Source organism: Ceratotherium simum, chromosome 9 (genome assembly GCF_057802395.1).
Source record: "Ceratotherium simum simum isolate JZ-2026a chromosome 9, ASM5780239v1, whole genome shotgun sequence".
Lineage (NCBI taxonomy): Eukaryota > Metazoa > Chordata > Mammalia > Perissodactyla > Rhinocerotidae > Ceratotherium > Ceratotherium simum.
This window is the reverse complement of record NC_141908.1, coordinates 29,169,677-29,241,765: the sequence shown is the minus strand read 5'-3', so window position 1 is coordinate 29,241,765 and position 72,089 is coordinate 29,169,677.

Genomic DNA, 72,089 nt, shown 5'->3' with positions numbered 1-72,089 from the left:
CTGTGATGCAAATCATTTTTCCAAGGGATGGTAAATATTTCTGAAGTTAACAATTGAAACGAAAATACACTGTCAATAAAAGGCTGATAAAATAAACTCAGAAATTCTATGCAGTCCTAGGAGAATTGTTTTTGAACAAAATGCTTTTCAAGGTCTTCACAAAGTTGTCAGCAGCTCTTTTAAAAATCAAGTCAATGCATTTGGAGCAATTGTTCATAAGACACAACTGGTTGGTAAACGATTCTGAAACTCCATCCAGCTGTTAATTTTACATAGCTATACAGAAAGTGTGCAAGTTTTACAATAAATAATACTCCAAAACACTGTAACATGATAAGTTTCTTATAAAACATTCTGATTCTCTGCATATTGACATAGTTGCCCCCTTTTATGTTTCACTTATGGTGCATTTGTTTTCAATACATTGATCGACATTATAACACAATGTTTGCTGCCTATTGCTAATGAATAATAGAATGTTTATTAATAAAAAGAGCTGTTATTAAAATTTTGGCAGGACAGTGAATTGATTGAGAGTTCGTCTTTTAAAAAAAGGAGAAAAAAGTTGCTTTTAAATAGAGCATTGAAATAGGAATAGGCAAATCTACCAGATTACTTCAAAAGAGACCCATTTCAGGTTCTATAGAATACAAAAGTTAGAGTAAAACAGGAAATAACACAGGCGTGTCCCTGTCTTTTTTTGGAGCTTAATTTCTGGTAGAGGAGACAGACCAAAATTAAATAAATATATATCAAAAAATGAGGTAGATTAAAAATTATAGAGATGGAGAATAGATTAGTGATTGCCAAGAGTTAGGGATGATGTGGGTGTGACTATGCAGGGGTATCATGAGGGAGGTCTTTGTGGTGCTGGAAGAGTTCTGTATCTTGGTAGCAGTGATGGTTACATGATCTATTCACGCAGTACGATGGCACAGAACTGTGCGCACATTGTACCTATGTCATGGTTTTGATATTATACTATAGTTATATAAGATGTTCCATTGAGAGAAAGTGGGTAAAGGACACAAAAGATGTCTCTACACTATTTTTGCAACTTCCTGTGAATCTATAATTATTTCAAAATAAAAAGTTAAAAAGTAAGTTGGAATGATTGATGGACAGATGGATAGATATTTAAAAAAGAAAGTATATCAAAATTTTAACAATTGTAAGGTGGTTGCAAGTTGTAATATACACTATAAAGGAAACAAAGACTGACAGAATAACAGAGGGATTCTAATTAAGGTAGGATATTCAATGAAGACTCCTTTAAAGAAATGACTTCAAAGTAAAGATGGAGCTAGTCAATGCAAGAGTCCAGCCCATTCTAGATTTTGGGACAGGCACGTTCAAGGGAGGAAAGAATTGACGGTTTCCAACAATGATAAGACTACTTACATGGCTGGAACTTGGTAAATGGGGGATAGAATGGAAAAATACACAGGTGCCTGATAATATAGGGCAAGTATCAGCAAACTTTTTCTGTAAAGGACCAAATAATGAATATTTTAGGCTTAGTGAAGACACTGTCTCTGTCGCAACTACTCAATTCTGCCTAGAAAGTGTGAAGGCAGTCCTAGATAATACATAAATAAATGAGCACAGCTGTGTTCCAATGTGACTTCGTTTATGAAATGAGGTAACAAGCTGGATTTGTCTATGGGACTATAGTTTGATGACTTCTGATGGATAGTCTTATAACGTAAGGCATTTAAATTTTATTTTGAGGCCGAGGAGAAGTAATTGAGTGGTTTTAAACAGAAGAATTAAGGTTACCTTTGATACTTCGTGGAAAATGGGAAGAAGATAAAGATGAAAAATACGGAGTAATAATTTAGGTGATGAAGAAATGTGACTTAGGGAAATTCACTTGAAAATGTTTTAGAAAATTACTGTCTTTTTCTCAGATGCTCACAAATTTCCTTTGAACACTATGTGTACCCCAATCCACGTATAACATAATACTACTGCAGGTGTGATAGTATAGTGGTAATGTGGGTGGGCTCTGAAGTAAGATGACTGTGCTCAAAGCCTGACCAGGTCATGTACCATCTGTGCCACTACACAGTTCAATGACCTCCCTGTACCAATTTGTACTATTAGAAAAAAATCAGGAAAATATTATTGTCCTTTAGTACTTATAATGTATTTTCTAAGATAACCCTAGAAGCAGGACTTCTGTCAGATATTTCTGGGGTTCACGTATTTTTCCTGCTATATAACAAAATCTGGCTTTTGACCTTCCATGACTATGCTTCTTAATGACTTCACTATCTGTGTGTACCCTGATCTCTGATATTTTCCTCTTTCATATTTTCTTTAATTTTTCTAGGTCAATGATCGTTTTTACACGCCTTGAAAAAGCTCTGTGGGAATACGTTGAATCTGTGAATGATTGTAAGAATAATTTCAACATAGAACTTACAATTTAAAAGATGATAAGCTGACGGGATTTCCTTTAGGATCACAGAGAAATATACACATATTACTATAACATAATATAGGAAAACTTTTACTGTATTTATTGCTGGAATCCCAGATGCATGCTGAACCATTCTTCAGTTATGTTAGGTGTAGTAGATTGGCTCTAGAACTTCCTTATTTCTTTCTGATTTGCCTTCTTTATTACAGATTCTTGAAGGGTAAAATCGACATCTCCCAGTCTCTCTTTCAGCTAGGATCTGAATATGATTAGGTCCTTCCAATCAATGCACTCTCATGAGATTTTATTTGTAATGGAGTGAAGTGGGAATATTCATTTGTTTGGCTCGTACGATGTGACTCTGGAGCCAATAGCATCATTAGCAACTTTGTGAACCTCAGGTGACAGCTTAGGTAGTGTATTCCTAGAGCAAAGAGTTAAAGATGAAATCTCTGATTCTCTGGCTTCTTCATCGTGGCAGAAGTATCCACTCTTCTTGGGGACCGGTTCAGCCATGACGTTGTGGGGGTTATTTCCATAGGCTCAGGTTATGGCCGGCTGTTCTATTCCTTCCAGTGATTTCGTATATACCTAATTGCCTGGATCTTATGCTTTTCTGATTAAAATAGCTACAGTATCTATGCAATCTGAAACTGAACTTTGGTTGATACAGTATTTGATACAGAAGTGGTTGCAGACAAAATCTCCTCAAGGATGGGGATTTAGGATTGGTTACCTCGCCTAGTTGGGTTTGAAGGCATTAGAAGATGGCATACTAATAGTTGATGATACCCAGAGACGAAAGATAGTTAAATTAGCATGTGTGGTCTCGTATTGAAATTATGCCTTCAGAGGACCAAATGACAGAAGCAAAAGCAATATGATGGACAAAAGGATTACAAGGACCTTGTAGTAGGCAGCCTACTTCTAACTGCACTGCCAGGCATAAAGAAAGTGACATTTCTTATCTTTAAATTGTTGGTTTCAGAGAATATTAGAAAACTCAGATTTTTTAAGATTCCTCTAAAATAACTTCTCATAGTTTGTATTCCCAGCACTGATGTACTCAAAAATCAAACACAAAGTCTGATTCTACTGGTTACTCAAAAAATGTAGATTGACGTCACTCATCAAGTTTCTTACGGGAAAAGTAAGGACAGTACTTGGAAAGAGAGCCACCCCAAGAATTAGAGTGTTTACAATTAGGAGAATCCAGATAACTAAATATATACTGAACCCAAAACTTGCCTGAGGTTTCTTTGCCAGCAAACCTATCAAATCCTCCTCTGCCTAATGAAGCTGGTCCCACCGTACACGAATACCCGATTCTGATTTCTCTTGAGTGGTACCTTCTAACAAGATACCAGTTCTCCACATGCCACACCTCTTCCACCTTTATTTGCCTCTATATCTATAACTATAGTCAGTACTCTGCACGATAGGGTCCAATTACTAAGTCAGACTTTGGAAGAGAAGGCTTATTCACCAACAGAAGTGTAAACTGTGTTCATTTATATCAGAACAAAGCAAGTGAATATGTGCGGAAGGAAATTGCTAGAGAGAGAAGAAAGTACTTTTAGACTGGGCTGAATTTACTGCTATGGATTTGGCTATTTCTGATTCTCAAAGGTGACCTATAATGAATGAAGTTAACATGCCTGAAATTCCATGGTATAATGTAGACAGAATTATGGGAATAACTATGAGCAGATTTATCATGTGTGTTCATCTCACTGCCCCCTAACCATGGGCCCTTAGAAGACATTCCTTTCACCAAAGCATTGAGTGAGTAGAGCACCAACATTCTTGAACAGTACTTGATGCTTTTAGGCTAATGATGAAAATAGAAAATGTGGATGTTGATAAAAGATCCCTGATTTCAATGGAAATGATGGGATCTGAGGATGACAGAAGCTAAATAACAAGACTTAAGTGTCAGAGGCCAGATGGGCAATGTTGTCCAACAAATAGCAGGGGGGAAGTGGTAACAGAATTGCTTGACTCAAATGTATCTTTAGTAATGGCTAACTGAACATGAAGTCCGTAGTGAAGAAACAGAGGTAGCCACCTAAGGCACAACTTGGTTGGTATAACAAAAGAACTCTAAATCTGGTGCTCAGACGCCTGACTTAAATCACAATAGCAAACCACACCCCAGTCCTAATTCTCAGATATAAGAGATTTTATGCAGACAGAGCCTTGTATATTAAGGAGAGATCAGTTTCCCAAGAGAAAGGACCCTAAAATCATAAATCTGGAGCGATTTACTAGTATGATTATGCAATAGGGACATTTACTGTCCCTGCACCACTCCATTTCAATGATTGTTGGGCACTGTCTTTGAACTGATGTTAATTCTTGAGGATCCATAACATTACCACAGTCTAGCAGTCAGAACCGGGATCTATAGGAAAAAATGGATGTCTGGTCCGAGTTTGTCTCATAGTGAGTCCATTGAGTCCCCAACCCACCCATGGTTATTACTCTAGTTCCTGTGTTATACGATTAAAATACCCTCAGCAAGTGTCAGAATCCCTACATTGGTTCCCACCCATGGAATAAGGACTACCATGTTTGGAATGGTGAACTTGAAGTCCTGGAGTTCAATTTCCTTAGCAAAGTATCTTGTTCCCGGGGGAATCCCAAAATCAATGCCACCAACTGATCCTTGAAAGATGCAGCTATGCAATCTCTATCATATCTCCCTTTAATTGTACTGCTTATCTCAAACAGAAGACAAATGGATCTTAGACAAGTAGATTATCATACGTTTAACAAGGTATAACCACAAATAAACCAATTGTTTCCGATGTAATTTCATTGTTAGAGCAAATGAACACAGCTTCTGGCACGAAGCATCTAGCAATTGATCAGACAAACATATTTTCTTTTTCTAGTCCAATAAGCATAGAGTAACAGAGGCAGCAGTACACCGTCGTTATCCCTCTTACTATCCATCTGGACCACGATTTAGTTCTGAGAGACCTTGATCATTTTACTATCAAGGGCATCATGTCAATCTATTATGTTATCATACTGATAGGACATGGTGAGCAGTAAATCGCACACGCCCTTGATGCCTCAGCGAGACATTTTTATGCCATAGGGTGGGAGATAAACTGAAAATTAAGGGGCTCGCAACTTTTGTGAAGTTTCTGGCATCTAGTGGGCTACGTCACATTGGAACACCTGCTGCAAAGAGAAAAATAAGTTTTCAAATCTCACATATCCTATCTGTGAGAAAGAAGTACAGCGCTTGGTGGATTTGGGGGAGACATTTTGTCGGCGTTAAAGCTGCCCTCTCTGAGTAGAGCACAGACTGAGGAAGGTTATCTAGCTGACCCAGGCAGCAGTTCAAGTAGCTCTGCCATTTACCTTAGGATCTATCAGAACCAGTGTTACATGAAGTGTTTATAGCATCTTGGAATGCTACACTGAGCCTGTAGCAAGCCTAGATAGGAGAACACAGTTTGAAATCCCTAAAATTTACAGTAAATCATGTAATCTCAGTAAAAAAAAAAAAATTATTCTTATTTTAAGAAACAGTTCCTGCTTGCTACTCAGTCTTGGTAGGGATTTAACACTTGGCCATAAGATACTAAATAACCATGAGCTATCCATCATAAATGGATGGTATTTTTCTCCAAACCACAGTTAGGCATGTGTACCAGAAATCCATCATCAAGTGACAATGGTTCATAAGTAGAGTGACTCCATATCTCAATTTGCCCAAGATAGTCTCAGTTGATGCTCGTTGTCCAAGCATTTCATCCGCTTTACCATTTTAACATTCAAAGGGTCCCAATTTCGATGATATGTTATGTAGGTATCTATCCTAAAGCTACAAGTAAGTTACATGAGTAAGTGAATCATTTCCTAGTGTATCTGTTCTTATTCCTCGCTTCCTCGACTCAATCTACATCCTTGAGTTTAAAGGACTAGTTAACTGAGAAAGATAAACATTGAGACTCATTTACAGATAGTTCTGAACACTGTATTGGCAGATGTAAGAAGTAGACTACTGTAACATTTCAGACCAACTGAAACATTTTTCTCTCATGTACTAATATCTAAACCCACAGAACTCAGTGGTGTGGCTTTGGAAAGCCAAAAAAAACAGTTAGGCATTATAATGGTTAGAGCCATTCTTGCTTCCACCTCTTCATCTATCACTGGAGGCTGCTCTGTATGGACAAAATCAGTGGGCTCCCTTGATCTGTGCCTTTGGGTTATGTTTGGCCAATGGGGATCACAAGCAGGAAACTGGGAGGAAAGGAGAATGCGATATTTTCTAGTTCCCTTCCTACAGGCTTGGCACAGGCTGCCTGCATCTCTCTGTGGAATTTTCCTCCTTCCTTCAGTTTTCTAGTTCCAGTTTCCTCTCCTTGCTCCTTCTGGGCTAAAAGTGGGAGCCTGACTCTTGGCACTATCCCTGCACCGTTCCTTGTGGTTCCCCTATACTCTGACCATACATTTGTCAGTAGACTGTTTATGAAACACTCTTCAAATGATCCAGTTTGAGTGTCTTTTTCCTGCTGGTGCCCTGACTGATACACCAGGTGAAAGAAAGACAGAAAGCCTGGTTCCAGAAGTACTAGGGAATTGACCACTGAAGGAGGCATGCTTGTTGACGAAGGCAGGACACAGTGAACCAAACTTGGGCATGGCGGGCAAAAGAGGGAGGAGATCAGCATGTGAAAATAATCCACCCCAACAGCAAATTTAAAGCAAACCACTTAAACATGTCTTGCCTTCAGCCAGGCTGAAGTTCAGAAGATGGTCCTATAGGTCAGATTCATACATCATCAGGTATGAAGTGAGATACACTAAGCAAACTCTCTATGTATAGAACTTTCTGTTTTATATGTGCTTTGAAATGAAATCAGAAAAAACAGTTATATGACCCAAAAATTCCTTTTGTCTTTCTCAAAGCAATAAATCAGTTGGCAGTTTTCCAATTCTACTTGCAATTTTCCCTAAGAGGTGCAGATATTTTTTTTCTGATTGTGGCATTCTTTAGAGGCTACTTTTCACCCCTCCCATTCTTCTTATGCATATGTTTTTAGATCTCTTAGAAATATGAAAAGGGGACAATTTTATAATCTTAAGGTAGTCTCTTATTTAGTGATTTAGCTTAGGTATTCCTCAGCAATAACTTTCATTTATTTCCTTCTCCTTTTATCACCTCTGCTGACCTATTCTTGATAAAAGGTTTATCCGTTACTCTGATGTTAGAACATACATATGTATACTTCATATATTCACGTATGTATCTTTTCCTAATTATTTTTCTGCCATATAATTTTCTGTAGTCTTGAGTCCAGAAATCCCCAAGGCTATGCTGATATTGTTAGTATTGTATCTAGTAATCACATAAAATTTAATTTAATTTTACTACTAATATATAAATTAGAAGACTGTTAGAGCCATATTTTCCCTATGGATATAGTTGTCACATAAATGAGTAATTGGATCTCAAATAATTGATCTAAGATTAAGAAAGTAATAGAGAATATTCATTTAGAGAAAACATCTTTGCTGTTTTGTTCTTGGAAAAGGCAGCATAGATTTATAAGTGAGTTTGTAGTTTCAATTCTTTCTTTCCTCTCTGCTTAACTTTAAGAAGAGAGTTGACAGAGAAGAGGGAGGGAGGGTGGGAAGGAGAGAGAGAGAGATTGATTGAGAGAAAATTTTTCTTTAAAGAGTCTCCCTTTTAGGAAACTTTCAAAGCACACGGTTAACAATCTCCGCACACACAAAAAAATCCAAGAACATTCGATCTCCAAGACTTAGCTAAATAAAGCAATACAATATTTTTAAGTTCTTGGCCACACAATTATTTAATTTCCAAAAGAAAAGAAAAGCTAACGAGAATCTTTAAGAATTTACCTCAAGGGTTTTTTTTTTTTTTTTTTAAAGATTTTATTTATTTTTTTATTTTTTTCCCCCCAAAGCCCCAATGGATAGTTGTATGTCTTAGCTGCACATCCTTCTAGTTGCTGTATGCGGGACTCGGCCTCAGGATGAACGGAGAAGTGGTGCCTCGATGCGCACCCGGGATCCGAACCCGGGCCACCAGCATCGCAGCGCGCGCACTTAACCACCAAGCCACAGGGCCGGCCCTCAAGGGTTTTTTATAATCTAAATAAGATATTCATTTACCTATATTGAACGAAAAAGCATTTTTTAACTCCTGGTTGCTTTAATCTCGTATTTGCCATTTTGGTCCTCCTGGAAAATATAGTCAGTGCAGTCTCCAAAGTTTTATCTCCCTTGATTTTTACTTTGATTGCCACCATCAACCATGTTATCCTCCTATAAGTCCCATTAAAATTTTAGTTATGAATGATTTTCTCCATCTTAGGCTTATTTCTCAAGTATTAGTTTTCCTTCTCATGTTCCATAATGAAGGGTTTGGGATTAGACTGGCAAAAAAAACTTAAATGAACATATTTCTAAAGTAAGTTGAATTCTGATTAAGGGAATCTAGCCAACTCTTTTAGGCAAAATAAAGAACGGAAAGTAGCAGACAATTTTAAATGAGCCCTTCAATGTACTGAAAAATATCAAGTACAGAAAACAAGGGTGACAGAATGAGCCTTTGGCATTACCTTAAAATTCAGTATAAAAATTTTTTTACAAAATAGGAAAATATTTCATAGGAGTGAGAATGCAGTAAATATTAAACAAGGGAGATAATCTTTTAATATATACCATACCCTCTGAAACCTTTTTGCTGTCCTAAATTTTGTCTTTATTTCTTTTCAACCTTCTATTATTCATCTTCTTTGTCCAACCTCCTAACCATATGTTGCCTATTGTTTTTTCATTGAGTCAGCAAAATCTAAAACCTCTTTAAGCTACTGTTAATTAGTACAATGACTAGGATGGGCTCAGAGTAACACTGGAAAGTTGAAATTATCTGAACAGGAAGATTAGTAAGAAAAGAGAAGCGATGATGGAGTAAAGGGCTGTTATGGTTTACTGAATATACTCAATGCTCTCTCTCTCTCTCATGTGTATACGTACATATATATATACACACATACATAATCAGTATGAATTACAGATGCCCCCTTAGATAATGTTATGTACCTCTGGGTCTCTGTCCGCAATTCAGGATATCATCTATTAGGTGACTTTCTTAATTTTTCATAAATGATTGACCTAGTTAACCCAATGTTTGAGACACTCTTCATAGGTTGCTATGAAAATTCCTCTTTTGGAATTTAAATAAAAGAGCTAACTATCCAAAAAATCCTTAAACTGATTTTATGAAAAAGGTAATAGGAAACAATGTGCCATTTAAGATCAGGAATAAAAGGAAAATGTCTTTAAACAAAATTTCTCTAATTCTTTCAGAATTCAAATACAAACTTACACTGAGCTGGATAAGTCACGTAGTTTTCCATTTTGTAGTTAGTAAGTTGAGAGTATTGAATTGGATGGTCTCTAGTGTCCCTTCCAGGTTTGGTGTATATCTATCATATGGTAAATGTAAATGTAAATATAAATATAAATATAAATATAAATATAAATATAAATATAAATATAAATATAAATATAAAATAAGTATATAATGGAGGGATAGCACCAGGGGACAGGCTCCCACCCTCATGAAGTAATTGAGAATAATTGAGTGTAGTGTTAATCAAAGTTATTTACAAAATGTTCTAATTATCTTCTTTCTGGGCACATCAGGGAATTATTTTTCCCTGATTCCTCTGAATCTAGGTGAGACTATATAACTTGCTTCGGTTAAAAGTGATATGTGTCATTACGGAGCAGAAAGTTTTATACCTAATGTGTGATTCATTAAGTTCCCTACCCTTCAGAGTGAGAAGCATGTAAGCATGTACTGAGTGAGATATGCCTTCCTCTGTCTGAGTCCTTGAGTAAATATGATGAGCTGACCTAGACTGCACGTGAGCAGAGTGAGAAATAAAGTTAAGCTCCTGAGATTCATTGGCAAAACCTCATTGGACCAGACCATGATAACAGAGGATCTAATAGAGGTAGACCAACATTATCAACTATCCATTTGATTCAACAATCTGAAGAGGAAAACGTCCCCAAAGCACTGGTTCTCTTCAATACAACAAAGGCTCTGGTTCAATAATCCTCTCATTTTGCATTTATCTTCAGTTCTTCACTTTCTATCAATGCCAATATCCAATCTCTTAGAATCTTTTTAGATCCACTTAAGCAGTAGCTCTCATATTAGACTTAAAGAAATGTAAAATCTAAGAAGGAAGAAGATTTGTCTTTCTTCACAGCTGTATCTTCAGGCTCTAGAGTAGTGCTGGCACATAGCAGGCATGCAATATTTATTATACAGAGTCACAAGACAGAAATATTTTTAAAACAGATATAGCAATACTAGTCTCTTGTATCCCAAGTGAACTGCTATACCTTTTGCTATGCCAGGTAGTAGTAAGTACTCAATAAATATTTGATGAATAAATGGATGAAGGAACCTGCTTCCCTGTCTATAGCATCAATCTCCTTTATCTTCTATATTTACTTGCTCATTTATTATTCATTTATTCATTCAACATATATTAGTTGAATGACTTCTATTCTCAGGAACTATTCTCATTGTTAGGAACGAAGATATAGTTGCTTTCCATAGAAGGAAAATGTCCCCACTTATAACCAGCAGTTTATACTTGAGAGTGTGGAGAGACACAGTAAACCTGCAAATGAATATATATAAAGATAATTTTAGATAGTGATAAGGGATCTGAAAATTAAGATAGGTTAAAATGATTGACTGGTCATAGAAGACCTGAGAAAGGTACATTTGAGATGAAACTCAAATAAATAATTGATGTAATCTTCCTTCTCCTCAAGTTTTTCATTCTTCTCCATTGTCTCTTGAAGGAAGGAAAAAAACATCCAAACATAATATTTAAAACCTTCTGCCATTTCAACTACCTTTCTAGATTTAATCCTCACCTTTCTTTTTAACATCTTATGCTCCAATCTGGTGGTTCTTAACACTCATTGCCCATCAGAATCACCTGAGAAGATTTTTGTTTGTCTTATGGTAAATCATACTTTCATGGTATAAGTTCCATTTTTTAAAAATTAAACATTTTATTTCAAGATAATTGTGGATTCATATGCAGTTATAAGGAGTAATACAGTATAGAAAGATCCCATGTACCATTTAACTAGTTTTCCCATGGTAGCATCTTGCAAAACTATAGTACATATCACAATGAAGAAATTGAATTGATATAATTCATCCATCTTATTCAGATTTCTCCAGTTTTATATGTACCCGTTTGTGTGTGTGTGTGTGTTTGTATTTAGTTCTATGTAATTTGATTACACGTGTAGGTTCATGTGTCCATTACCAGTGTCAACATACAAAAAAGTTCCATCACCACAAGGATCCCTCATGTTGGCCTTTTATAACTACCTTTTTATAACAATACACTCCACAATCCCATCTCTGACCCCTGGAAACTACTGATCTGCTCTCGATTTCTATAATTTTGTCATTTCAAGAATGTTGTTTAAATATAATCATAACAGTATGTAATGTTTTGGTATTGATTTTTTTCACACAGCATAATTCCTTTGAGATCATCTAAGTTGTTAGGTATATCAACAGCTTGTTCCTTTTTATTACTGAGTAGTATTCCATCTTATGGATGTACTACAGTTTATTTTAACCATCCACCCATTGAAGGACATGTGGACTGTTTCCAGTTTGGGGCTATTATGAATAAAGCTACTATGAACATCCATGTACAGGTTATTATGTGATGATAAGCCTTAATTTCTCTAGGATAAATGCCCAAGAGTGCATTTGCTGGGTCATGTCTTAATTGCATATAAGAAACTGCCAAAACTGCTCAACTCTTTTCTCAGAGTGAGTGTACCATTTTCATTCCCACGAGCAGTGTATGAATGATTTAGTTCCTCTATGTCCTCTTCAGCTTTTGATGTTCTCACTATTCTTTATTTTAGCCATTCCGACAGCGTGTAATGATATATCATTGTTGTTTTAATTTGCATTTCCATAATAGCTAATTATGTTAAACATTTATCGTGTGCTTATGTGCCATCTAAATATCTTCTTCATTAAAACGTCATCTCATTTCTTTTGCCCTTTTCCCAATTGGATTGTTTGTTTATTTCCTGTTGCACGTTGAGAGCTCTTTGTATATTCTAGCTACTAGTCCTATGTCAGATATGTGATTTGCAAATATTTTTTTTTTCAATCTGTGTTTTTATCCTCTTTACAGGGCCCTTCAAAGAAAAAGTTTTAAATTTTGATTCAATTGATCAGTTTCTCCTTTATGGATTCTGTTTTTGGTGTCAAGTCTAAGAACTCTTTGCCTGAACCTGCATCCTGGAGATTTTTTTTTTTTTCCTAAAAGTTTTATAGTTTTACATTTAAGACTGTGATCTATTTTGAGTTAATATTTGTACAAGACGTGAAGTTTATGTTCATTTTTTACCTATGGATATCCAATTGCTTCAGCAACATGTGTTGAAAAGTTTATTCCTCCTTCATTGAGTTACTTTTGAACCTACGTCAAAATCAGTTGGGCATATATTTGAGAGTGGGAGCTTTAAAAAATATCAGCAGTTGAGCTTCATCTTAGATCCAGCTTGAATCAAAATCTATGGGCGTGACCTTTGCTTGTATACTTTTGAAAGCTCTTCATGTGATTCTATAGCCAGGTTTGAGATCTCTTGCTCTAATCAAATCTAGAACAGAAACATTGATTTCCTATTTCTTTATATTTGTTCCTTTTTTTTCCTTATATTTTCAGATAAAATACAGGGCACCCAATTAAATATGAATTTTGGATAAACAATGAATAATTTTCACTTCTGTAATTGCCCTGTTCTACATTTGCAATAGTCAGACTATTGCCAGTCCTTCAAGTCTTAGTCCAAATAACTGGATGACTTTCCCTTTGTCTCCAGAGCCAGTGATCTCTCTCTTCCATACTTGCATGCCATCTTGTTTCTTCCTCTTTGTGATGGTTAGTTTTATGTGTCAACTTGATTGGGCTAAGGGATGTCCAGATAGCTGGTAAAACATTATTTCTAGATGTTTCTGTGAAGATGTCTTCAGAAGAAATTAGCATTTGAATTGGTAGACTGAGTAAAGAAAATCACCTACATCAATGTGGGGAAATACCTGCAGGAGACCCATAGTCAACAAGAACTGAAAAGGAAAGTTTAAAAGAACTTTGAAGAGCAAGTTGAAGAGGGCTGAAACCAATAAGAGGTACCTGTGGATGATGTGAGACAGTTAGTGGCCACTAGCCTGCAGGTCTCGGGTCTTCCCTGAGTTGTGTTGCTTGGGAATTCAACCCAAAGTGGGTAGTAAACGTCATCTAAGGCTGTATATTATCTGAATCAGCATCCTATATATGGTTCTCTTTATCCAATAGCCAGTATTCACAGGTCCAGGAATCAAGGGGTGGAAACGGAAGTAGCACCACTAACCTATCGCCCCTAGGGATCCACTACCAAAATTTTTTCTTCCTGTTCCCACAACTTTATGCTCTGCTGGCCTAGTGGTCCTAGTTCCAGAGGAAGGAATGCTTCTACTAGGAGATGCAGCAATGATTCCATTGAACTGAAACTTACAGCTGCCACTTGGCCACTTTGGGCTCCTCATGCCTCTGAATCAACAGGCAAGGAAGGGAATTACGATGCTGGCTGGGGTGATTGATCCAGACTACCAAGGGGAAATTGGACTACTACTCCACAATAAAGGTAAGGAGACTATTTCTGGAATATAGGAGAATACGTAGGGCATCTCTTAGTATTACCATGCCCTGTGATTAAGGTCAATGGAAAACCACAACAACCCATTCCAGGGAGAACTAGTAATGGCTCAGACCCTTCAGAATGAAGATTTGGGTCACCCCACTGAGTAAAGAACCACGACTGGCTAAGGTGCTTGAGGAAGGCAAAGGGAATGCAGAATGAGTGGCAGAAGAAGATAGTTATAAATACCAGTGACAACCATGTGACCATTTATGAAAACAAGGACTATAATTGTCAAAAGAATTTCTTCTTTATTCTGTTATACATACACTTGTGTGTATATACATACATTTAGCAAATATTTTTTTGTTAGTTCCTTTTTTATTCTCTTATAATATAAATGTATTGACTTTACATCACTATTAAGTGTTATTAATTTACCTCATAGTATTTAAGTTATGGTGTATCAGAAGAATAAACATCACTCAAGGATTTTAATTCCTCTCCTGGGGGAGGGATTAGTGCAATTTTAGTGGTATGCAAGATATTTGTGTCATGTTAGGTGGAATTATGACGTTGGTTTTGTCTTTATTTGGGATTAAGTATGGTTTAAGGAGAGGCGTAGGGGTGCCAAGTGGACTAGTGATGGTTTATTTTATGTGTCAACTTGACTGGGCTAAAGGATGCCTGGATAGCTGGTAAAATATTATTTCTGGGTATGTCTGTGAGGGTGTTTCCAGAAGATAGTAGCATTTGAATCAGTAGACTGAGTAAAGAAGAGCACCCTCACCAATGTGGATGGGCATCATCCCATCCATTGAGGGCCTGAATAAAACAAAAAGGTAGAAGGGTGAATTTGCTCTCTCTGCTTGAGCTGAGGCATCCATTTTCTCCTGCCCTTGGACATAGACATCAGTGCTTCTGGTTCCAGGCCTTTGGACTCAGACGGAGACTTAAACCATCAGTCCCCTGTTTATCACTCCTTTGGACTCGGACTGAATTACACCTCTGATTTTTCTGATTTTCCAGCTTGCAGACAGCAGATTGTGATTCTTCCATGATTGCATGAATCAATTCCTATAAGAAATCTCTTCTTATCTGTATCTATATCGTTTATATCTGTATCTTTTCTATATCTATATCTATCTCCTATTGGTTCTGACTAACACGTTCTCTGAGAGTGCTTGTCTGATTCCACCCTATAGTTGTGTATCTGGTTGGCTTCATGTCTTATCACAATATGAGTTTCAGTTACCATGATGCTAGGAATCTTCCATTACACTTAGTACTCAGTAACCTCAAACTAGGGTGACCAAACATTACTGCTGCCCAGTACTATCCTGTTTTTAGTACTGAAAGTTTGGCATCCTGGTAAGTCTTAGGCATACTGGGATGGTTGGTCACTCTACTTTACACCCATTAGATGCTTAGAAGAGGTTTAGGTAATGTGTGTTAAGTGTATTGCTTCAAATATGTTTGAATATAGAACTGGTAATGTAACAGCAGTTTTTAAACATACAGATTAATACATTTTATTCTTCTTCTTACCCCAGTACAGTAATCCAAATAATTACCTGAAACATGCCAGAAGACTACCCACAGAATATTCCCTATATTTTTTAATTTATTTTGTGAGGAAGATTGGCCCTGAGCTAACATCTGTGCCCATCTTCCTCTACTTTATATGGAACGCCACCACAGCATGGCTTGACAAGCAGTGCTTTGGTGTGGGCCCGGGATCTGAACCTGAGAACCCTGGGCTGCTGCAGAGGAGTGTGGGAACTTAACCCCTACGCCCCTGGGCCAGCCCCTATTCCTTATCTATAACTGGAAGACAAGATGATTTAACCATATGCAGCCTCTTTCCCCCAAAGCATTTCTTGTAGAATCTAACTTTTTTGCAAACACCCTTCATTTGTATTAACATGGACTTTATCTAGATGCTGAAATATAAGCTGAATAAAAAGTGCACTTGTTAGAATTTTGTTATTTTCACATTAAAAATAAATAAGTTCCCCTAAGATAGTTTTGACAATTATTTCTTATAAGAAATATGATGCTAAAGGCTGGGTTTTTTTTTTTTTGATATTTGTGTGTTAAGAGTTTTCTTCTACTTACAAAAATAAACTCATTACTCTATTTTGGTCTGTTGAATTATCCAGATATCTTACTTTCAAGTATTGTATAATCCTATGTTCAATTTTGAGCTAGTATTGCTTTAGATTTTGTAACAAATCTCACCAAAACATGCATTAATAAATGGTACTGGGGATTCCATTCATATGTTACAAGCCATTTGTTTTTCAGTTGCCTGGTTTTATCACTTTTTAATGATTTGTCACGTGTCCTAAAAGACCATGCAATTAATCTTACATAGGTTCACTAAATTAGCCTGTAAATAATGTAACAAATCATTAAATTGAAAAGCAAACTCAAAGCATTTAAAAATAAATCTATCATATTGCATTAAAAACCCTAAAGTGTGAATGGCAGTAAACTAAGTACAGCAAGAATGGAAAGCATTTCCCATTTTAGAGAGGGAAAATAATAAGCACGGAACATGTGGATTCCCTAAGATTGAGCAGGGAAATTTTTGTTGTTGGTTAAAGCTTGAACCTTATCTTTGGCTTAAAGAATAAGGCACTTTGAGAGTTGCAATGGATAAGCAAGGGCTCGCTGTTATTTCCCAGTCTTAGATCATACTCCATTTAACTTCATTTTCCCTTTCTCCCGAGTTTTGATAGGCAGTTCAAAAATGTTATTTTGTTTGGGTTGTGATATATGTGTGTACGTATGTTCTACTCCATTGATGCACTTTTATTCCCAAGGCACTTTCATTTCTTTGTGTAAAAGTAAATATTTACATCATCAGTAGTCTTTGTTTAGGGCAAGATTTCTCAACCTTGGCGACTAGTGAGATTTTTGGTAGGTAATTCTTTGTTGTGGGGGGGCTGTCCTGTGCACTGTAGGATGCTTAGCAGCATCTCTAGCCTCTACTCACTGATGCTAGTAGCACTCCACAACTATGACAATCAAAACAGTCTCCAGACATTGCCATATGTCCTTGGGTGGAGGGGAGGGGACAAAATCATACCTGGTTCTGCACCATTGGGTTAGATGATTTGCAATGTTATATTATTGAAAATACATTAAACAATCGATTTGATTTAGTTTTCTCTGTATTTAAAAATGATAAGAGTTATCTGTGGGACATTTTACAAAGAAAAGTCAAGATACAATCATGTTATCTTTTCAAATTATTTAGAAATATTAGAAATGGTTTCATATAATTTTGATTATTGATCTTGTATCTAGTTTTTATGGCCCAGCCAGTAATACAAGGTATTCAGATGGGATGGAATACAAGAGAGCTATTATTTATTGTTTATCCTATCTAGGACAGTCTTTCTAGCAAGAATATATTTCATGTCATTAAAGGTAACACTGTATGGATTCCCCACAAACCCCTAGATTCCCTTGTGAGGTGATCATCCAGGAATTTGTCTAGATACTTAATGATATATTCTAAATAATTTTCAGTTTATGCTTTAAGGATTCCACTTTTTCCTGTTGGCGATACATTATAAACTTTTAAGAGAAAGTTTATTTTTCCAGCCATTTGCTTTCTACAGTCTGTTTCAAAACCATGAATTTTACTACTCAAAAGTTTTAAATGGCCTGACTTATTATTGAACACTGAAGTGACTTTTAAAAATAATGTGAGCATTATGGAGCTGAAAGAAAAGATCATAGTTTTATCCAGACCTCCCACTAAACATTTAATGTTACATTTCTTCATATTTAAAGTGCTACCTGGATGTATGGTGAAACAGGTATTAGAAATCAAATGTTAGTTGCGTGGTGTAATATCTTCATAATCCCTTGGACGACAAGATAACTCTGAAGAGGAGAGTTTCAAACTGGGTAAATCCTTTGCAAAGGTTTCATTTTGTCCCTATTCTGATCTCAAGAAACAAGCCATCTGTAATCTCCACATCATCTATGAGTATAAATAAAACAAAAAAAAAATCTATGTGTAAGAAGTGATCTCACATATGAGAATAACTTATTTGATCTGCTTTTTTTAAAGATACAGTGAGGCTCAATCTGATTTTTTGAGAATTCCAGTAATACAGCATATAGGGTGAGGTTTATGTAATTTCCATTATGTTCAATATCTTGACTCACATAAGTAAACCAATAATATGTTATCTCACATAAGTCACCTTCATGTATTTGCATTTAAAACCATGGTTTTAAATCAAATTCACATAATTAAAAAAAAAATTGGTTAACTACCCTATAGGTTGTTAAAATAAACATGCCTAAATCAAACATTGACATTAATTGACACAATTTTATTAACTGATAAAGCATTAAGATTTACAGTGCTTTGAAGTGTATTGCTAATTACCTGTCATACCAGAGTGACTGGGAAACATTTACATATCCAAGATTGGTTGCAAAAAAGTCAGTCCACAATGAATCTATGAATTTTCTCAATGAGGAAAAAAATACACAAGCATACATGTATGTATAAACATATATGTATGAATATGTACCTGTGTACATATACAATGTATATATATATTATATATATACACATAATATGTGTGTATCTATCACTCTGTATCTATTCTACATCTATATCTATGTCATCTATGTCATCTATATGGAGAGAGAGACAGAGAAAGGGAGGGGGGGAGAGAGAGAGAGAATGAGACTGGTCTAAAAGAGTAGAGGATTCTGGCACAGGATTCACTCACCAAGAGTTTTCTTTAACTTTACTCCTTAGAGATCCTCAGAGTAAAAGTTTCTTTGATATTATAACTTGAAGAAGCATTGCATGTTACATATCTAAGTATATCCATATGTATGTATATCCATGAACCTTTTTTTTTCTGCCTAATTGACAGCATTTAGCGTCCTAGAGAGCTCGTGTTTTGCAGAACAAACTTGGGAGATGTGATTGCTTCCATCTCTATTAGATTGGAATATCTATTTTCTATTAGTCTGCATGGATTAAGATGGTCTTGAACTTGGAATCAAAAGACCCAGGGTTTGGTTCTCTATTTCCAAGATGATTGGCTTTCTGAGACTCATATTTTTTGTGAGGATGTCCAGGAAATGAAATATTGTTTTGTGAAAGCCCTTTGTAATCTTTAAAGTGCTTTACTAGTGTTAATTCTTCTTATTAGCTATTATCAAGCTCAACCTAAGAGCCTCTAAAATGTTACCTATATCACTCAGATTTCTTAAACCGTATAATGACATATTCCTTAATTCCCTTCTTTTAATGTTTTGGCCTCCCTCTTGCAAAATAGCAAGAAACAGTTAAACGTTCCAATTCCTAAGAGGTTGAGCGCTTCTACAAACAACAGTCAGAATAAGGAAAAAAGAAAATTAACGGTTTTCTGCTAATGACTCATATTAGGCCTCTTTGGTGGTCTAAAGCAATGGATTACATCTTTTTATCATTTCTTCCATCTGCCTGTCACAGGACTACCAGGGTGATTGCTAGTTTTGTTGTTAAAAATGTCACCCCTATTTTTTCAGAATCTTTAAAAGTAAACACAGGAAAAGTGGTGTATACCTGTCATTTAGATCAAATAAAACAAAGGTCGATGGAAATACATTTCTCGTTTGAAGAGGCTCCCCTGCTGATTTTGTTTATCAGAAAATGGCAAGTTTTTGTTCCTAATGGACTGAAATTTAAATAAAATCTGACCCTGGAAATAAAAGCAGCCATTATGACGAAATAAAATTATATACTTTGAAGGAGAAATTGAATTAGAATGCTGGCTTTCTTTGGTTAAATTCTTTTACATAAGGAAATGAGCAAGAGAGAGAAAACTGTTGGATAAAGTGAGCTTTTTAAAAATCAATAATTGGTTCTAATTTACTTTTAAAACTTTGTTCCAGACTTCATAGAGTATCATGAATTATACTGAAATTTGTATATTTCCTTTACACAAGAGTTTAACTAAAGCCAGAAGAGCAAACTGATTTGCATTTTGGTAGTTGTTTTTGGCTAATAGAATTCTCAAAAGAACCAAGATTTTGATATCTTTAGTCTAATATTTAAAAACTGAAGTCATTTAGAGATCAAACAGCATTGACAAAAACATACTTGAAAAATGAAGAAAATAGGACAGCCCCTGTAGGATAACATTTGATTTTAACTAAAATTCATCTGAGAGGAAATAAAAAGGAGACTGACATTCCTGTAATTTCAGTAAAAGACTTAAAAATTTGATTGTGAGCCTCTCAGAATCACTACCGCTCTTAGTCTGCCTGTTTCGACAAAATTCATTTTTATTTTAATTGTGTTCAGAAGAGTAATTCTAAATTGGTGAAATTTAATACAGGGAGACAATTTTTCCATTGAAACTCTTACTTTAAATTTAATTTATTTTGAAAAAATCAAAACATATACTTGCACTTTGAATAGGTATGTTTGTCCCTTAGAAAAGTAAGAGAATTATGAGAGCTGTCATGGAGAAAAGAGGAGTAATAAAGGCATGGACTTCTGCAGTTAATGGAGAGCTTAAAAGAATATCTAGTCCAAAGCCTTCCTTTTTTGGGTAACTAACTAATATTTGGCCACAATAAATTATTTATAACTTATTAATTATACCACCTTTATGATTTTGACACAGTTCAGAATAAGAGTCTACAAGATGTAATGGAAAAAAACAGTCTCGACAGGTCTGGTAACTAAACTCTCCCCTATTTATTTGCTCTGTCAGTTTGGACACGATGCTCACCTCCTCAGAATCTCAGACTCCTTTTACAATATTTTCCCATAAGTTATCTTAAGGATTCAATGAGATAATGTTTTAAAAATTACCTGGCATATAATAGATGCTCAATGGAGAATTGAACACATATTCATGGAGTCAATAAAATGTATCAGACTTTGTTCTAGGTGATGAGGGTATGGCAGAGAAAAAAATATTAACTTCATTTCTACTCTCATGGAACTTACCTTCTTGTGGTTTGGATGAGATGAGACAAAACAATAAAAACAGATAATTTTAGAGCCTGAAAAGTACTAAGACCATTGAACTAGATGTAGTGATAGCAGTAAGACTATAGGGCCAGGGAAGGCTGCTTTGCATATGGTGGTCGTGAAGATGCCTCTCAGACAGAGATTCATACGTGGAGTTGGTCATGGATTGGAAGGAGCCATGGTAGCCATTAGTATTTTCATAGACTTTAGATCTATAAATTCCCAGCTTGTCTATCTTTCCATTATGCCCTTATAAAACAGTAATAAAGGAAGTGTTTGTACATTTAGTATTTGTTTGGATTCTTATTCTTTTTTTTTTTTTTTTGAGATAAATCAGGCAGTATTTGAAATTAGAAAAACATTTTGATGACCTATGAGTTAACTATGTTTAATGACTATAATTAGATAAATAAGATTTGATGCTGTGGGCAGTAAAGTACCTTTGAGTCCTCATCTGAAAGGACATCCCTTTGGCCTTTGGGAGTATAGATTACAAAATCCATTTACATAAAGTCACTACAAACAGTGTTTATGTAAACATTTACATAATACATGAGGTATTTCAAAGGGAAGGGGTACTAAAATTCTCCACTTCTATTTTCGATGATTTAATTGATAGAGTGTGTTCATGGCTTGCTTAGGGAAACCCCAAACCACTTGGCTAGGCTTCAGATTGATATCTCTGAAGAGTCCAAAATAAACTTCCCACTGTGGAGTTGGAGAGCATTTAGAATCAGGTATTTTTGAACACCAGCCCACATCATTTTTGGAGTTCATGCCCCCAACCTGTGTTTTATTCCTGTATCCTAAGGGATCTAGTGATTCACAATCATTGCTGTTTCTAAGGGTTGCCTCTGGCCCTGCAGGAATCTTCAAATCCTGGTTTTTGCATGGCAGAGAGAGAAGACTGCTAAATAGGCTTAACTCGAACTGAGGAAATGGCTTGAGAAGCAAGGAAACCGATTATACCCATTGTTTCCTGCCGAGAGGAAATTACACAATTCTGGGAGAACAGGCAATCTCTGTTCTACCACAATGAAGGATTCAAAATTATGATTTACTTTCTCCCAAGACTTTTGTTTACAAAATGCTGGAGAAATAAGACATACACTACAAACCATGGAATGTATTCAATCTGCTTTAGAGGAAGAAGAGGGCTGAATATACTTAACAGTCCACAAGACTAAATGTTTACCAGCACAAGAAGAGAGCCTCCTCACTTCTGTGATCAGAGTTCTTTGATGATTTTAATCTATAGCTTATGAATTCCTTAGGATCCACAGAAAACACCACAGCTAATCCAATTAGCTAATGCCTGAAATACTTTCCCTGTGGATTCTCCTCGTTTCCAAAGTACTTTCTCAAAACCCGGTATTTCATCTGCTTGTGCATCAATCAATTCTCCTTGAGTGCATCCAAACTGGTTATGCTCAGATCACTTCAAAATGGACCATCTTTGTCTCCCCACTCTGACTCACATGACCCATTCTTAATGATTAGATTCCTAAGGCCAACATTTTAAAGGGCCACCTTTCTGTGTGTGCATTAACACATTTTCAAATGCCAGTTGGCATATGTGTCTTCCTGTGAGGTAATTAGGCATGCAAATATAGTAATTGCACATGCAAATTTCCCAGACCCAAAAGGATGGGAGGTTTTAAAACTGAGTCCCAGAGTGGTCTCTCAATAGTTCTCTGGGTACTCCCTTCATTTGAAGCCAAGACTCAGGATTGGGTTCCGACTAATGTTTATCTTTGGCTACTTCTGTGACTTTTTGTATTTTTATATTTTAGAATTTTAATGTTTTTTTTTCCAGTTTTAAGATGTGTACTTCTCTCCATCCTCTAGGTTGAAAGCCCTGCAGTATAAACCATACAGAGCTGGAATATAGCTAAGGGGCAATTGTACTCGGTGATCAGGATTTGTGTGAGGTGTGAGTTTTTAAGCTCTCTAAGGAATTGCCATGTGAGTTTAGGGAAAATAACTCTGCAGTGAGAGTCAAGAGACCAGAGTTCACATCCCAGTTCTGCTAGTAGTTCTATGACCTTGAACAAGACTCCCTCATCTCTCTGAGTTACAGTTTTCTTATTGTAATAGGAGAAGTTTTGTGGTTGTCTTGTTTGGTCTTACATTACCTTGCAGTTCCCTTACAATTTAAAAAAATTCTATCAACTGTAAAAATAAAGGTCATGTTTTCCAGTCATTTTTCTTCAGGCATGGAGGGCTGAGATTCCTTAGCGGCACATCAAGATGTCCTCTCAGTGGCTGAGCTCCTGAGCTTACCAGGTACTGAGGCTCTCCAAGCATTTCAAATGCTTTTCCATTCAAGCGTCACCTCCTGACACCTGGATTCTATCCATTTTCTGTTCTTTCGGGCTTTTCTACCTTGGTTCTTAGTGGTCGCCCTAGAGAAGAACCTCTAGTAAGATGTTGGTGAGTCAGTTGGTAATTGTACTTGGATGCCACATAGATACCTGTGCCGGACAGGACCTTAAGGATCATCTGGTCCCAATTCCTTATTTTGCAGAAAGATAAACAAGAGCTCAGTTAACTAGTTAATTTAATTATTTTTCCCTTTTTTTGCTTGACTTATTCTTATCTCAGAAGGCAACTACTTCTAGGGTTCACATTTCTTTTGGGGCGTTATGAGTTTTTCCCAGTGTTTATTTTTTATTGTTTCAACCTCAATACTGATTTTAAGCCATTTTGTCCTGTTGTGCTTCTTTCATCATTAGCTTCAAAAGGTTAGTCCATGCTGGATCAGAGCTGCCTCAATATCCTTCTTTGCCAAGATTATAGCCTATATCATAAATATGTTTGTAATATTAATGCAGAAACTGTGTTATTTTAATGTTCATAAATTTTCATTGCATTAAACACTCAAATTTCTCATGTTAATAGCCCATTTGAATTTAATTTTGAATAGTACTTTTCAAATTTTATTTTTTAAAATGTATTCAAGATATTAGACACCTCTTTTCTAAACATTCAAGGAATATTCACGTTAATGTCATCCTAGAGTTTCATTCTGATGTAAAACGCTGCTTTGATATATGCATACTGAATGTGGACAACCCACTCTATAGTAGCTGCCTTTATCATATTTGTTTAAAACTAACGGCATCTAATCCAGATTCTTTTGTTGTAAACCTTCTATAGCTAACTCTGGTGAATAAAGGGGTTTACTAGAAGAATAGTGGGTAATCTGAAGATATGAGTTGTGGAAAATGTTGCCAAGACTCACAGTCGCTTCCACTTTGGGGTCACAAGGTCTCAACCTCTCTCTGCATATCAATTTCATTCTCCTCTCTCCCAAATATTTTTCTCTGCAGTCCCATAGTCTTGACTTATATGAGGAATATGTTGCCATAAGTTTGCACACAATGTCTTACATGCTCTAGTCTTCCATTTTCTCCCTGTCTCATAATTGCAATTTTCCTGCTTGCCTCCTCCATTCCAGTTACCCTGGCCTCCTTGCCCATATTCCTGGAACATGCCAAGCTGACGCTCATTGTTGACAGTTCCCTCTGCCTGAAGCTCTTTCCTTTATACAGTTCATGCAACATATAACAATGTTTGGGTCAATGATGAACCGCATGCATGATGGTGGTCCCATAAGATTAGTACCATATAGCCTAGGTACATAGCAAGCTATACCATCTATGTTTGTGTAAGTACACTCTGTGATGTTTACACAATGACAAATCACCTAAAGACACATGTCCCAAAAAGTATCTCCATTGTTTAGCGACGCATGACAGTATATCTGCTTGGATAAAACTTTCTTATATCCTTCAAAGTCTTTGCTCAAATGTTTTCTTCCCAAATTAAAACTGTGACTCGTCGTCCACATCCCAGCAATCATGACCCCCTTTATCCAGTTTGTATTTTCTTTGTTTCATAGGATTTATCACTTTCTCCTGTATATTGTATCATGTCTTATTTATTAAGCTTATGGTTTATTATCTGTCTCTCCCACTAGACCGTGAACCCCCAACAGTTGGATCTTTATCTCTTTTATATGCTGACGTGTCCCAATTGCTTAGAAGAGTGCCTAGCACATAGCAGGCTCTCAATAAATGTTTGCTGAATTGATGAATAAATGATGCCATCTCTCTGTTTAATGCCACCAGGCCTTAGAAATTCAGAACACCACCAGCTGTCATCTCAGTTTAAATTGTCAACTGAAAAAAATATAATTCACTCTGCCTAGACAATAGAATTTATTTTCCTTAAGTGTCCACTTGTGGTCAAATCTGTTGAGGTCAAAATAACTGAATTTCCTTGCTCAGATTCCATGTAGAAGGTACTGTGGGTAGGGACATATTCCCTGAGAAGTAGCTTGTGAGGAAGAGAAGATTTGTCTACCACTCCCACTCCTCTTCTGTCAAATCTCTCCACTATAGTAGTTTACTTCCACACACACACAAAAAGATCATATTTGACTTAAGATATTAAAATAGAGATGAGGACTCATCAAATTAGTGTTTTATTTTAATGACAGCACCAAAATAGATAGTCCATAGAAGAACCTGAGATAATTTATTTGCAGTAATGTGTGTATGGGATTGGATTGATATCTAAAATTTTCTAAACATCTTCAAAGAATATTCACTTTGAGTATTGAGAACTCTAAATTCAAATCTTTGATCCTATTCACATTGTGTGACCTTGTACAAGTCCTGTCACTTTGCTGGCTCTCAGTTTCTTCAAATGTAAAATGTGAATGTTAGACTAGATGATCTTATCATTCTACATATGATTCTATGATTTACATCATTCCTACAAAAGGAGAAAATAATTAGTTAAGGCAATTTTATGAGCAAAAGAAATGAACCAAATAATTTGTTTGTCGACCTATAACTTGTTAGATATCTATTTCCAAAATGAGAGTTGTCATCCATCATCATCATTTTGTTACATGATAAAGTAAAGCAAAGCAATGGTGCCATTTGGAGAACTGGTCAAATGTGAATTTCATCAGTGATATTCTTACTATTCTGATACTTAGGCAATTGACTTTGATGCGGTTGACAATGAACACAGTTAACGGAACAAATGCATGTAGAGTAAAATGGAAGAGGAAATAAGCATAGAAAAAAAGAGATACAGTCAGCCCTCTGTATCCACAGGTTCCACATCCACACATTTAACCAACCGGATCAAAAGCCCTAGGGTGGTTGAGTCTGTACTGAACATACACAGATTCTTTTTCTTTTCATTATTCCCTAAACAAGACAACAACCATTTACATAATATTTACACTGTATTAGGTCTTGTAAGTGATCTAGAGATGAGTTAAGGCATGTAGGAGGATGTGCATAAGTTATATGCAAATACTATGCCATTTTATATAAGGGACTTGAGCACGTGTGGATTTTGGTATCTGCTGGGGTCCTGGAACCAATCCCCTGCAGATACTGAGGGATGACTGTCCATATATTCTTAATTTTTCTTTAAGTAATATCTTACCCAACATGGCTTCTTGATATAAATATCAGTAAATATATATTAATTCTCCAGCTGGATTCTAATATGTCTTAGACTTCTTCTGACTTTAATCTAGAACATTTCCCTCAAGTGTGTCATTCACAGAAGATGTTAATAAGAATTTTATAATTTAATGATGGAATAATGTTCCAGGAGGTAATTATAACTCACAAAGTGCTTTGTCTATTCATGGATCCTTAATAATTATCAAATAGATTATTTGTGTATATCTTTCGCATTCTTTTGTTCAGTTTTCCAGTGAATATTTATTAAGGCCTGACTGAGTACTAATCATTGGAGAAAACTACATGAATAATACAAAATTCTTACCTTCAGAGATTCATATCCCAGTAGGTAGGTCTGAATTGTAAACAAGTATTAATACCAGATATACATAAACAAATTTCTGGGAACATTGAAAAGGGAAGGGATGATTAAAGTTTTCCTTAACCATATGCCAAACAGAGGAGATGATGCTTTTTTAGAGTTAACCACATAGACGAAAGGAACAAGGACTGACTAATCCAGCCAGAGGGAAGGGCTGTTTGGAGGTGATGACAGTGAGCATGTTCAGTGCTCAGCATTTCAATGCATGAGTTCACATGTGTGCATGGCAGAGTTGGGGGTGGTGGGTGGAAATGCCCACTGACAAGAGAGAAGTAAGTAGAAGGTTTACAATGATCTTGCGGAAGAAGGGGAATTTTAGTCAATGGATTAGCGTCTTCAGATTTACATTTTTTAAATATCGCTTTGGCAGGGTGTCAAGAATGTCCACTTAGAGCATTCACAGACCAGTTAAGGACATTGATGAATCTAAGCTTTGTTCGCTAAAATGTTAATGAATGAAACCAGTGTGCTTTTTGTTAAAAACAAAGAAAAACAAAAGTTCTGAATAATCCCACCTCCATCCCACTTCAATCCCTGTGCATTCATACTTTATGCTCAATTATTTAAATTGATTTTGTTGGATGGTCTCTATTTCTTATGATTAATGAATCACTATCATTGTAATTGTTAACAGAATTTAACAACTATTCCTCAAGCTCTTTTTTTATGACGAAGTTTTCTTTTTTTTTTTTTGAGGAACATTGGCCCTGAGGTAACATCTGTTGCCAATCTTCCTCCTTTTTTCCTTTTTTTCTCCCCAAAGCCCCAGTAGATACTTGTATGTCATAGTTGTACTTCCTTCTAGTTGCTCTATGTGAGACGCCACCTCAGCATGGCTTGATGAGCAGTGTGTAAGTCTGTGCTCAGGATTCAAACCGGCGAACCTCGGGCCTGCGAAGTAGAGCACGCAAACTTAACCGTTGCGCCACCAGGCTTGCCCCTGATAAAGCTTTAAAGTATATAAAGTATATCATTTTCATTACCATACCTATTATGTCTCATAATATGAAACGAAAAAATGCCTAAAAACCCTCTCTATCATCTTATTATTAGAATTCCTACTTTTGATTCTCTCTTACCTGCTGATGTTGCTAACCAAGTGATTACCTCTTTTACCTCTTATTTTATGTAACAAGTTAAGTTGCAGAACAAAGCGAAAAAAGGCAGACCTACCATCTACCTGAACAAAAGCTTCAAAGGAGTTCTGGGCGCTGCTCAAGGGAAGCTAGGGGAAGTGCTTCAGTATTCCATTTAGCTAAATGCATTACTGTAGGGTAATCTAATAAATTCAAAATGAAACACTTTTTCTTCTTCTTCGCCATTCTGGTTATTTCCTCAGGGTGGCCACTAAAAAACAGGCTAGCTTTGTAATTTAAGAGGTATTGCATGAAACTTTTCCCAGGTGATTGTAATGTGCCGACAAAGATAGGACCAACACGTGTGCCAGTTCAATGGGGCTCCATCTCTCAACTTGAATAAAACTTCCAACTCCCCTAAAACAGCAAACATGCAAGCAAAAATCAGGCACACTGGCACATCAAAACATTTTTGTCTGGCTTAGTGACATTCAGTAATTGCTAATGATGGTGGTAATGATAATGATGTTCCTGATGTTGATGATGATGGCAATTATGATGAAGATGATATTGCCATCATAATGGCAAAAATTGACCTTTCTGCTTCATTTTGGGTGTATATCGTCTTCAAAATCCAATTGAGTGAGCCCACATGAGCATACTCAAAACGTCACATAGCCAATTATAAAAACCTTTCTCTTTGAACCATAATAGCTGTAACAACATAATATTAAAATAACAATTGGATGCCTCCAACTTTTAAACCCAGGATATATTATCACAGGTTACTATTTTTTGATGATTTCTTAATTTGCACCTACCATAAATGGAATACACACAGTCAAGCTAATATTACCTCCTGCAAGGCCAAAGATTTCCCACTGAGTGTGTTTCCCACCCAGAGTATGTGTGAGTGTGCCTGTGTGTGCACTTGCATGTTGGTTTTAGTTTGGTAATTCTTTTTACATCTTTATTTCCCTCCTTGTGTAGAAGATACTTGTTGGACTCCAGCCCTCTTAACAGACATGAGACCCTCAAGGAGCCTGGAGTGGTTTGGCAAAAAAAAATCCCAGCTTGCTGTTCAGTGGGGCTTTGCCAAGCCAACATAGCTCTAATTGCATCTTTCCACTGGTTTATCCTATCCACCCCACTTCCCACACCGCCTCTCCCTTCTTCCCAATAGTCCTTTGTGCATACTGAAAAAAATATGTTATTATAATGAGTACTGTATGTTTACAATGAGTTTCAGTGGATTTGGTAGCCAAAAAGATGTAGATTTTTTTATTAGCAGTAGCTTTCCAATGGAGATAATATTTATAGAATGGGTCTGCTTGTTTGTATTTCCGAAGATAAATAAAATGAATAATATCTAAACATGATAATCAACATGTCAGTTTCCAAGTACACTGGCATTTAGCATGAATGCCTGCTACATACTTATTCTGTAAAGAGTAAAGGACAGGCATTAGTACCAACTCCCCGGGGAATGGTATTTTCAGCATTATTTCAATATGAACAATCTTCTTTTGTTTATAGCAGGTATAATATAACCATAGGAGGAAAATGAAAAATTACAAATGCATGCAAAGTTTTCATCAAACCTTTTTGGCATGAGAATAGTTCTGCACCTTTTTTTTGCTGTCATTTCACTCTCCGAGTGATGAATATATCTGAAGGTGAATTCGTTAGCATTTCTCTTATCTTTTGCGTTCTCCAGGAGCTTCTAGTATTTGTTCATTACTTAATCTGTTTTTGTGTTTTTCTTGAGAAGGCCACATGATGTCTACTCCATCCCAATTTTTCAGATGCACCTATACATGTGTGTTCAAGTTCTCGGAGATAGAATGAGGATTTTAGGTTACTGATTTCCTAGGTTTGGGATTTTGATTAGAATCAAGTACCCTGAGCTTATGTGTGGCATGTGGAAAAGAGTTCTTGCTCAATAAGTCTGCCCTGGTTGAGGATCCAGGCCCTGCCACTTCTCAGCTGGATGACCTTGAGAATATTAGAAGCCTTTATAAACCTCAATCTGTGTATCTGCAAAATGGGAATATGCCTCCTCTGATAGTTGTGAGGCTTGATGGAGATGATGTAAGTGCAATGTCTTTCATACAGCAAGCTCTCTGTACATGCTAAATCTCTCTTCTCATCAACCGTTCTTCCAAGTCTGCTTGATAAAGGGTCCAGGTGACCTGGTATTGATGATGTCAGTGCTATTATCAAAGGTAATGTTTAAGGTCTTCTGATGTGTATCCCTAGGTAAGTTATTGTACAAAATGGGTTTGCCATGGTGTGCTGGGAAATCTTTAACAACCAGCTGTAGGGAAAGGGATGAGGATGGGGGTTCTGTGTTGCAGTGATAGTTTATTTTTGTCACATAAATATGCCCTCTTGGGTCAATTTGAAGCTACTAATGTGACGTCACTGAACACAGAGCTCATAGGAGATGCACAGTAGCCCATCATTATACAGTATTTCCACCTTACAGATAAAATAGATGTAAATAACCTCAAGAATATAGATAATACTGAAATGTAGTAAAATAATTAGGAATTGATGAGTTGTATTTATTAAATATAATATTTAAATATATATTTTAAATTAACTCATTTAATTAAATGTTTATATAATTTAGTTGTTAATAATGGTGATGTTTAACAACTGCCTTACAAAATTCATGAAAATTTTACTTTCTGCTCTCACAAGCCAGCACCAGTAGGCTTCATCATACTTCTGCATATTTACCAGCAAGTCGCTGGTCCTTAGAAGTTAGCTATGCAAGATAGAATTAAAGCCAAGAAACCCTCAAAGGAGAGAATGCACTGACGCAAAAGATAAGTAAATCATTTACGTGTGCAAACAGTCAAGTAAAGGTAAGTGGCATGGTGCTAACTATTGAGAGTTTGTGTGTAGATACAATGACACCTGTGGGAAATCACTGCCCCTCAACTAATGAGTTGAGGACAGATCCCACTGGCCAGAGTGCATCGCCAGGGAACTGGCCTTCTTGCCGAGACCCTTATGGAAGCTTCTGGCCACCCTGCCCTAGAAGAGTTTGAGGGCAGAGTGTACAGCCCATTTATTTAAATTGATCTGTCTCCAGGGGGTTATTTTTTAGGATAGTGCCTCCTGAAGACGGTATTTTAATTTGCTGTTTTAATGAGTTTAATTCTTTGTTGTTGTCTGTGTCTCTGAAAGTTATTTTGCCTGTTGAGCTGCTTGCTTTGCCTTAACCTTGTGCTTGCGTGTGTATCTATCACACACACTATGCCTTGTTTATATATCAATAAATGCAGCCTAAATAAGCAATCTTTTTATTTTGGAAAAAATACATATTAACATGAATAAATCTTGTTTGAGTATCTGAGAAATAAGTCCTGGTTAGGGCATCTGAACAATCCCATTTCTCAGAGCATGGGGTGTTAGGTTTTTATTATTTAATTCTTCTGCGACATTTTCCTAGACCATATTGGACAGACACTCAAGCCACCTGTCTTCCACGATCATGTTGCTTAATCCCACAGAAAGGTAATTTATCTTTTTCTGGGTATAAGTTTCACCTCCCAGGGTTTCAAACTCTATCCAGGCAAAGATGACCTTATTACCACTATTTGAGCTCTGCTGGTGGCATGCTGAGACCTATTTCCTTGAGGCAGAAACCTAATGACCCACCCCTTCTATCCTGAACTCCAGTGGAGATTTCAATCTCTGTAAATCATAATAAAAAAAATAGTTACAAAATGATTTTCTAAAAAAGAAATATACGTTTGTGCATACCCATCTGCTTGACTGGTAAACTGTGGGAGAGAAGATCACTTGAATAAGATTTTGAAGCTTGATTTTCATATTCTGCTCCAAATATTTATGCAATGTTACATTTTGCTCTGATTATGAGAGAATATATTCCCAAGTTCTCTTTAATTTTAAAGAAAGAAAGGAAAAAAGAAAGAAAGGAAGATCATAACTTTTCCATCAAATTACTGGGTAAGAATCAATTGTATACATTCCTACACAGAAGTAGGAGATGTCTAAGGAGGGTTTGTTAAATGATTACTTTTAAACTGGTTGACTTCAATCATATAATTGCCTACACTAAAGATGGCAATTCCTGGCAAATGCAATGCCTCTTTTTCTTCCTCCATCAATGGCAGATAGTCCTAACCTATTACTAAGAGATTTTGTTTCTAAACATTGCACTTGAACCAGAGTGTGTCTCAAAACAGAATTCTAGGCAGTCATTCTAATGGATCTGCCAAACTATTTGCCATTTTTTATCTATTTGATATCATTGGATAGTTTTGTTTTTTGCTTTTATTTTTGTTTTTTGTCTTTTCATTTTTGGTAAGATGATCAACTATAATGTAGACCCAACGATCTGGAGAACTTTACATCTGGATGTCTTCAATAATAATCATTACATGGTATAAATGAAGTGTATTCAGAAACGTATTGAATGAATAACCATGAGTTTTAGAGACATGCATATTCCTAATCATTTATTTATTCTATTCATCTTTACATTCTATTATGAGATGAGAGAAAAGAAAACTCTAATTCAGGCAACTGCAAACTGATTTTAGAAAGTTCAAAATTATAGTAACCTGAATCTGTTTATAAAACATATACATACACCATCAGGTTTAAATGATAAATCTGTGGTACTTTGCTCTTTTAAGGCTATGAATTTCTGAATAAACAAAAATATTGGGCAGATAATATTTTCCTTTGGTGCTTTACTTCCCCTTTTTTCAACCAGCAACCTCCGTAAGATTTGTGCTTCCTGTTCCTTCTTCCACTCCTGGTGGAATTCAAGGAAGAACTTTCTAGAATCCAGCTTTCTAAGAGTAGTACTACTTTACCATACCATGCTTCCCATTAAAACACATTTTGGAGCTACTGCTGCCTTCCTGACACTATTTTTCTTTAAATAATGTTATTTGGTCTTATGATCCATTCTTAGAGGGTCATTTCATCTTTTTTTCTCACTGTTAAATATAGTGTACAAAAGAATGTACAATATGTGTACAAAAATATGTACAAAAGAATGTATATAGCATATCCCTGCAGCATGCTGTCAATAATAAACATACAAATAAATAAATAAAAATAAATGAATTCCTATGTACCCAGTACTCAGATTCATAAGTAGAAAATTACCAAAACTTTGGAAGAACTCTACGTGTCCCTTCCTCAGTCCAAGTTACCACTATTCTGCATTTGTGTTAATTAATACCCTGCATCCTTTATAATTTAACCACATATATGTGTGTTCAAAAATAACATAGTGTTTATTTTTTAATCTGCTGTGTCAAGGCACAAAGTCTCCCAATTTAAGTTTACACTTTGCTGAGTTTTGATTAATATGTTCACTGTATCTCTATGTCAAGATGTAGAATTTATCCTTCCCCATGGAAAGTTCCCTTCTTGAGCCTCTGTCCAAAATCCTCCGCTCCCAACGTGGCCTCTGGCAACCTTTGATCAACTTTCGGTCATTCTAGTTTTGCCATACCTAGAATATCATGTGCATGGACTAATTCGGTACATAGTCTTTCATGTCTGGCTTCCTTTGCTTAACATAAAACTTCTGAGATTCATCCATGTTTTGTTTATCAGTAGTTCATTTCTTAAACTATTCAATAGTATTCCATTGTATGGATATACTATAATTCATTTTTCCATTCATTAATTGAAAGACACTTTGATTGTTTCAACTGTTTGGCTATCATGAATAAAGATGCTATGAACATTTGCATACTATTTTTTGTATGGACATATGTTTTTATTCCTCTTTGGTAAGTACCTAAGAGTGGGTTTGCTGAGTAGCACGGTAAATATGTGATTAACCTTAAAATAAAAAAACAAAACTGTCAGATTGTTTTCCAAAGTGGCTGTACTACTTTGCCTTCCCATCAACAATGTATGAGTGTTTCGGTTGCTCCAAATTCTTGCCAGCAGTTAGTATAGTCTTAGTAGTCTTTTTTATTTTAATCATTCTAATGGGTTTGCGGTGATATCTAATTGAGATTTTAATTTGCATTTTACCAACTAGTAATGATGTTGAGTATATTTTATATTTATGTACAATTTATATATCTGCTTTATGAACTTCAAATCTTTTTCACGTTTTATTTTTAGTCGTGTTGTTTGTCTTTTTATTACTAAGATTTAAGAGTTCTTTATTCTGACTAGATGTCATTTATCACATATGTGTTCTGCAAATATTTTCCCCCAGTCTTTTCATTGTTTTCTCATATTCTAAATAATATCTTTCAAAAGCAGAAGTTTTTACTTTTGAGAAAGTCCTATTTGGCTTTTTTTTTTTTTACAGTTAATGTTTTTAATCTTATCTTAGAAATATTTACTTTCTCTGAGGTTACAAGGTATTCTTCTCAGTTTTCTTTTAGAAGTTATACAGGTTTACTGTTTATGTTTAGATCTTTGATCCATTTTGAGGTAATTCTTTTGTATGGTTCAAGGTAAGGATCAAGGCTTATTTCCTTTGACCATATGGATATCCAATTCTTCCACGCACCGTTGATCTCGCTGTTTCTCTGAATTTTAATATCATTTCTCCATTGAATTACCTTGGTTCTTTCGTTGGAAATCTATATCCAGACTCTTCTGTTTCAATGATTTATATGTTTATCTTTACACCAATACCACCTCAACTTGATTACTGTAGCTTTATAGTAAGTCTGTAAAGCAAGAATTCCAAATTTATTCTTTGTTAAAATTGTTTTGACTATTCTAAATCTTTTGCATTTTCATGTTAATTTTAGAATAAGCTTTTCAATTTCTATCAAAAAGATACTGCACGGATATACTTGAGGTTGTATTGAATCTATAGATTGATTTTTTTTGTGGTAGTAAAATATACAAACATAAAATTTATCATTTTAGGCGTACAGTTCAGTGACATTAAGGACAGTCACATTGTTGTGCAACCATCATCAACATCCACCTCCACAACTTTTTCATCTTCCCAAACTGAAACTCTGTACCCATTTAACAATAACTCTCCATTCCTCCTTCCCCCAGCCTCTGGCAACCACAGTTCTACTTTCTGTCTCTATGAATTTGACTATTCTAGGTACCTCATATAAGTAGAATCATACCATATTTGTACTTTTGTGTCTGACTTATTTCACTTAAAATAATGTCTTCAAGGTTATTCATGTTGTAGCATGAGTCATAATTTCACTCCTTTTTAAGGCAGAATAATATTCCATTGTATATATATACTGCATTTTGTTTACACATTCCTTCCTTGATGGACTTTTGAGTTGTTTCCACTTTCTGGCTATTGTGAATAATGCTGCTGTTAACACTGGTGTACAAATATTTGTTTGAGTCCTTGCTTTCAAATCTTTTGTGTATGTACCCAGAAATGGAATTGCTGGATCATAGGGTAATTCTATGTTTAACTTTTTGAGGAATGACCACATTGTTTTCCATAGTGGCTACACCATTTTACATGACCACCAATAATGCAGAAGGGTTCCAATTTCTCCACATTCTTGCCACACTTATTTCCTATTTTTCTTTTTTAATAATAGCCATCCTATTGAGTGTGAAGTGGTATCTCATTGTGGTTTTGATATGCATTTCCCTAATGATTTGTAATGTTGAGCATAGATTGATTTTTTAAAAATATGACAGCTTAATAATAGCCAGTCTTCCAATCCACATACACATTATATCTCTCTAATTATTTAGTTCTTCTTTAATATCTTGGAGCAATATTTTGTAATTTTCAGTTTATAGGTTTTGGACATATTTTGTTAAATTTATCTCTAAGTTATTCATGATTTTTGATGCTATTTTACATGTTTTTTCTTTGTTTCGTTTACCATTTATTTGTTCATTGCTAGGATATAGGGATACAGTTGACCCTTTATATATTGACTTGTGTGCTATGACTTGCTTGACATGCTAATATCTTTTTTATAGATTCCTTACTATGTTCTATAGCAATTATTATATCATCTGTGAATAAAGTTTTACTTCTTTCTTTCCAGTCCTGGGTCTTTTTATTCATTTTTCTTGTCCTATTGCACTTGCTAGGAATTGCAGTACAATGGTGAATGGAAGTGGTAAGAGTGGACATTCTTGCCTTATTCCTGACCTTGGAGGAAAGCATTAATTCATTCATTCACCATTTATTTTGTTAGACTTTTGTAGAGGACCTTCATCAGTTTGAAAATATTCTTTTCTATGCCTTGTTTGCTGAGGATTTTTTTAAAATCATTAACAAATTGTAAATTTTGTCAAATGCTTGTTTTTTGCATCTACTGTTTTTCACCTTTATCCTAAAAAATTACAATGATAATTTTTTGGATTCCTGGGATAAAACCTAATTGATCATGATATATTACATTTTTAAAATATATTTCTGGATTTGATTATGAAAATTCTGTTAAGAATATTTGCACCTAGGGGCCAGCCTGGTGGCACAAGTAGTTAAGTGCACATGCTCCACTATGGCGGCCCGGGGTTCGCCAGTTTGGATCCCGGGCGTGCACTGACGCACCGCTTGTCAGGCCACGCTGTGGTGGAGTCCCATATAAAGTGGAGGAAGATGGGCATGGATGTTAGCCCAGGGCCAGTCTTCCTCAGCAAAAGGAGGAGGACTGGCAGATGTTAGCTCAGGGCCGATCTTCCTCACACACAAAAAAATATTTGCACCTGTATTCATGAGGGATATTGGTCTGTAATTTCCTTTTCTTGTGAGTTCCTTGATTTTAGAATAAGGGTGTTGCTGGTCTCATAAAATCAATTTTGAAGTATTCTCACTTCTGTTTTCTGGAAGAATTTGTGTAGGATTACTATTATCACTTCCTTTTTATTTTTGGTAGGAATCACCAGTGTAGCCGTCTTAGCCTGATGTTTCCTTCGTAATAAAGTTTATAACAAGAAATTCAATTTCATTAATATATACAGAGAGCTATTCAAATTCTTTGTTTATTTGTTAGTCAGGTTTGATAATTTGTGTCTTTCGAGGAATTTCCATTCCATATAAGTTATCAAATTTATTGTATAAAACTTTTACACTATTCCCTTAATATCTTTTGAAATTCTGCCAGATCCATAGTGATATCCCATCTTTCATTCCTGATATTTTGTTGTCTCTCTTTCTTTTTTTAATCCACGCATGTGGCTAGAAGTTTATCAATTTCATTGACCTTCTAACGTATTCAGCCTTTCATTTCATTGATATTTTGTCCTATTCTGTTTTCAGTTGTGTTAATTTCTGCACTTATCTTTATTTCCCTCCTTGTGTTTACTTTGCTTTTAATGTGCCCTTCTTTTCCTAATTTCTTAAGATGCAAGCTCAAATCACTGTTTTTGGACAGTTTTCCTTTTTTTAATATAAGCATTATATTATGAGCTGAAATGTGTCCCCACTACCATCCTTGCAAAATTCATATGTTGAAGTCCTAACCCCCAGTACTTTATAATGGGACTGTATTTGGAGATAGGGCCTTTAAAGTGGTTATTAAAATTAGATGAAATCATATGGGTGGACCCTAATTCAATGTGGCTGCTGTCCTTATAGGAAAAGGAAATTAGGACACAAACATTGTAATATTGTAATTTATAATGAGAATATATATTTGTTCTTCATTCCTGTTTTTGGCACAAATCTCCTAAATCCCTTGGAATTTCCTGTGATGAGAGCAATAAAGGTGTCTCTTGTTAATGACATGACTTTTGAAAAACACCTAAAGATGGGGACTGGTTGCTGCCATAGCCAACCATGTGATTAAAGGGTTGGAACTTTCAGTCCCACCTCTCTGACCTCCAGGGTGGGGAGAGGGACTGGAGATTTAGTTCAATCACCAGCAGTTGATGATTTTATCAATCACACCTGTGTAGTGAAGCCTCCATAAAAACCTAAAAAGATGGGGTTCCGAGAGCTTCTGGGTTGGTGAACATGTGGAGATCTGAGAGTGGCATGCCCAGAGAGATCACGGAAGCTCCTTGCTCTTTCTTCACACTTTGCCCTATGCATCTCTTCCATCTGGTTGTTCCTGAGTTACATCCTTTTATAATAAACTGGTAGTCGTATGTAAAACGTTTCTCTGAGTTCTGTGAGCCAATCTAACAAATTAATCAAATCCAAGGAGAGGGTTGTTGGAACCTCCAATCTATAGCCAGGCTGTCAGAAGCACAGGTAACAACCTGGATTTGCAATTGGTGCCTGAAGTTGCAGGGGCATGCAGTCTTGTAGGACTAAGCCCTTAACTTGTGAGATCTGACACTATCTCCAGGTAGTGTCAGAATTGAGTTGGAATGTGGGACACCTAGTTGGTGCCCAAGAATTGCTTGGTGGTGTGGAAGAAAGCCACACTTTGTAAGTGGTGTTGGAATCATGGATATGTGCACAGGGAAGACTATGTGAACACGAAGATGGCCATCCACAAGACAAGGAGAGAGATCTCAGAAGAAACCAACACTGCTAATCCCTTTATCTCAGACCTCTAGCCTCCAGAACTGTGAAAAAATAAATATCTGTGGTTTAAGCCACCAAGTCTGTGGTACTTAAGGCAGCCTTAGCAAACTACTTGTTTTAATTGAATCTGCTATATTTTGATATACTGTTTTCATTTTAATTTAAAGTATTCAATTTCCTTTTTAATTTCTTTTTTGACCATGTTTTGTTGGTTTGTTTAAAAGTGTTTTATACAATTGCCATATATTTGTGGATTGTCCTGATATCTTTCTTTAGTTGATTTTAAGTTACTTTGTTTTTGGCGTGATCAAGGAGCATACATTATATGCGTTGCTTTATGGCCCAGAATATGGTTTATCTTTGTCAATATTCCATTTTTACTTGTTAATGATGTGTATTCTTCTGTTGTGGGTCTAGTGTTATAAAATGTCAATTATGTCACATTGGTTGATACATTGTACAAGTTTTCTCTATTATTACTTGATTTTTGACTACATGTTCAATCAATTACTAGGAAAGGAGTGTTGAAATCTCAAACTATAGTTGTTAACGTATTTCTTTTGTTCTGTCAGTTTATACTTCATGTTTTTTGATTCTGATATTAGGTGCATATGCATGTAGGATTGTTATGTCTTTTTGATCAATTGACCCCTTTTTCATTATAACAAGTTCTTCTTCACTTCAGTTAAAATTATTTGCTTGAAGCCTGCTTTTATAATATTATTATAGACTTTTCAGGTTTCTTTTGCTAAGTATTCATACGGTATGTTTTTTCCAATCTGTCATTTTTAACAAATAGTGACTTTATATTTAAAATATGTCTTTGTATACATTTTGTATAAACTTTGTATATTGCTTAGTCACTTTTTTATCCAATCTGAAAATTTTTGTCCTTTATTTGGAATATTTAAATCATTTTCATTTATTGCAATTGTTGATACAGTTGTTTTTAAATCTACCATTTTGCTATTTGTTTTCTATTTATACAATACATTCTTTCTTCCTTTCCTTCTCTTGGATTATTTGAGTGTTTATGATTACATTTTATCTCTTTTATTGGATTATTATCTATGCCTCCTTTTATGGTTTTAGTGGTTGCTCTAGATTTAACAAGACACGTTCTTAACTTTTAGTTTATCTTAACTTTTATCATACCACTTCCAAAGAGTGTGCTTCCTTTTTATCTCTTCTATCCTTTGTGCTTTTTTATCATATAATTTACCTCTAGATGTTCTAGAACTCAAAGTACATTGCTATTATTTTTTATTTAAATAGTTGACTATGTTTCATAGAGATTAAAATGAGAGAAAAATTTTTGCATACGTTACCACTTACTTACCATGTGTGGTCCTCATTATTTCTTTATGTAGATCCAAATTTCCATCTGGTATCATTTTCCTTTTGCCTGAAGATTTCCTTTAACATTTCTTGTAGTTCAAGTAGCTGGTAGTGAATTCTTTCAGCTTTTATTTTCTGAAAAAAAACTTCATTTTGTCTTCTAATTTTTGATAGTTTGCTAATTATAGAATTCTAGTTCGACAGTTGTCCACTCCACCCCTCTCCCCAATATTGAAAGATATTACTCCACTACCTTTAGATATTACTCCGTTATCTTTAGATATTACTCCATTACCTTCCTAACTTTAACATAGTTACAGAAGGCAAGTCTACTGTTATTTTCTATTTTCATCCTATATATATATATAATGTCTTTTTTCTCTGGATACTTTTAAGATTTTCTTTTTGTCATTGGTATATAAAAATTTGATTTTGATATGCCTTTAGCTGGTTTTCTTTTTGTTTATTCTGCCTGAGTTGTGATGAGAATTTTGATATGTGGATTTATAGTTTTTATCAAATTTGATGATTAGTTCTTCAAATACCTTTTGTATGCCATTCTTTCTCCTGGGACACCAGTCATATGTGTTAGATGACTTTATTTTGGTTCCTATGTTTCTCAGAACAGTACCTCCCTGCCATGACCACATCTTTATCCTTGGAACCTGCGAATATGTTTTCCTATGTGGTAAAAGGGACTTTGCAGATGTGATTGTGTTAAGGACATTGAGATGGAGAGATTATCCTTGATTTTCTGGGTGGGCCCAATATCACATAGGTCCTTAAGAGCTGAGAACTTTTCCTGGCTGTCTTCACAGAAACAGATGTGACCATTAAAGAGCGTCAGAGAGACATGACATGAGTACTAAACTCACTGTTGCTGGCTTAAAAGTGGAAGAAAGAAGCCATGAGCCAAGGAATGTCAGTGGCCTCTAGGAACTGGAAAAGGCAAGGAATCAGATTCTACTCTAGAGCCTTTAGAAGGAATGTAGCCCTCCCTACACTGTGACTGTAGCCCGGTGAGACGTATGTCGGACTTCTAACCCATTGAATTGTAAGATAACAAATTTGTGTTGTTTAATCCACTAAGTTTGTGGTAATTTGTAGGGCAGCAATAGAAGCTCAACAGTCCCACAGATCACTAATTCTCCATTTATTGTTTTTCAGTGTTTATTTTTCTCTGTGGTTCCTTGTGAATACTTTCTGTTACTATGTCTTCAAGTTCAAATTTACTCTTCTTCCTTTTCTAGCATCTAAACTTCTGTCAATCCTATCCAATGTATTTTTCATTTAATATATTTATTTTCATCTCTAGAAGTTCCAGTTGAGTGTTTTATATCTTCATTCTCTCTCCTCATTGTATCCATTACATTCTATTATAATCTTTATGATAGTGTTAAGATTCTTGTCTCTTAATTCTATCCTTTCTCTAATTTCTGGGTCTATTTCTATTAATTGATTTTTTCTTGCTTCTTCAGATGCCTAGTAATATTTTTTGGATGCCAGACATTCTAAAATTTATGTTGTTGAATGCTGAAGTTTGTAATATTACATTAAAGAGTGTTGACAAATATCTGTTAAAACAGTTCCGTATATTTTATACTGTTTTTAGTTTTATGATGGAATGGCAATTTGCAGTTAATAATTTATAGGCAGAAGTGGAAATCTGCTTATTTTTTGTCATTTTTTTTGACCATTAAATAAATAGAATCATATTGTATATAGTCTTCTGCTATTTCTTTTTGCTCAATATTATATTTAGAGATTCATATATGTTGCTGCATATAACTATACTTCACTTATTTTTCTACTCTCTAATATTCTACTATATGAATATATCAACAGTTATCTATTATCCCATTGATGGTTAGCCCTCATATTTTGTTGTTACAAAAATGACACTATGGGGGCCATCCCTGTGGCGTAGTGGTTAAGTCCAGCGTGCCCCACTTTGGCGGCCCTAGTTTGCGGGTTCAGATCCCAGGCCCAAACCTACACCACTTGTCAAGCCAGGCTGTGACGGCAGCCCACGTACAAAATAGAGGAAGACTGGCAACAGATGTTAGCTCAGAGTGAATCTTCCTCACCAAAAAAAAAAAAAAAAAAAAGCCACTATGATCATTCTTAAACATGCCTCCTAGTACTCTGAGCAAGAACTTCTTTAAGATATATACGTAGCGGTAAATTGAAGACAACGAAGAATGCAGTTCTCCCACTTTACTAGGCACTGCAAATTGTTTTCCAAAGTGGTAGTCCCAATTCACACTTCCACTTGCAGTGAATATGTTTTGGTTGGTCTGACTTTTAAACTTTTGGTTACATGGTAATTTGATGTGGTTTGATATTGAAGTTTTAATTCATATAGCTCTGATTATTAATGACATTAAGCACTTTTCATATATTTATTGATTATTTTTATTTCCTCTTCTGTGAAATTTTTTTATATTTTGCCAATTTTCCTAATGGTATAATCTCTTTCTCATTAATATGGAAGAGTAACCTGGATACTAACCATTATTGTTTGGTATTGCAAATATTTTCCCATGTTTTTTAAAAAATCTATTTAGGGGCCATCCTTGTGGCATAGTGGTTAACGTTTGGCACACTCCACTTTGGCAGCCCAGGTTCATGGGTTTGGATCTGGGCACAGACCTATACCACTCATCAGCCATGCTGTGGCAGTGACCCACATACAAAATAGAAGAAGATGGGCAGAGATGCTAGCTAAGGTGAATCTTCCTCAGCAAAAAAAAAAAAAAAGGAATCTATTTATATAAATTTTGATAATGGAAATGCTTAATTTTATTAAAGTCCAATTCATGCAAACAGCTCTATGATAATTAGGTTTCGTGTCTTGCTTTAGAAATTATTCCTTAGCTCAAGGTCATAAGTATACTATATATCTAAATATTTTGAAACGTTAGTTCTGCTTTTAAGTTTTTGGTTCATCTGGAATAACATTTTATGACATATGAGTTTATTAGTACTTTTCCATTTTCCATCATTTCTGCCAGTGATCTGTAACTGCAACCTTATTATATATATACATATGTGTATATACATATATAGTGCATGGTTATTTATTAACTATTTTGTTCAATTTTCTAAACCTGTGTAAATATTGAATTCTCTTAATTAAAATAGCTTTATAGAACTCTTAAAACATGATAAGTCAAGTTTCCCTGTTCAAGAGTGTCTTTGTTACTTTTTTTCTCTCATTTATTAAATTTAGAAAAAAAAAACCTATAAAGCTAAAAAAAAAACCCTCTGAATTTTGTCTAGAATTGTACATAATCTATAGGTTAAAACAGAGAAAATAGACTTTTTTATCATGGGCTTTCCTATCCAATGTATTCTATTCCTTAATAGGTTTCAATATTTTTATTATTTACATAAAAATATATCATGTCTTTTACGAAATTTGTACAAAGTGCTTTATAGGTTTTCAAGCTCTTATAAACAGTAACTGTAACAGTTGACATTATGTTCAGTTGCATGTGATGGAAAATTCAAATATTTCTAAAAAAAATATAAATGTGTGCCTTTTGCATTTAAAAGAAGTCTAATGATAAATTTTCCAGAACTTAGTTTTCATTATCATAAAATTTTATCCTCATGATCCAAGATGACTACTAGAGCTCCAGACTTTAGGTCCACATTCCAACCAGTAGGAAAGAGGCCAAATTGAAGAAAGAGAAATTCTTCCCTTTAAGACCACTACTCAGAAGTTGCACAAACACTTCTCATTATATCTCCTTAGATAAAACTTGGTCAAGGGTGACTGGAAAGTATTATCTTTGCCTAGAAAGCTACATGACCAACTAAAAATTATGCATGTTGTTACTACTATAGACTGAATGTTTGTAACAACTCAAAATTCCAACGTTGAAATCCTAACCCCCAGTGTGATGGTATTAAGAGATGGGAGTTTTTGAAAGATGATTAAGTCATGAGGGTGGAGCCCTCATGAATGGAACTAGTGCCTTTATAAGACACCCCAGAGAGAGGTCCCTTGCCCCTTCCACCTTGTGAGGTGACAGCAAGAAGATGGCTGTCTATGAACCAAGAAATAGGCCCTCACCAGACATTGAATCTGCTGGTTCCTTGACCTTGGACTTCCTGGCCTCCAGAACTGTGAGAAATGAATTTCTGTTGTTTCTAAGCCACCCAGTCTACAGTATTTTCTTATAGCAGCCCAAATGGACTAAGAGAATTACTAGAAAAAAGGGACCATAGTATGAACCCAACAGCCCCTGTTCCCTGATTTTTCTCTTAATTGAACTATCCAAGTGTTGGAGAATTATTATACCCTAGGAACAGCACTCAGGCGACAACTCATGGAAATAAGTCTAGACCTGCCAGGCTCCCCTGCCCCACAGGTCGCTAACTCTGTGGTTCACATTACACAGACCCCAGAGTTCCTCAGCTGAAGTAAACAATTTGCTTGATAATTCATACTTTAGCAACTGCCTTCTCTTCCTTGTATCACTTTTGCTCTCTCCTACCAGTGTTTCCTGGGATCATGTCCCAAATAAACTATTCTCTCTCTGTGTCTCTGTCTCTCTCCTCTCTCTATGAATATTTGCATAAAAGTTTTCTACTGAAAAAATCTTTAAAACTTAATTTTAGAAAAAAGAATAACAAACTTTAAGAATCATTCCTTAAGTAAGTGTTCTACATTCTGAGTAGCTTTAAAGAAAATTTCATTTTGTTTTTTCAGTTCAAATCTTTTCAGATGGATTCATTATTATTTTTAAAGTTTTTTTTATTTATTTTATTTTTTTCCCCCAAAGCCCCAGTAGATAGTTGTATGTCATAGCTGCACATCCTTCTAGTTTCTGTATGTGGGACACGGCCTCAGCATGGCCGGAGAAGCAGTGTGTCGGGTGGTCGGAGAAGTGGTGTGTCGGTGCGCACCCGGGATCCGAACCCGGGCCGCCAGCAGCGGAGCGCATGCACTTAACCGCTAAGCCACAGGGCCGGCCCCATTATTATTTTTAAATAGGTCCGATATAGGCCCACCTCGGTAGATTTCTAGTGGATAATTAACTTCTTCGTAGAGTGCTCAAAACAAAATGACAATAACATCCAGAGGACTATAGTAATGGTGACCAGTGTGATGCTGGTGATTCAGAGCAAAGAGCGCTCTGCTCATTAATGTACTCATAGCAGAAAACAGCCATCTTTTCACAGGGGCTTGTTTCACAGCTCCCTGGCTTCTTCTGTGGCTTTGTTAAACGTAGGGATCTTAAATGGGCTTATTGACTTTTTCCAATCCCTATTAGCATACCTCTCTTCTAAATAGCTGGGAGTAGGGACTTGCTGCATTCCATTGTTAGCAACACTTACTAAAATCAGTAATAGAACAGTGGGAGTAAAATCACAGAGGGGCATAAAAGCTAGCACACTAAAATATTAATGTCCAACTGTGAAAAGCTTTTCATGATATTTTTTTCCATATCAAAATGTGTTTTAAACACTTTTCGAGTATTATTGTAATTAACTATAATAGCTTTGTAAGCAGTTCCTTTTGTAGAAGAAAAACCTACCATCGCTTAGAGGTTACTAGTTTTTGACATCGAGCTCTTAAGTGGATAATTATATTTCTTGAGAGGTGAAGCTCACTTGACCACTCAGTGTTTTGGTTTGGGCCAAGAGGAAACAAGGCAGGTGAAGTGTTTTTATTTGTAATGTAACAGATATTGCTATTGTGACTCCATTTCTCAGGCGTACTTGGTTAACTAAATCTTATTTCCAGAAACAGCAATGTTCTTCTCTTCCTTGTTCTTGGAAAATTAAAAGCTTCTACCTTAGAGAAGTGAATGATACATTATCCACTCGCTCTAAATTGAACCCATTTGGAGCTATTTGCATCTTGTAGAACCTACAGCTGAGTGCTGTGCTCAGAGGTGTAATGAGTGGTTGTCACAACACACTGGAGGTGGCCCCATAACAAAATGATCCCCTGTCAATCCTCTCACAGGAAATGCTTTGGCAACCTGTAATTCGGCCCCAGTATTAACATCCTGCCTGGGTTTTGTTAAATGGCACTTTCTAGGAAGTAGATCTGGGGAACTTGTGTTTAATAATGTTTTAAGAGGAATATTTGATGGAAGTTTTAGAAAGCATCACATGGGGTTAATAGCGATTTGTCATTTGTTTCTAATTAAAGGACCTAATCTCTTATCACCGAAGCAGTCGTTTTTTTATACTAAAGGCACAGATGTGAATGGAAACATATTAATGAGATGTCATACTACATAGTCATTTAGTGTTTTGTTTAACTTAAACATAGCAGAAAATGTGTGTCTAAGTAGACACACGTAATGACATCCTGATAGAATTATAATTTCCTGCATTTGCATAATCTTCAGTAAAATTCACACTAGGTTCACCTTGCATTTCTAATTTCATTTCCCAAATCTGCATTTTTAGAAAATTAAAGAAAAGTCAGACCTAAAGTACCATGGAAGCAGAAAGTGCTTATTGTTAGGTCCCTTCGAATTAAAACTGGAATTGTAATTTAAATATTTGAGTGCCAGGTGTTCTAAAAAGTGACAGGAACCATTCAAATCAACAGAAAGTTTTGCATTTCCTGCAGCTATTTAAAATCCTTTAGGCTAAATCATCTTGGGAGATATGCAGGTCTTTGGTACAAGCTAGAGATAAAATGTGACTTCTGGGTCTGGGAAATTGTGTTTGTCTGATCAAGTGCCCTAGTGTGCCGGGTTCCAGGATTCCGTGAGCTATAACTTCCAAGAGTCAGTCAGGTAATTGGGCAATGAGAGAAGCAGTGGGAGCAACCATATTTAACTACCCCCTGATGTGTACCACGTGACTCTCCATTAGCCCAGCAAGACAGCTCTGGATACGGGTTAAAATCAGGTAATCTCAAAATAGTTTGGGGATGTGGAAAGACATCGAAATTAGACATGTACCTCAGATTATTAGTGTGGTTGCCAGTAGGAAAACCTAGTTATTCCAAGGCCTGGTTAAAAGGTACTTTAGAAAATCTTTTCCAAGCTCTGTCTACATGGCTTATTGTGCTTCAGTGATCCCATTCATTTAGTAAAAAAAATATTTATTGAACCTTACCATGAGCCAGACATTGCTAGAGACAAAATGATGACTTTCTTTACTCTTATACATAAAACCAACAATTTTTTTACATACATTATTTTGTGCTAATACAAATGAAATAAAAGTTTTTTCACAAAGATGAAAAACATCTTTTTTTTTTTTTGTAAACACTTGTCATCCCTTGAATTACTCTTAAGCTCACCTAGGGTGTAAACATCACAATAGCTTTAATGGTCATGCTTGGCCGCACATAGGTACTTGCTCATGCCCAGTTAGACACAAAATAACCTATCAGATTACAGGGGAATGGATTTTACAATTTTAAAATACAAACTATATATGAAGTGCCAATTTTAGTTGGGTTAATTTTGTAACTGTGATAGCCAACAAAGATAGTTCAAATATTGAAATGAGCAGCTCTGAAGTTTCATTGTACAGCAACAGTACATAGAAATTTTATATAAATGTAGATTCCTAGGCCCCATCCTAAGAGATTCCAGTTCAGAGATTTTGAGTCTTGACTAGGATTCTGCACTTTTAAGAGGCTCCAAAGATTATTATGAGTTGGCACATGACCAGGCTAGAAATATTCTGTTTGGTTATCAACTTTTGTATTAAGATTGTTCAGTGCAGACACACTGTAAACTTTATTAATATTGTTGACAAAGATGGTTTGTTTATTCATATATACAGATCGAGAGCTAGTATTATGTTCTTTTTTCACTTATTTAATGAATTAAGTAAGGTTCAAGTTTGCATCTGTAATTCCCAGATAACTTTCTCTTTGGTGATTTTCCTATGCATTTTGCCAGTTTGTTTTCTGTAGGCAAACCTAGCACACACACTGCCTCCATGAGACAAAGGTGCTACTCAATATTAGAAAAAATTAACTTGGAAAGCAAAAGCAACCTTTTGTGATTGACAGTCGTTGCGGATCATCTTGGTCCTTATGAATTTATTTAGTTACTCTTTGAATTTTTAATGAAAGCCAATATCTTAGGTATACTTGTGGGAAAATCATATTTTTCAATTTATTTTTTATTACTTTTATTTTTTAATTGAATTGATATTGATATAATTCTAAATTCACATGCATTTGTAAGAAATTCCACAGAAAAATCCTGAATGTGCTTAATCTTCTTTCCCTGATGGTAACATCTTACAAAATTATAGTGATACATTGCAACCAGGATATTGATATTAGTGCAATCCACTGGTCTTCAGATTTCCCCAATTTTACTTGTATTCATTTGTGTGTGTCATTGTATATTTTCAACAGTATCCCATTATTATATATTTTTTTGCTTTGGGCACTTTGTGCTACTTTTCTCTCTTTCGTATTAAAATTAGAGAAAAGAATATAAACTAACTGAACAGAACATACAAATACCCACCACCTAACTTTAATAATAAGGTTGAAATTTGTTTGTGTATCCCTTATGGATTCATTCTCTTTCTTCTCCCTTCAGAGGTAAACACCATCTCATAGTCGATATTTTAATATTTTACTACATATATAGTTAGAAACAAGCAGTATGTTAGTTTTGCAAGTGTCAAAATCTGTCATAAAGTATCTGTAGTATTCTTCATGTAAGCATTAACTTACTTTATGTACTTTGTGTTGAGCATTGAGGTTACTTCCATTTTATCATGAATACAACAGAGGCTGCAATGGACAGTCCCATACATGAGTAGATATCGGAGAGTGTCTCTGAATGTCTGAATAGTAGTGGACTTGTCAGATAATAGGATAGATGCGTCTTCAACTTTCCCAAATATCAGTAAATAGTTCTCAATACTGACTGTGCATTTACACTCAATAGAAATGTGTTTGAGTTCCTGTTTGCCTACATCATTTTATTGCCTAACTTTTAAATTCTTTGCCAATCAGATAGGCTCTATTCTTATGCATTAGAAAACCTCAATTTCTACATTTGTAAAATAATATCTACTTCACAAGTTGTGATTAGGCTTAAAAGCCATATGAAAGCACTTAGCATAGTGTCTGGCACTGGAAAGGAATTCTAATTTTTTTTTTTTTTGTGAGGAAGATCAGCCCTGAGCTAACATCCGTGCTAATCCTCCTCTTTTTTTGCTGAGGAAGACCAGCTCTGAGCTAACATCTATTGCCAATCCTCCTCCTTTTTTTCCCCAAAGCCCCAGTAGATAGTTGCATGTCATAGCTGCACATCCTACTAGTTGCTGTATGCGGGACATGGCCTCAGCATGGCCCAACAAGCGGTGGGTCGGTGCTTGCCTAGGATCCGAACCCGGGCCGCCAGTAGCAGAGCACCTGCACTTAACCGCTAAGCCACGGGGCTGGCCCCAGGAATTCTAATGTTTTACATCAAAATGTTAAAAAGTGCAAAGTGTTCTGATTTAAACTGGGCTTGATCAGGATGTCTTCTTAGGTGATGTCATTGGTGGTGTCAAATTACAGCCCCTTGTACTGGAGTGGATGGTTGAACATGATAATTTAATGGCAGCACACTCATGGAATATAGCACTGATTCTGACTGTTCTCAGAACCTAAGTAAACAGTACTCCTCCAACTCAATAAAAACTATGACATAGTCCTACCTTAAGAGACATGAGGTATTGCCAGGATTATAAAAATGCAAAGACCATCTGAGCACGTAGAAGAGGTGGTGCTCTAACAGGAGATTGCAGACAGATGGATGGAAATACAAGGATGAATGAATGAGTTAAATAATGTTATTGTGAAATTCTAGAGTCTCCCCACATCCTGAAGACATGCCCAGGACTTGGTTTCTGGCAGCAAATTAGGTTTGATCTACAGCCACATTTATGGCTATCTGGATTGGCTTTATTGTCCTTAGCAGAGTGCATGCCTATTGAAAAGAGAAATGAACCTCTAGCAGAACGAACATCTGGCTGTAAACACGAGATTGGTGAACAAGGTCTGAGTGATCATAGCTCAAACTATTAGAATGATTAGGAATTTAGTATATTTTCAAAGATAAACAATAATGTCTTTGCTGAGAAATTAGCAGACTTCATCAGAAAACATTTACTTGGAAGCAGTCAGTAGAAAAATGTGTAGGCAGGCAATATACAATTGCTGTTAAGAGAATGGCCTCTGAAATCAGAAAGCCTTGCCAGCTACCAACTGTGTGATCTTGAGAAAGTTCCATAACCTCTTTCTCAGTTTTCTCATCCTTAACAGTATTTACAACATGAATTTATTATAAGGCTCAAGTAAGATATTTTATCAAAACAAAAAGCACACATGAGGGGGTGGCCCCGTGGCGTAGCAGTTAAGCGCACGTGCTCCGCTGCTGGTGACCTGGGTTCGGATCCCGGGCAGGCAGTGATGCACCACTTCTCAGGCCATGCTGTGGAGGCGTCCCATATAAAAAAGTGGAGGAAGATGCGCACAGATGTTAGCCCAGGGCCAGTCTTCCTCAGCAAAAAGAGGAGGATTGGCATGGATGTTACCTCAGGGCTGATTTTCCTCACACACACACAAAAAAAGCACACATGATAAATTCTATCATATCTGCCAGAAAATTCTCTCTGGAAGGGAATGTCTACACTGTATCAAAACATCAGTTCACAAGGAATAATTCTATGGTGACTTGGAAGTGACAAAAACTGAGAGAGAAACCAACCAAACCACAATAGGTTTCACAATAACTCCACCAAATGTGAGAGACTAAGTATGGCAGAACGGATGAAGTGGAAATTTATGAATTCAGAGTTTAAAGACCTCAGAAAGAATGAGATAGAGGAAACATTCTGCTAACTCACCCCAGTGCCAAGCCCACTCATCAGGAGGTGATCAGTCAGGTTCCTGGAAGGAAACCAAAGTCACTCACCACTGGGATTTTAAAGAGACTTGATTGAAGGAGATATTTATGGAGGTATGAGTAGGGTTAAAGGAATTCACAAAGCATGGGGTCACAGAACCCAGGGAGAAATGAGGGTGAGAAACCATTGCTTCTCCTGGGCTGGAAGTGGCAGGGGAGGGACTGGTGTTTCCAGACCATGGGGAGAGCTAGAGCCTGGAGACAGGAAAGCCAGACAAGAAGCTGTGGCTAAATAACAGCTCCTCAGAACTCTGTGGGTTCTTGTTAAAGGGCAGATTCTGACTCCATCACTCTATGTGGAGCCCAGATTCTGCAATTTTTTTTGTTGTTGTTGTTAGGAAGCTTGGCCATGAGCTAACATCCTTTGCCAGTCTTTCCTCTTTTTGCTGAGGAAGATTGGCTCTGAGCCAACATCTGTGCCCATCTTCCTCTATTTTGTATATGGGATGCCTCCACAGCATGGCTTGATGAGTGGTGTGTTGGTCCATGCCCGGAATCTGAACCTGCAAACCCTGGGCCACTGAAACAGAGTGCAGGAACTTAACCACTATGCCACCAGGACAGCCCTCGGATTCTGCAGTTTTAACAAGACCTCAAGTGATTTCAGTGCTACCTGTCCCATCCTTGGGCCACACTGTAAGAAGTAAGATCATAGAGAAACTTAGTCATTGCCACATCCAGGGCATCCAAGCAGAGAAACATCTGGAAAAGTAGTGCCTCTTAGTTTTCTTGTGTAAATTGGATTCAGAGTAGGTGAGATTGAAAGCCCCTTTTCTTTATATAATACTGCATTCTAAGACTCATTAAAATAAAACTAAAATTACATCTAGGAAAGCAAATAGAACATAAAGAAAAACATGATTTCAAAGGCAGTCTTAAGGCACATTGCCGTTAGACAAGCCTCTTCTCTTCAAGACTTACTACCATTAGGTTTAGAGAAAAAATGCAAAACACATGCACCAAAATACTGTAGTGCCTATTTCTGGATAATAGAATACAAGCGATTTTTATTTTCTCCTTGTTTAGATCTATTTTTCACTGTTTTTATATTCAACATGTATAATAATTATTGCAAAAACAATATAAATTACAAAAATGGACAAATACAAAGTATTCGATAATGTTTAAATTCAAACTGTGTATAGTTCTATAAATTGACAGATACCTCTAATATTTCAAGGGAAATATTTAAAACATAAACCATTATTATCACCCACATGTGCAAAGCCTTCACAGTGTCATAGTAAAATAAAGTTTGTATCATGAATAAATCATCAAAGTTGAGATTAAAAGCTTCTATATTGCTTCTCAGAGCTGTTGATAAAACAAGTAGTTCAGAAAAAAATGAGCTGCTGGAGAAGCAAACACAAGGTACCACTGATTACAGATGATTCTTCACCTGGCCAGGAAGCATGGATAGTATTATGTCCATAGGATAGAAGAGGACAAGGTCATTAGCTATTAACACATGTATAAAGGAAAAGCTCTTTTCTCCTCAGCTGTGGTGTTGTCTCGGGATTCAACATTTGGCTCTCTGCTCGTCCCAATCCTTCATTCAAATAAGGGGGCACTTATTGCTTTAACAGCCACTCCCTTACAGCTGACTTCCAGAACTCTAACTTCTGCTTTGACATAACTTCCAAGTTTCCACACATTTCCGAGAACTTTGATATTATTCTTTTGTTAATGTCTACTACTTGAAAAGTAAAGGATTGGGGGCAAGGCAAAGAAAGTAAAAAAAAAGTAAAAAAAAAATTCTCCAAGGAAGATGCAAACGTACCTACTATTTTCCTAGATCTTTTTTGGGGAAATAAGCATAAGTGAGATTGAATCTGAATAACTGAACAAGAATCAGAGAATCATTCTCAATGGCAATATCTTCAAAGTCTTGAGACAAAAAGGTTTTAAACTTAGGATCTTGTATACAGTCAAACTAACGTTAAATGGCATAGCAAAACAAAGACATTTCCAGAAATGTGAAGACTCAGAAAATTTCACTATACAAGGCTGGACCTGAAAGACATTCTAAAGGTGATAGTCCAGCAAAATAATAAAAATAATTAAGAAAAAGATACAGAACACAAGAAAGAAGGCTGAGAAAAAACCAGAAAAGAGCAAATACATAGCTAAGACTAATGTTTTTTGGTACACAATGATAAAATTATGACTTTTCTGAAAGTAAAACTATTTTAATTCAATATAAGTGATAGCAAGTGGGGGAAGGAAAACAAAAATATGTTAATAAGGTTCTTGCATTGTGGGGAGAGAAGAGGTGGGGAAAAGATAAAGATAGTGAATAATCTAGATCCCTTGTTCCTGCTACTCTTGAGCATTGTCTTGGAAGTTCAGTTTCTATGATAACATCAAGAAGAAAAATTAGGACAAGGAAAAGATAAAGGAAAATGACACCATCCTTATTTCTAGATGATATAATGAATTTCCTAGATAATCTGAGGTAATTAACATAAAAACAACTAGAAGGAATAAGAAAGTTCAATAAGATACCTGATACAAGGTCAAAGTTAAAATTAGTAGCTTTCCTAAACATCAAAGATGTACAAATAGAAAATGTTAAAGGAAAAAATGAGCCCATGGACAAAGAAGTAACAAAACCAAAAAAGCTAAATATATAAAATAAATATGTATAGAAATGTGTAAATTCTCTGTTTAAAAAACTAAAAAATATCCTTAAAGATGTAAAAGAAAACCAGAATAAATGGGGAAAATATATTATGTTCCTAGATAGGAAAGCTCAATACATTAAATATGTCAATTCTCAGTAATATTACTAATCTATAAATTTGTATGATATTCCAATTGAAATAGCCACAAAATTTTTTCCAGCCTAAAATTTTGATTCAAGTTCCTCTAGAAGAGAAAATACAAGATAATAATAATTCATGACAATATTATAAAAAGGTTTACTAAACACATATAATGTGTATTATGTGCCTGTCATTATTCTAAGTGATTTATATATGCTAATTCTTTAAAACCTCATAATAGATTTATAAGGCAAGAATTATTTCCCCCCATTTTAGGGACTGTATACATATAGAGGCACATATGTGTGAAAAGCTTCATGATGTATTGTTAAGAAGAATAATCAAGTTACAAGAACATATCTATTTTTTTAATGCCTCACTATGTATGTCTCCTATTTAAGAACACAAGCTATATTTGTAGGTTTAAAAACACACATATGCAGGGGCCAGCCCAGTGGCATAGTGGTTAAGTTCACCCGCTCTGCTTCAGCGGCCCAGGGTTCTCAGATTTGAATCCTGGGTGTGGACTGACGCATCTTTTGTCAAGTCATGCTGTGGCGGCATCCCACATACAAAATAGAGGAAGATGGGCACAGATGTTAACTCAGAGCCAATCTTCCTCAACAACAACAAAAACAACACACATATGCATGTTATATTCATTATATCCACTACATACTACGTACATACATATACACACAAATACATACACACACACACGTGTGCACACACACACTTCTTTTTTATATTTAGGAATGATAGGAGGGAAATTTACTCAGCAAAATCCAGAAATATAAAAACATCACATCTTTTATTCGACAAGGTCTTTGTTTAAATTAAAATGTAGCCAATTTGCATTTCCAGATCGGGGAGCCTGTGATTAAACTAATGGATATTCCTTAGGAAAGAACTGAAGATAAATCCACCCCTAGAGTCATAAGCAACAAATGCGTTTTCTGTGAAAACTAAAACCAATATATGTCTCTAGCCTCGATTTAAACAATCCTAAAATCGAACATATTTTCCTGTCCTCTTTTTGTTTCTATTTTATTGGGATAAAAAAAAATAGCTGCTTGTTTCAAGTAATACTTGTTCCAGGAGATAATAAAGTGAACCAACTAAGCAGTTTATTTTTCAAGATTAACAGCTTATTCACCAATACTCAGGTCTCAGTACCATGATCCAAAGCTCTTATGTCATAAACCCTGCCCGTCCCACTCAGACCCTGTCTTCAAGACTACCCTAGATTCATCCAGACCAGGCATGAAAACCATGTAGATACCCTTCCCCTGTGTCAAGGTAGCATTCTTTCTCACTGTTCCAATTACTATTCTTAGTTTTGTTTCATCAGCAGGTGTTTCTGGTGGTTTTTTAGGGAGCTGATCATGGACACCTACCTGGTCACTGAATCATCAAGAGGCCCTGATGTGAACTGATGCCTTGTTGACTTATATTACCTAGGGAACAGAGCCAATACCTCATTATTATTTCAGTAACAACTCAACATTTTCCAGCTATAGACCTTGGAAAGGCTTCCTTTCTTCCTTTCAACTAGCATCTACCATTTCTAGGTCTCCACCTCAATTGCCTATTCACTATAATACATTAATAAATAGCATGGTGATACTACACTTGGTGTATCTAAAACCAAATTCATCAGTTCACAATAATTATTGTCCCTCTTATTGAGTTCTGTATTTTCTTCTGTCTTATACTCAAATCTCTGGGATCTCAGATGTTTGATCATTGGTTTCTATTGTGTGCTATTTCTAAGAATTTCTCCACAAGAAGGTGTGATTCCAATTATTAGTCAAGAAGAAATTACAAGCTAAGACAGCTCAGTATCAGGTACCCATGAAAATAAGTATTTTTTCTTTTGTGGTCAAAGAAAGCTTAACATTTTACCCCTAACTTGAGGTATCGATAGGATGAGAGTTGGAGCCAACCACTGTATTTCTCTTTCTGACCCTCACTCCCTCCACCCAGTATAAAGGAACTTTTGAAGTTCTAGTTGTCTCTAAATTAATTGTTGGGATTTCCATGGGGACCTCATACGTGCTCCAGGAACTAGGTCTTTCTGCCAGCATGTGGAATATTATTCTTTTCCTTTTTTCCTCTGCTGGCTCATTGTGATGATGTTTCCATTAACTGCCAATAGCTAAAGGGATCACACCAATATCTACACAGATTTTCACTACTGCTGCTTAGGCTCATAGAAGCCAAGTGAAGGCTGCCACTGCCCAAGGACGGAATCATGGACACCTTTGCCAATAGCACACATTTTCTCCAGCCCAAGTCCTGAAGAGATCATTCCCATCCCCAGCATAGCTGCTGCAGGCAGTGATACTGCTGGCATCATCTACATCTCAGCCATTTGCCATTGCCAAGCTTGCTTCAGCTGCTAGCACTTCCATCAGTGGTGAGGTAGTGCTCTCAGTGTCCATGGGAATTATACAGAACTGAGTTTTATTCATTTACTGTACCCTTCCCTGAAGAATCGGGCCTGGGTTCAAAGGAGCTGGACCAGGGGAGATGGGGGTGAGCCATATCATTTCTTTACTCTAAATCACTCTTGGTCAACACAGCCATTGTTTTTCAGTCAACTCTACTCTCTTTTGTTTTAAGGTGTTCCTTGTCCCCATACCCCACACTTCAAACAGTCCATCCAAACTGACTTACAATTAATCCATTTGACCTGGCCTTCAGATAAATGTAGATATCCTTGAGTTCTAAAATTATGTAATGTTCAAGCTGAATCCTCTACTAAAAAAAAAAGGGGGGAGGGGGGGAAATATTTGGAAAATTACCTGTGTTCTACCCGCATTGTATTTCAGAAACTGCTCTCAAAATAAGTCCTAAAAGAAAAAAAAAAAAAAAGGGAAGAAACACACAAATACTCGTATCATACTGAAAATAATTTAAAAAAATGATGATTGTACATACATCAGTTTTATACTAGAATTTACAAAACGGCAAGAATTAAGCAGCAACAAGGCATTCTGCCAGCGGGCTCACAGTGCTGATTTCTGCAGTGCCGGTGGCTCTGTACAGCAAATCCCTGGGAAAGAGAAGGGTGAGGTCTAATGTTAGCAGCGGTGGAGCAGCCCCCTAGGGAAGGCCTATATGGATAACACAATAATAACTGCAGGGTGGACACAGAGGTTACATGGCTCTTAGCTGCATTTGAGAAATCAATTAGGTAGGCCACGGAGAAGTTTAAACTGGAAAAAGAGTTGTTTGATATTTTAGTAGATAAACTCACTAGGAAACTTGAGGACTTCGGGAAAAATGCTATTAAGAATTCTGGAGGGCACTGAGGCAGATGTTAAGAGAAAGATATTTATTATTTATGTAAAAGGACTTGAAGAAGTGCTGTTTTTAAAAATAGTAGAAATGATGGATGAGGAGAAGAAGACAGTAGAAGAAGACATAGAAATGACACCAAATTTTCTTTCTCTGAGGGCAGTCATTCTCTGGTTTTCAGAAGTGCAATTCTTGAATAAGAATTTCTCTAAGCTTGGGAGAGGTGGAAGATGTGGTTGTGAGGGTCATTGCCAACAGTAACCTTCCACCTTCTGAAAGGCACACAGACCAATGGCGTTGGAGTCCAGAAACACGGAATTGACTTAGAGCCCTTTCTTACTTTGAGCTTCTGTTTCCTCATCTATAAGGGAAGAAGCATCTACCTTTCAGGCTTGTTTTCTGTGTGTTTTTTTTGGTGAGGAAGATTGGGCCTGAGCTAACATCTGTTGCCAATCTTCCTCTTTTTGCCCAAGGAAGATTGTCACTGAGCTAACATCTGTGCTTATCTTCCTCTACTTTGTATGTGGGACGCCCCCATGGCATGGTTAGATAAGCAGTGTGTAGGTCCACGACCGGGATCTGAACACGTGAACCCTGGGCCACTGAATCAGAGCATGCAAAAGTAACAACTACACAACTGCGCCAGCCCCTCAGATTTGTTTTGAGAGTAAACGATGTACCTAAAACCACATAAAATCACCAAACACTGATTTTTTATTTTAAAGCAACTATGCGCTTAAAATATAATAGATTTTTAATTTTTAATTATTTTATTTTCCAAAAATTTCAAAGCTACAGGAAAGTTGAATGAATGGTGTAATGAACACATGTAAATTTTTCACTAAATTCTTCAATTGTTAACATTTTGCCTTATCGATCTTCCTTTCTCTGTATTGTGTCATCCCCAAAAAACCTCAGCACGCATCTCCTAAGAACAAGGATATTCTTCTACATAACCACATATATTAAAATATTTAGGAAATTTAACATTGATCCAATTATGGTATCTAATATGCATCCCATATTCAGTTTTCCCCCGTGATCCTAGTAATGTCGTTTTTTTGTGTGTGTGTGTGAGGAAGATCAGCCCTGAGCTAACATCCGTGCTAATCCTCCTCTTTTTGCTGAGGAAGACCGGCTCTGAGCTAACATCTATTGCCAATCCTCCTCCTTTTTTTTCCCCCAAAGCCCCAGTAGATAGTTGTATGTCATAGTTGCACATCCTTCTAGTTGCTGTATGCGGGACGCGGCCTCAGCATGGCCAGAGAAGCGGTGCATGGGATCCGAACCCGGGCCGCCAGCAGTGGAGCGCGCGCACTTAACCGCTAAGCCACGGGGCCGGCCCCCCTGGTAATGTCCGTTTAACTGCTTTTGTTGTTCCTTTGTAGTTTCAATTTTCTTGTTGTTTTTATTTTGAGATGCAATCAGATCACACATTGCATTTGCTGGTTCCCCACCGTTTTCTAAATTAGTAACACTGGTATTTTAAGACTACAGACCTAATCTCTCTCAATGTGGATTCACCTGATTGTTTCCTCATGATTAGATTCTAATTAAACATTTTTGGTAGGACTACCACTTAGATGATGCATCCTTGTCAGTCCATCAATCGGGGGGACAAATATCAGTTTGTCCCATTATTGAGGAGATTGAACCATCACTTAATTCAGGTGGTGTCTGCCAGATCTCCCAATTATAAAGGTACTTTCCTTTTGAAAGTAATAAGCAATCTATGGGAGTGATAACACTGTTTTTTATAAAAAGGATTTCACAAAAATTCTTAAAAGGTAATTTTTAAAGCTTAGAATCTCTAGTAAGTAGCAAAGATTCATCCTTAATCCTGTAGACACAGAATTCTTAAATACACGAAATATGGAGCAGGTCAGTCTAAATATAATATCTCTTACTCTCACTGCCATCCCCCTAATGGAAGAAACTCAATCTTTCTAGCCCTAATCTGCTGACCTACCTTGGGAACACTGCAAATGCCAGGGCAGCCTCTTGCATGGAGATATTAGAAACTGGAATGAAAATATTTTCTGCACATAGCAGCTGAAATCTTTTTCAAGATTTGTCTTTCTAAAATAAATGCATTTGAGTTCTTGAAAATTTATTTATTTATTTATTTTCAATAATGATTCAAAGTGTTGGTGGTGGAGGTGAGTGAAGCTGGCAGCTGCAGTCCTATTTCAAGCTCCTTTGGGATGGGTAATGCTGTGCTCATGACTCAGAAACACAACTTTCCCAGCCCCATCTCCTTCAATTACATGAAACTGGAGCCTGTTTTATATCTCTGTGACTGACTGGAAGACCCACTAATGTCAACACCATACCCTGCCCCAATGCCATCTCTCTCTCTCTCTCTCACACACACACATACACAAACCCCATCTCTCTCTCTCTCACACACACATACACAAACCCCATCTCTCTCTCTCACACACACATATGCACAAACCCCATCTCTCTCTCTCTCATACACACGTATACACATACACAGTCATTGGAAAATAATAAGACAATGCACATCATTCCTATATTCTGATAAACTTGTATTTTGTCTGCTGGTTGGTGGCAATAGCCTGTAACTCTGCCTTTTTCTTAAAAAATCCTTTTTCTTAAAAAAAATCCTTTTTCTTAAAAAATCCACCCCCAACAAGTGCTTCCTTTCATTGGTAATTAGCCAAATGTTTCCATCTCTCTTTTCTTCCTGACCCTACTCTATCAGAAAAACTAAAAGTGAATCAAATACACATCCAAAAGTAAACTAAATAAATGTGTCTGTATATATACTTATATATATTTGAAATTATAAAACATTCCTCATTTATCAGTGGATTATATTATAAAGCAAATTTGAATATATGAATATTAGAACTGGAAAAATTAATGTCAATTTTTTCAAGTTTTTTGGGGGATATAATTGACGTATATAACATTACATTATTCAGCTGTACAGCATAATGATTTGATATTTGTATATATTGTGAAAAGATCACCACAATAAGACTAGTTAACATCCATTACCCTACATAGTTACAATTTTTTTTTCCTGTGATGAGAACTTTTAAGATCTACTCTCTTAGCAACTTTCAAATATACAACACAATATCATTAACTAGAGACACCATGCTGTACATTACATCCCAGAACTTATTTATTTTGTAACTGAAAATTTGTACCTTTTGACCCCCTTCACCCACTTTCCTCCACCCCCACTTCTATCAACCACCAGTCTGTTCTCTGTATCTATGAGTTTGGTTTTTTGTTTGTTTGTTTGTTTTCTTCGAGTCCACATATAAGTGAGATCGTATGGTATTTGTCTTTCTCTGCCTGACTTATTTCACTTAGCATAATGCCATCGTGATCTATCAATATTGTTGCAAATGGCAGGATTTTCTTCTTTTTTATGGCTGAATAATATTCCATCCTATATATTTACCACATTTTATTTATCCCTTCATCCATCGATGGACACTTAGGTTATTTCCACGTCTTGGGTAATTCTTTGCTCTAGGAATATCTCTCAGATTACTCCAGTTCTCTCCACCTCCACTGCCACCAGAATTTTTTCAAGATTCTATAGTATCTCACTTAGACTATAGCAGCCTGCTTCTACAGTTTCCCCTCCAATCCATTCTCCATAATGCACAAGGCCATCTTTTTGAAATCAAATCTAAATATCTAAAATCCATCTCCCTCTGTCCACCGTAAAGCACTTTAATGGATTGAAGTGGATTTATCTTATTTCTTTTGAGATAAAAATAGAAATTAAACTCTTAAATATGGCCTGTAGTTTCCAAGATGCTAGGATCCTCCCTACCTCCTCCAGCCTTATCTCTTACTATCTGTCCCATGTACCTGCCCTTCTTCCAATTTCATGGATAGTTCTTACTCTCTCCTGCTGCAGGGACTTTACACATTATTTTATCTTCTGGAATACACCTCATTCCCTCCTGCCTCCTATTCTTGTCTGAATAAATGATCTCTAAAGATGTTGTTATTGTTTATTTTTTTAATGACTACATTTCCAAGATTTTATTTAACTTATTGATTAACGAGGGAATTAGTGAGATATTATTACTAGCTCAAAAGAGATTTCAAAAAGCACATTATATGTACACACACACACACATATATACATGTGTGTGTGGATACACATATGTGTGTGTGTGTGTGTGTGTGTGTGTATGGAAAAAGGGAGGCATTGAGGAATGCTAAAATGAATTTACAAATTGATGTAAAACTGATCAATATCCAGAGGGCAACAATCAATTGCATTTCATTGGATGAAATCTGTTTGTCTATCTATGGACAAGAATCATTTGCATTACTATTTGTTTTCTACAATTTACTGTCTTGTAAAATGGCTCAAGCACAATGAAAGGTGTAGATAATCTGGAGTGGTGCTCTAGTCATGACTTCCATTGATCTTTTATCTCACAATTTTCCTTGACCAACTCCCCCATCATAATCATAAAATCTCAACGATTATCCCTTGAGGTAATAAGTTTAAGATATTGAGATTTCTAAAGCCATAAATTAAATTCTTTCTGTTAGTTTTCATAACAAATGTCAGATTAGACTTTTAAAAGCCTGTGTAATTTACTCTCCCAAGACAAGAATGCTAAGCCCAGGAAACTTCACTAGATTTCACCAGCAGTCCCTGTAAATTTTGATGAGTGCCTCCCTTTGCAATGTCCCCAAATTTGCTACTATTCATGGCCTTCTGCGAAGTGACTTTTATTAATCCTTGTAAGACTGGGACTTGGTAAACTAGGTACCAGGTCAATTTCCCCGAGAGGACTTTGTTGATGTTGGCTCCAAACATAAACTCATATTTTCTTTTCTTAAAAGTGCCTTGTTTTAGCTGATTAAATGAGCATAATTCTTAAATATGATACTCCAGATAAAGTCCAGGTTGTGCAACTGATTCCTCCAATCACGTCCTGGTAAATGGAAGACAGATTCTTATTAACCCTAAATAAATATTGCCTAAGTAATATTTGCCAAAGTAATAAAGAGTAAGAAGATTCAGTAAGAGATTCTAGGAATCTGACCCTGAGAGTCAGTTATAATTTTAAAATCTTTTCATTTCAAAAAGCATAGTTGTGGGTTCAAGATAACTTAAGCAGAAAAAAGAAAAGGTGTCCTTTTATAACCAGAAAAACCTGATATTGAAACAACATCAACCATATTCCAGACAAATAATCACAATAAAATGTCCCTCATCAGCTCATTCAGTCCTATGTAATTGAGTCCTCATCTGCTGGATCTTTGGTTAGCAGTCTGTTTTCATAAAGCCGTCTGCTTCTGGGCTAAAATGAGTTCTGAAAAGCCTGACTCAGGCCACTGGTACAGCATGGAAGTTTTATAGCTGATGTGAGCTCAGAAGCCTGCATTTGAGTTTATCCTTTGTAGTATTGGAAGTTCAAAGTACCCGGCATAGTAATTTTCCACAAGGCTCTGAGACTGTTCTTGGTTGAAGGCACAAACTCTAACCCAAAGCTTATATCAGAGCCTTCACGCAAACACTAAATTAAAACAAAATCTCTTTTTTAGATGACAGAGATTTAATGGCTGTGGTTTATTCATTAGTGTAATCTAAAATACCAGAATGGAGGAAATCACGATTCTCTTTCAAGGTAGAGAATATTTTAGAAGAATTTTGGTTAGTGTTTCTGCAGGTAAAACAGTATAGCCAGCAATAGCATTGACAAATATCCAGGGAATTCCTATGAAGCATACAATTTGTGAAATATGTACATTAAGAACAATTTACCTACACATTCTGAACATAGACAGATGGCTTGTCTCTTCTGATTTGACAGATTTTCCCATATAATGCTCACAAAAGTAGCACAACAAACAAACCTAATGATGTATTTCTAGCATTTCTCTTGTTTATAAGGTGAAAGGACAAATACTTTGTAATTTTCCAGTAGGCTGTCTGGGAGATTTCAAAGATAGTTTTAGGTGTTAAAGTTATGCTGAAACTTTTATTTTATTTTTTTCTATATTTAAGATTCAATTTGGGGAAGAAAAACTCAAAATACTGGGCATAAGAGATTTGAACACTTACTAAGATAGGATCATGGGCATCTGAAAACAGTTCTTGGCTATCTATTTAACCACAGTGACAAGAAAACATTTCACAGTAAACGTGGAAGGTAACATGATTATAAAGAACCTTAGGTCTTTCATAGGTGAGGAAAATTTTTTCTTTTTCTTTTTTCTTTAATAGCCAAGGGCAAAATTAATTCAACATAAAGCACAGAAAAAGTATTCTGGTAAAACATGGAATCTTTGCTTTCAAGGCAGATTAAGTAAAGCAGGTAAGAAATAGCATTTCACGTAGTAGTCAAAAGCATTAATCAGTAAACCAAGGACATAAGCCTAGTAATTAAGTGAACTTTGACAAAATTTTAACACCTTTCATCGCTTCTTTACAGATTTAGGCATTATATACAGAGGCAAATAAAATTTGCTTTCCGAGCTTTCTCTCTCATTAGTCTCCTTCATAGTCTAAAACAAGCTGACATTTTACTTGAGATCTGTGGTTCTCACTCAGGGTCTAGATGTCAAAACTATTTTCAAAACAATACCGAGATGTTCTATGTTAACAGGCAATGCATTCATCATTGTTATTTACAAGTGATTTAATAAACACAAAATTTTAATAATTTTTCAGTTTTGATCCAATAAGTTGAATGTTGAAAGTTATAATTCCCATAAACAAAAGCTCTTTGGGATCCTCAAAAAGTTTTAATATGGTCATGAGACAAAAAATTTGACAACTGCTGCTTTAAGACAAAACTCTTCTTTTTCCTCGAATAACAAAAGCACACACACACATACTTTGATTTCTTGGTCACTATTGCTGTTAGTATAGCTTCAATCACTCATATTGATTACTACTTTTAACCAAAGTAAATAACTGCTATTTCATAATCAGGGGACAGACACTGGAGACTGTCTGGCAAATGATAGCACTAGAGCCGACCAGCAGAGCTCATGAGCACACACATCAGGCCTTTCTACAGCCACACACATGATAGCACTAGAGCCGACCAGCAGAGCTCATGAGCACACACATCAGGCCTTTCTACAGCCACACACATATCCAGTTCTCACCTTCTACAAGTGTCAAATATGAGCACTTTCATTATCCTGACTGAAGGCTATAGCCTCTCGATAACATGTAAGAGTAGAAGGTAGAAAAGTATATAAACTTAAAATTATGCTTAGCGATCAATGTTTCAGTATTCTGTTTAACTTAGAGATTATTTGGCTATTTAAGTAATTTACTTAAAAGAATAGACTCAGAGGAGCGGGCCCTGTGGTCTAGTGGTTAAGTTCAGCACACTCTGCTTTGGCTCCGTGGGTTTGGATCCTGGGTACGCACCTACGCCACTCATCAGCCATGCTGTGGCGGTGTCCCACACGTAAAATAGAGGAAGATTGGCACAGATGTTAGCTCAGGGCTAATCTTCCTCAGCAACAAAATGAAAAAAAGAGAATCAACTCAGGAAATACGCTTAACTGGGTGTGTATTTGCAATTCACTGAAAGTGAATCAATGAATAAAACTTCTCTGTTAACTTTATTACCTGTGCAAGTGCTGTAAACCAAGTGCCAGAAAACCTAATGTAACCCTAAGCCCAATGTCACTCGTTAGGGCTTGCTCCTGAGTTTGGGCTCTAGTGAAAAATTTCTTAGGATCACATCCTTGATCTACCTCTTAGTAGCACAGAGGAAATGATGCCTAAGTTTTCCAATCTAGAAAGTAGTTGTTGTGATTATTAAATGAGTTAATTTTGTAAAATTGTTTAGAGCAGTATTTGACTCACAGTAAATGCTCAGTAAAGGTTATTTTTCATCATCGTCATCATCATCATAAACATCCAGGTTATTGATCACAATAACAAGTATTTTAGAAAAGATAAAAATTAAGTTCATACTGTATTAGAAATGAATTAGTTATCACATAATCAAGTCATCTTAAGGAGGAAAATATAGAAATCCAGAAGAATTAAATGAATTTCCCGTAATCACAGAGCTTGTTAGAGTGGACCCTGGCTGCAGCATATCAATGTGGAATCACATAACAATTCTCAGAATGCCAAAGGCCACGATTTCAAGCAAAACCTTTGTTTTGGAGTTGGTACACAGTACAGTATAGCTGTGTGGATGCTTTCCCTGCAGTTATGCGGTGCACGGCCAGCTTGGTTGGGTGAGGTAAGTTTAGAAAGGGGATTTTTCAAGGTATTTTCCTTTTTTTTTTGAATAAGAAGATTACATAATCATTGAAAACATTTGTAAAATGCAAGAGTGTATAAAGAAGAACATAAAGACAATCTAATCTATAATCTTCCTGCCTTGAGATAACCACTGTAAACCATGCCAGTATTACTTTTCCTTCAGTCTATGGCTATATTATCATTATTGTTTCTTTTATCTTTTTACAAAATTGTTGTTAGGGAATTAAAGTCCATTTATTGAGCAAAGGGAACAGTTGGGAAGAAAGTACCTAGCTATCTTGTTAGTACTTAATTCTTAGCGTTTTCATTAGAGTTTCTAATATTTCAAATGTAAGAAGCTGACTTTGCTTCTTTAGCATTCTTTAGGGCATAAGGGCAAACAATTTGTCTTTTGATTCTTGATTTATTACTTCTCTGTTGAATTACCTTAGCTGTATAGGGTACATCCCTCCTTACATTGAAACACAACCGCCCCCCCTCTCTGCCAAACACAAATACATTTTATTTTCTTTCATATGAATTTTAGGATTCTCTTGTTGAGATCCACAAACGGGCCCATTAAGATTGTAATGTCTATCACATTGAACCTATAAATCTTGAGAAGAATTGTTATTTTTATATATTTTTTCTAAGATTTAGAAAAATCTGGATTCTATTTGCCATTAAAATATACCTGTTGGTATCTTTTTAAAGAAGATCGTTTTTACAAAATATATTAGTGCTATGCAAACATTGTTAAAATTATTCTTGGAATAATTTTATTTATTAAATTTTGCTGGTTTAGCTTTATTTTTTTCTGCTATTGCCACATAACTAGTTATTGTTGATGTAGAGAAAAGTTACGGAAAAAAAAACCGCAATAAGGGCTGGCCCTGTGGTGTAGTGGTTAAGTGTGCATGCTCTGCTCCTGGCAGCCCGGGTTCGGATCCCGGGCGCGCACCACCAATGCACCACTTGTCAGGCCATGCTGTGGCAGCGTCCCATATAAAGTGGAGGAAAACAGTCACAGATGTTAGCCCAGGGCCTGTCTTCCTCAGCAAAAAAGAGGAGGATTGGCATGGATGTTAGCTCACGGCTTTTTCATCATTCTTTCCAGTATTTCCACGATTTGTCTACTTATCATGATTTGTTCCTGTGATCAGAATTTCCAAAGCAAAATTTAAAAATTCTTTTGATATAATAAATCTGTTTTATTGTTCTTGGTTTTAGAGTTTCACCAACCATTATGCTGTAAACTGTGGATTTTAGAAAAAAATTAAGCCTGCTATTTCATAGTGCTTCTTTTTTCAAGAATTAATGTTAAATTTTATCATATTTTAAACATATATTAACGTTATGTGCTTTATTTTTGTCTGTTGATATAATATATAAGTATAATTAGTAATCAATTTCTTATTACTAAAATCCTGTTCTTAGAATACACTCGCTTGGATGACAAGAAATAAGTGGTAGAAAGGAGGCATCCTTGATCGAGAGCTCCATGAGTTAACACAATTTTTTTTTAAAGGGAAGCATATCTTTCTAATCTAATTGCACAGAGGAAGGATTCTATACAGAGGCTTGTTTTCTAATGGCCAGATTCTCTGACTCTTGGGACATAGCCAGATGTGGAAGCCTAATTGCTACAACCACAAAACCCACAAACATAGATTTTGGGCAGATAGTGAAGGCTTTGGTGTATGAAGTCAATGCCAGGCATTTATCACTGAATTTTCCACAAAGTACTTTGGAGGCCAAAAATATCAGAAGTTGTGACTCAGGAACAATAAATGTATAATTAGTTACGTAAAGAAGAAATAGTGTAAAACACCTTTTAAATTCTTAGTTTTCCCCTGGCTGTCCTTCTACACATAATTTTGCAGAAAGTAGGCTATCAAAATGAAACATTTAAAAATAAATGAATATAATTTATATCAATCTTTCATTTGCCGTTTTAACCATACCTACATTTATCTATTTGATGTACCGTGCTTTAATTCATATTATTTCTCAATCACTTCCAGCAGTAGAAACAGATTATATAGTAGCTCAGGCAGAAATACAATGAGGGCATTCTAATTAGATTTGGTAGTCGTGGGTGGGTGGGAGGTGTCTAATCTTAATAGAGTTCTGGACCTGAAAGTCCTGTTGCTTTTCTCCTTTGTTCCCCTACTTTGTTCTCCCCAAGGCAAGAAAAATTTTCTCTATTTTATGCCTACAAATATTTTTCTGTGTTTTAATAAAAGTAATACTTTAAATCTTTTAGCAGGAATTGTCTATGCAGCTTAAAGAACACACTATCTTATATCTACAAATTAGTTTTTAAAAGATATGCATACTTAACGTTTTAGCAGTTTTGTAATTTATGAAATATGTTCATTGGATTTGGACCTTAAAAGTACTTTAGAGATCATCTAGCCCAAATTCTTTTCTGCTCCCAGAGCAGAAAGACAACCAAAATTGAGGTTTCCTGCTCTGTGTGTAGGCCTTTAACCATCTCATTCATACGTATTCCATCTTCACCATGTTCTCATGCAGTCCCCCCACAAATAAATAAGGTGATATATTTGTATGCATTGATAGATGCACTATGCAAAGGTTAGTAATTGCTAATGATGACCCCATCATCTAAAATTCTGCACGTCTGTCTCCTGTAGGTATTTGAGGAACAGCTCTCCTCTACTTCATCTGTTCTAAGATGTACCAACTGCTTTTGGAAATTGACACAGGAATGGGAGGAGTAGATACCCTGCCACATTACGTATAGACATCAATTTGGTGATGTATTTTATTTTCTGAAAAATTTAAATGTGGGAAAAACCAATATGTTGTAGTTTTTTCGTGTTTTAAGGATTCTCTCAAACTCAATCAGATCATGACATACATTATACTAGTTTTAATCTTCTTATTTAATGTGTATTTTGCCATTAACGCCATTAAAAAATAATTGTGAGGATTATATGACCTAATGTATATAAAGTGTTAGCTCAAAGATGGCATTCAAAAAATAGATTTTCCATTGTTCTTCCTAGTTTTATTATTATTATTATTAATTTTCACACTAAGTGCTAAGCTTTTAATAACATTTACTCCTTTATCATCTGGAGTAAGGAAGTATACAAATTGTGGGTTTTCCTTTCATAGAAAATTTAAACTCAAGGTAGACTCTGCAGTTTTCTCTGGAATACCCAAGGGCTTAAAATCTTTCAGTGCTGTTTGGAATTACTCTTCCAAAGACATGGGGAAATGAATTTACTATCAGAGCTCAGAATGCCTTAATAAAGAGATACGTTTCCATTATATGGTAAATGTAATAAAATATGCCACTGGGAAAAAAACAGTCTCTTTGGTTTAGTTCAATAGGCTAGTTCTTCAATTCAGAATTCACTATGCATCTCACCAACTGTGGGGCCTTAAGGAAGGAATATCCTTCCCTCCCTTCTTCAGTTACATTTTACAACTTCCAAAGTGAAGGTGAGCCTGTTCGTATCTGTGAATTGCGACAGAGGTAGAGCTATTCTGATTGTATTGTAAATAATTGTTAATATTTCATAAAAGTTTTCAAGCTTTCTGAAATAAACTACATATTTGAATCTTTCAGACGATGCCATTTATATTAATTTTTCTCGTATTGTTATCTAATGTGAAGTCATATTGTGGTTTAAAATTTATGCTATGTTTTCATTCATTACTAAAGATAGCCAGGGAAAAAAGAAGGAGCTTGAAGTATTGTGATTATTGTTATCCTCTTTCTATCTGAAACATATGAATTTAGGTGTCTCTCAATTATTTTCTGAGGTCTATGATTAAAGATGATCTACATTTCAATCTTTTCACATGAGTAAGCATTTATTTATACTGTATTTTTCAAATCTCAACACTTCTCTCTTCCTCTTAAAATTAAAAAATTACTAGTAACTGGAAATAGGGCACAGATATCCAGGAAATGTAATTTGGCAATAAATACTGTTTTGAAGTACACTGCATGGTTTGTGGATAAATATTTCTTTAATGCATGTAATTACTGGATCAGCAGAATAAATGTGGTCATGTCCTTGTAATTAATACATTGTCAAAAGTTCGTTTAAGTATAATAATTTTACTGGGAAAATGCTGTCTGTGTGTTTCCTGCAATAATTTGTTAAATTAAGTGCAATAAATATAAAATTACTCTTAGAAATATATTTATTTTTTTCAAATTATTTTTCACGGAGTGTCACATAATGCTTTTAAGAAACCCCCCCACACATCCCCTTTATCTGAGCCCTTACCTCTTCAATTAAAAATCCTCAAGAAAGTATATGAACAGATATTAAATATTACAATTGACTTTCCTAAAAATTTAATTTCATCTTTAGAATATTATAACATAGCATATGTTACAGCTTAGGTTGAAAATATCTAGGCAGGAATTATGCAAACTGCCAAGCAGTCTTGCCCTTAATATAGGATCCTAGTAAAGCAGGGCTGTTTCCTTCTGCACTCAGCAGAACATTTTTCTGTGGATCTAGTCACAGCAACACAGGATTCTAGAGTTGGAAGGGGTCTTGGAGATCACCCCATGCAACACTTTCATTTTATAGTCTTGTCACATCTCTTCAAGCCCTCCACAGAAGGATGCTGGGCTCTGCTAAATGAAACAGCTGTGGGCACTCAAGGAGGACATGATAAATTAAAGGTGCTTTCTTTATAACGTTATGGCCAAAAGGCTGCTGGGAAATATGGTTTACGTTGCCTGACATTTTACTTGTGTTGGGCATGTAGCTGGAAGTTTTATAAATAAAGGGCATTGAGGAAACAAGAGATATTTAACAGGGTTGGGAGTAGAATGCACTGTATGGTAGATATTGCTTGAAGTGATACGCAGCTAGCAAAGACCTTTGTCTTCCTGCATCACCCCAGTAACTGACAGATGAGGGATAAAGGACAAAAATTCAAAGAGGGCAGAGCAGGTGGGAGGGAGAATGGACAGTTGCTAAGTCAATAAACACAGATAGATAAATTTTGCCCACTTGATAATATCATCATGTCCTCTTTGCTTCCAGTTTTCTTTTTAAAATGTATTCAAAAACTTTGGCTCCAGATCAGCGTTTCAAGTACTATACAGTTTCAATCAATTTTTCCATAGATTTCTGTGGGGCTTGTCATCACCTTCCCAGTCCAAAATCTAGTCTATTTCAGGGAAGGTAGCCACTTTGCAATGAAATCCAGTTCTTCCTATCTCACTGGTCTATAGTAGACTACCCGTCCTCCATAGTTCTTCCAAAGTACCACTAACTCAAATTCACGGAGTTGGTACACTGCACGTTGGCTTTACTAACTTAATGTTGACTGAAGAATGTTTAATAGAAAAATGTTATTTGAACTTAGTGAAATAAAAAAAATCCTTAAAATCCGATATGAGGCATTGTGATACCTAGAAACGTACTACCATTCCCCATCTCGGAAAACATCTCACTGATCACCTCTCCCTTTAGAACTCCCTTTGGCCTCTTCGTGTATAACTCGGGCTCTTCATTTTCACGCAGTTCTTCTACACATCTCCTTCTTCCTTCACTTTTACTCCCTTTCTGTCCTGGGCTGCTTGTAGAAATATTCTTCTCCCATGATGATGTAGAATCATTTGGTTCTCTCATTTTATTGCCCTTTTCCCCAAAATCACATGCTGATGGGCTCATCTTATATACCTAAAGAGACATCCAGCAAGTTTCCTAAACAAGAAGCCATATCCTTTTATGTAAATTATACTACCTCCTAATTATACAAAAACAGCACAATATATTCTTGTACCATATATTTTTTTCCCTTCCTACCACTTAAGTCTTATTTGAGTCACCATAGGAAGCCTATACGGTGGGGACAGAGGGAAGCCTTCACAATGCCTTGGAAGAATTTAAAATCTAGTTGTGAAAAAATACAGTACAGGTAGATGATAGATAGATAGATATAGATAGATAGATAGATAGATAGATAGATAGATAGATAGATAGATAGATAGATAGAGATATACATGCAGATATCTAGCTGGGAAACAGAAAATAACCAGGCTTTTAATTACAAACAAGTAAGCATGAAGTAATATATTACAATCTGAATATATGAATGCTCAGAGAGGAAAGAATTCAGAATTCAGAGGCTGAATTGGTAGAACTTTGTGGGAAGTTATGGTGCATAGTCACAGCACTTGGACATGGGCCAGTAGAGTGTTGTCTTTTGTAGATCCAGTGAACTGAGGCAGATTAACTTCGAAGCTAATTAAGCTAAGCTTTAGGGCTCTTCACTCGCATGTGCCTGGTACTGGTAGTGGCTCTGGCAACATGCGTATGTGGTCGTATATTTGCATACATGGTCAAAAAGTTACAAAAGTAGGATATTTTAACTATAATGGGTTGAAACTGTTGCCCATTCCCCTTCCAATTTCCTCTTCATTGCCGTTCCTCTTTGTCAGGTGGCGTTGGTGTGGCCATAGACCATTTGGGAATCTTCCTCTGGGGAAGTTCTGTTGGTGATACATTAACTTGGGTTTGGTGGGTTATGTTTATGTGTTTCACAGCCACTTCTGTAGGATGGCCAGAGAAAAAATTCAAGACACTAGTTAAATTTGAATTTCAGATAAACAACAGGTAAATTTTTAGTGTAAGTATGTCCAAAAAACATTCTCTATTGTTCATCTGAAATTCAAGTTTAACTGGTCTTCCTGTATTTTTGTTTGTTAAATCTTGCTATTGTAGACTTCTGTGTTTGGTTTCTGCTAGTCGTTTTGGTGTGGGACGACCATCTGTGCTCCTCGTCCACTGTGCCTACTCGCCATGCATCAGGACCCAATGGTGTGGGCTCAGAGTTCTCATTGAGAAATAACCATGGCCTATGCTGCCCTAACACTGGAAGAATACAGGTAGTGGAAGAGAAACAAGGTTCAGAGTTTCCTAAATCAGAAGATACACTG